We start from the raw sequence: 68,248 nt of genomic DNA on the forward strand, positions 1-68,248 counted from the left end.
CCATCCTTGCACTGAAGGTGGAACGAAGGTGACTAACCCATCAATTCTTTGGGCCTTTGCCTAGGTGACAGGAAACCAAAGCCTCAGTAGAAGACTGAGCAGAGCTGTGATGAGTAGAAGGGTGTAAAACCACTACACCCATTTCTTACAAGGGAATCAAACTGGTTTTTCATGAGGTGTCATTACAAAGCACTGCCAAAACGCCAGACCTCACCTTCCTAATAGCAGGTAGCAGAACAGAATCATATATCCTTGACTATTTAGTGTTAGAATACAATAATCTCACCCATGGTCATGAAGACACACCTGCACAGGAGGTCAGGAGCTCTCAGCGCTGAGACAAAACGATCTTGTCAGCAAACGCAGAGCAAAAGAGAGGCTGTGGCTAAGTGCCAGCCTGATGGCATTACTAAGACAGTAAAACAACATGTGCAATCAGGTAACAGGAACACCTCAAACACGCTCTGTTGCAAGTAGGGAGATGCTTATTTATTTCTCATCACCAGCTCAGCAAGCTTCCTCTGGGCTCTGAGGCAAACAAGTTGCTTTCCTTCTCCCATAATAAGGACCAAGTTGCACCATCACTTACATTTGTGGACCTGGCACTTTCCAAAGGCTTGCACAAGCATTAGCGAAACTTGGTAAACAATTCTCTCAAGGAGCAGAGTCCAGCCCACTCATGCCATGTTTGGCTCTGCAGTGCTAAAAGGTGTGGAAACTTATACTAGTGCTTAGTGATCACTAGCATCAGCAGATTTTAATAACATATGCAAGGATCTACTGAATCAAAAAGTGCCCCTTTCAGTTTCACAAAAGGCTGCATTTGAGCACTGCAATGCATCAGTAGGTCCCTGTATTTAGAAGTCACTGAAGGTACTGATCTTCCACAATGGTAACCACATGCTTGCGTGATGCAAGCGTTATCCTCCACCTGATACCTCCTACAGATCCACCTCAGGCTTGACTTAAGTTTGCCTCCATGCCTTTTTGCTCACTGGACATGCAAGATAATTTCTGACCTGCTTTTTCATCAATCGCTCCTCTTACATGTTTCAAGCCAGCCTTTTTCCTTTTTGGCACTGATGTATGTCTGGACAAGAGCTCCACCCACACTCTGAGGGCAAGACTGAAAGGCATTTCTTAACTGTAGCACTCCTCCTGTGCACATCCTCTTTGCAATTTCTCTGTAAGAGGGGAAATGGGGTTCTTGGTTACCTCAACTCCACCTAGAAAAGCACTTTTATTCCTCTCTCTTTCCCTCCCTCTCCTTTCTCTAGGGTAAGCAACAGAAGATATCTCCTTTATCTCTCCCACTGCTTGTCAAACCAAAAACAGTCTCAGGTCAGCAAAATTAGGAGCTGCAGCAAGAAAAAGCCAGGAAAGCAAAGTGAGAGATAAGTTCGACAAGAGTGCTATAGGAAAGTCTTTGAAGTCTTTAGCAACTCTGGTTGAGCATTACTAAGAACAACAGATTGCAACTACATTTGACCCTAGATATTTGGAAGGAAATGTTGATAATGGCAATTTTGCTTTGTAGCCTCCTGCTTGGTTGCTTGCTGATACACACACACACACACAAGATAAAGGCTGCAAAGAGGTGGCATGACAAATAAATCGCAGACAGGAAAGTACAGAAGGATCATATTGGCTTGCCCAGAAAACACAAGATGGGACTTATGCAGGTGCTTATTACGATGAGAAAATGAGTTGAGAGGAGGAGGCTTGATCAAGGATAGAAGAAGCTATGGATAAAGCAAGGTTCCTCCTCTGTTGTGGCCAGGGGTACAGGCACAGCAATGCCTGTTTACTTCTGTTTTGGAAAACAGAAGCTAGTCAGCCTGCCAGAAGAAATGCTGGGAACTGACCTAATTATATAGGGAGTACCAAGTCAAACCAACTTCAGCATGATGCAATGCTTCTTTCCATGCCCAGCTCTGGGAAACTGCTCGCCCCCGTATAGGCAAACCTCTGGTTTACCCTTCTTGTATTAACCAGACACGTGAGGGAAACCATACTGCCTGCTGCTTTTTATCCAGCAGACTTGAACTTCCAGTGCCTCTTGTTTCTGTAGCACCTTCTGGTTGTTACCTTCACCTCTTACCTTGACAGTCCTCCAAAGACATGGGAAGATGAGTAACCCTCCACTGGAACGTTGTCCAAGTACTGAGAGACAGCATTTTTGGGACTGATTGAAGCTGCAAGGCAGATCTAGCTGGGAAATGCCATCTAGAGGCCAAAATGTGCTTTTACCTATTTTTTATGTTTGACTTCAAGTAATCATAGTGCTTGCTCCTTTCACTTCAGTACGATCCTATTCTCACACCACCTCTGTGTGAGGGCAGTGTTATTCCCACTTCTCAGATGAGGAGCTGGAGTTCTCTGCTGTGCTGCACCACAAGTCCCAAAAGCAGTACCATCTTTTCTGTGCAGCACTGCATCTGAACTAGAACACACTGTCCTTCAGGGCTTTCTGTACTCACTGGCTTGGGTTTAGCAGCTACCTCTACTGCACATAGCAGAGATGCATCTGAATTGTCCATTTTCACAAAAAGCCATTCTTCTAGTAACGAGCTACAAGTTTAGCGTCAGTCAACTACATTACAAAAACTAGAAGCGGGCCCAGCTTTACAGAAAGGAGCAAGGAACAAACATACTTCAGTCCTTCCTCACCCCTTAAAGCAGGTGAGATGCCTGGCCTTTTACAAAACCTTGGGAATAAAGCCACGTCTCTCAGCCAGGCGTGGTTTCACCATATGATTGTTCCTTTTATATGTCACAAATTTTCTTTTTATTTATTTTTTTAAATAGATGGGGCACTGGTACACACAGAAACAGTGAGGGAAGAAAGGGTCTTTCCATTAACACTGAGTTTGTGCTGGCACATTGATGCATCACATGGAGGCTAACACAGCTCAGGTCTTTGAAAGCAGCATCTGTCTCCCACTGAAATGGGATATATGATGACACCAGTAGATTCCAGAAAACCTAGGAACCACAGGGCTTTTTTTTTTTTTTTTTTTTTGAAGAACAAACTGCTGAAGAATTGCACTCTAGAATTCAAGCTTTAAATATTTAACCCTACAGGCTGGGGCGGGGGGGGGGGGGGGGGCGGGGCGGGAAAGGCCAAGATGGATGACTGGTGCAAACCAGAACTGTGTGAACTAGCCCAAGCAACTGGCTAGTATTTACTTCAAGATCAAGCAAAGCAAACGTCAGTAAAACTAGCTAGCTGTTAAAGCAGCAAATAAAAGTTTCCAGGAAAAAACAAGCCAACATAAAACTCTCCAGAAAACAGCCAGAAGTTAAAATAAAACTGATTTCTATAGGATTCTTGCAGCATATTGAGCTCCCAGATGAGGTTAAGGCTCATTGTGTGAGGCACTTCCCATACTTACGAAATTTGAAACACCAAAACTCCTCTAGAGCCAGGAACTAGCACGGAGGGAAGTTCCAACTCTAACCTAAACTCTTCATTTAGAAACAAAACAGAACTAAAGCACTTAAAAAGATTATAGGGTAAAGTACACTTAATATAACTGTCAAACTAAACAGCTTGGTCAACATAGAATTATGATAACCATTTTCTTGTGGAAAAGTTTTTTTCACGTACTAAGTGGTCAAAGCAATAAAAATCACCATTACCAGCAATAACATGTCAGGCAAGATGAGAGCTTTGTGCAGCTGGATCTTCCAACCAATGCAGTTTTTATGGGAAATAAGTGAGCTATGGTAAAATAGTATTTGCTGACTGACAACAGCCACAGCAAAGATTTCTCCCCCCACAAGCAGAATGATTAAAATCCTGTTTATGCTGAGATGTTCAGCATGGGATCTGCCCTTTCAAAGATGGAACACAAAATTAGGAAGTCATCTCTTCTTGATTTATTTGGGTTGTTTTTGAATAGAAATAGGCCCCTGCAGACACAAAGGCACATGCTTCCTTACAAAGAGAGGCCTAGCATGCCTTTTCTCAGGTTTCCTTCTGATGCCTCAGTAAGAAGTCAAATCACCCACCAATCATGGAGGGAATAACAAAATTGCTTCAATGATTTAAGAGATGGTGGCAGAACTCCTTTTTGGCATGAGCCTCTCTTTCATTGCTCTTGTATAGAAAAAAGCCAAACCACAGAGAGGAACCAATCGTGAGAAGTATTTCATTAACCAGTCTGCAGCTATGAGAAGAGGTGGCTGTTATCACCAGAGCAACAAAACAGAGGACAAGGGTGGAGAGAGAAGATGAAGGAATGCTGATGTGCTGGGTTGGGACTGAAGAGGGCACGGCAGGGTGTTTATTCATAGTCCACAGGGTTCAGCAGCTGTTTCAAAACAAGAAGTCACATCAAAGAAAAGAACTGTTAGCACAGCTCCTACATGAGTTTTTTTCAACCCAGATAAAGCTGTCTTTATAATGGTGAGGAGGAGAAGGGCCTTCAGGAAAACTCCCTGTTCCAGAGAATTAGTGAAATTTGCTTCAGTGTTCACGTTAAGATGTCAAAGCAATTAGGAAAATCAAGTAGAAAAAAATCCATCTAGGACTTCTCAGGCCTTAGCCCGGCGTAGGTGGGGGTAGCTCTGCAGAGTCCTGTCTATTGCTTCATCCAAGCTCACCACTGGTTTGTAGCCCATGTCTCTTTTGGCCCGTTCACAGCTGTAGTAGTGAAACGTTCCAGCTAATGCTACCCGCATAGGGGTAAAAGTAGGCTTGATGGTGACCAGTGGACTTAACAGCCACAGCACTAGAGACAGGAATAGGGCCAGGTAATATGCCAGCCAATAGGGAATATGGTACTTGGGAGGATCGTAGTTCAAGCCAGTCAAGATACGGGACATGAAAGCCCAGAAAGGAACTGGTTCATCATTTGTGATATGAAATGCCTGAAAGAAAGGAAGACAAAAAGCCAGGTGATAAAATCATTATGGTTTCACAAACTTGTCTTTGTGATGGCCCATCTCATGTTCACAAGGAGACTGACATCCCTGACTTGACTGAGAACACATTTTCATGAGAAACTGCTTTGCACTAACCACCTCTGTCTGAAAAGTGATGAACCCCTTCTTTGCTAAGAAAGCCAGCTACTTCTGACACCCTAGAGGTTAAGATTACTCATAGATGGTCAAACAAACTGAATGACACAACACAAGGCAAACACATTAAAGCATCCTAGCTGTATGTACAGTGCATGCCCAGAGCACGGTGGTGCCATGAAAATCTATGTTTCATCTGTTCTGAATTCTGCTGTAAAAGCTAAATAACTATGTTTTTTAAGCATGCATCTTGGCTGCCCACAATTCTGCCTGGATTTCCTTTCACAAGGAGTTTTATAGCATTAAGTTAGAGTATATTCATACATCTTAGCCCATGTGGTTGCACACAATGGTCACCAGATGGGCAACCATTCATTATACCCATAGACAGAAAAAAATTGACCCATTTGTGTGTGCTAGTTCCACTCATCTCCAAGATCGATGTTCAGTACAGACAAAAATCAGCATAAATTACAGAGCAGACACATGAAGCCAAGTGAGGCTTGCCGACAAAGTTCAGCTAGGGGACACCCACTGCCCTCCCCTTGCTAGGTCCTTCCTTACCTTCCCACACAGAGGAGAGTCCTTCTGAAGATTTTCTGCAGCTAGGATGTGTCCATGGACCACGTTTTCCACATAGGTGAAATCTACCAAGTTCTTCCCATCCCTGCACAGACAAAAGGAAGAAGTTTAGCCCTAAGGCAAGTTAGGCTGAAAATCTGCTTGTGGCAAATGGAAGGACTTTCACACAACATGTATTTATTTCAAGATTCCTCTTCTGCTCTGTTGCGCTGCAACTTCAGGCTATACCCTGTCAGAGAGAGGAAATCACTATGTGTTATTTTGGAGACAGAGGAAAGGCAGTTACTGTCTTAGCTCTTGTCAAGGCCCTCAAAGTTTACATTACTGTAACAGTACCATTTTTAAACCTCACACGTTACCAAGTATCTAGGTGTTGCAGATCCTACAGGTGTCAGAATCAGCAGAGTGGTCCACAGCAGCAGAACAAATACAAACAGAGTGGTAACTAGCACAAAGAAAGTCACTTAAGGACAAGCTTTCAATTATGGATTTCTTGGCTCATGAAATTCTAACTTACTCCCTCAATAAGCCAACCTCAGCCCCAGCTGAAACAGATTTAACCCACTGTGTTAAATCTATTTCTACACAGGTAGAGAAAATGAAAATTAATCTGCATATCGCTTTCAAGAGTCCAGCTAAATCAAACAAATTGTTTGTTACAAAACCATCACCACTTTCATTTGGCCATAAAAAACAGTATTGCTGCAATCCAACATTCTGAGAAAGAATTATTTTCATTTCCTATATTCATGGATGTATAACTATTTTATTTGCTTTCTTGGAAGGGATATACAGGTCTGTATAGCGGTAGGAAAACTTAAATGAGGAATGCGTGTTTGAGCTGGAAGAGAATGAAGACTTGCACAAAGTGGAAACCTTGAGTTTGTGTATGTTTGCTGCTCACAGATCAGTTTGAGGGATGGACTCAGAATTGAACTGTAAGGAAGAATGAGAACCAAAAAAAAAAAAAAACCAACAAAAAACCCAAAAAACACACCCAAAAAACCCAAAACCCCACCAAACCCAACACCAAAAAGACCACAACCCTATTCCCTTTCTTCCTTCTACCCGAAGCACATATTCACATGTGCACATATACATACAAACAAGCTCCCTGCATGTAATAAAAATCTATTGTAAATTAAAGAGCACATTTCTTTCAAGAGCATAATACAATTGATAAAAATATCCTTAGTAGTAACTCGAACTATTTCCTGCTCTAAAATTTCAGTGGTCCACTAGAAACTCTGCAAGGCTCCATAACAAGACAAATATCTTTGATCTTAGAATCAGAAATATTAAAACATTGCCATATAGGCTTTTGAATTGCAAGAACCTCAAATACCAGAAGTGTATATTAATTACATTAACATCAAGTAATCTGAGCTCTCTCATATTTAAAAGGACAGCTCTTTAGACAATGCAAAGAAAGCTCAAGCTATGTCAGCTTTCCCCACCAATATTCTTTTTGCATTATGAACACTTACCATCTGCATGCACGAGTCCCTAACACATAAGGATTTTTAAAAAACAGAATCCTGGGTCACAAGTGAAAAATTAAAGAAAGGTACTTTTTTCCATGCCACAACAACACTACTGATTTAATATAATTCCCTTCCAAAAGGGCTTTGTAGATTCAGCATCAATTTTAACAAAAACTATAAAATGACTGAGCCTTGCTCACCCAATTATGAACTTCATTTTGCCACTCTTAGCTGCTTGGATGAGGATGGGAACCAGCTGAGGGTCTCTGGGACCAAATATTCCATGGGGACGAATAGCAGTAGTGAAGAAATTGTTGCATGGGTCATTTGCACTGAGCACTTCCTGTAGGGAAAAAAGATAACCAAGTCAGGAGAGAAAGGCTGGGAAGAAAAATACAGCTTAGGAACATATTCCAAGATCATCACTAAAGGGGGTGGGCATTCCCCCATCTCCTTGGGAAGACATCGGTGGAAGAATTACTGTCCACCCTTGCCTTTACAAATGATCCTTCCTTTGTTCCCATCTCTTCTCCCACTTCTCTTTAATGAGAAAAACAGACAAAAATCTGTTTTCATTATTGAACACTTAATGAATTGACAGGCAAAGGAAGGGAACTCTTTGCCTCTCATTTAACACCACAGAAACCAGAGAAGCTTTGAAAGTTCCTTCACACCATGATTTCTTTATGGACATGTTGGAGAAAAGAAGGACACTAAGCAATTCAGCCTCCATCTCTCTCATCAATCAATGGAAGATTTCCACCATAGGCCTTCTTGATCTCATTCAGAAGGGTGTGATCCCATCTTCCTGGCAGTGCTAACCAGATTTAGCAGGGCATCTCTGAAGAAGATTTAATCTATTGGGAGTTCCCAAACAATGTGTTCTACTAATTTTTAACAGCTGCTGGATTTTCTATTAAAAATCCAAGAAAAACACATACAAATAAACACTGAATACTTTCTCTGTTTCACCCAAAACAAAGACATAATTACAAGCATAGTGGGCTAGACTTGATTGCTACTCACAAACTTCCACTTTATTAGTCCACTTTACTGCAAAGTGGTTATGCTTGTGAATGAACAGATGTTTTTATGCTGCATTTTCAATTAAGCTCTTTTTAAGGAACGTAAGAAAAATCCTTAAAGGCTAATGCTCAGCTTTAGAGGGCACACTGTCAGCTTCAGTATGGAAGCAAGTCTATATTCTTCAGGCACAAAAAGCATGGATTCTTTCCACAACTGAAATGCAAGCCACTGAAAAAAGTTCAAAAAAAATGTTTGTTCGCTTTGATTTAAAACATTGTCATTCCATATTTAAACCACAAATACTGCAGCATTAAGAACCTGAAATAGAACAGATGCTGGTGATCTGCTAATGTTCAAAGTAGTGGACATTCAGATGTAGGGGAAATTTTTAGATCTTTTTTAACAAGAATATTTTCAGCACATGGCCAATAGCATTAGCTTACAACGTGTTATTAGGCTGCCATGCCCCTTTAACTCAGTCCACATCTCCACCTTATCTTCTCCTTCCCCAGTGACTTGTTCACAATCCCAACTGTAACTTCAGGCTGCAATTCAGGTAAATGGGGTTCTGAAACAGCCTTCCAGTAGGAGCAGAGAAGGCAAAAAACTCCTCTCAACTGCTCTTAAAACAAAGCTGGATAAGTTAAGAAATGGGATTATCACATGGCTCTGGCAATGAAAGCAATATCTCTGCCAGTTCTTTTATTCCTCCTCTCGAAACCACCTCTGTAGCGTAACACACTATTTCATTCAACTGCCTTGGTAATTTATGTCACAGCCTTATTTTATTCTCTTTGTATTAAGTGAATACACTACTTAGGAGTTTCATCAGCCAAGGAAGACATAACTTAGAACTTATGTATTTCAACAGCCAGACAGCTGCTAGGAAAGCATCCCCTGGACCAACCCATCAGCATGCCTAGGGAAAAGGATGTGGGTCACTTGTGAAAGATGCAAGTGGTAGTCACCTGCCGTATTTGTCTGTAACAGAACAAATGAATCCACAGCTCACTAGCCTTTATGCTGAGAATAAGAGGGCTAAAATCAGACAGATTTGTCTAAAAGAAGGGAATTTTCTATTTCAGTTACACTCTGAAAACTCTGGCAGCCATATGCATGATTCTGCACAGGTTTTCTTTTCAACTGTAAGAACGAGATACTTCTTTCTAATGAAAGAGAGATTCTGAAGAACAAGAGAGATCTGTTCAGTCTTGAAGAGTCTGTTGTGTCCCCTAGGGCATGCCCTACTTTTAGAAGGGCAGTTTTAAGCATCGAAAATAACAACATTAACCATATTATGACAAATACCTTCTCCTGTAGAATCTTTGTCTCTGTGTAATAGTCAATAGGGTTTTTTGCATAAGGGAGGTCTTCTGATCCATTTTTTATGTCTGTGCCCTCAAAAACTACACTGGCACTGCTAGTTAACACCAGTTTCTGCAATAGATGTGGAAGAAAACGTTGTTTAAAACCTAAACCAAAAGGGTCATTATTGACGAAGACTGAGTAAAGACAATAACATTTAAGCAACTGATTCTACAGATAATAATCCAAGTCTAGAAGAATGTAGGCTAACAGAAGATGATCTGCGATTGCAGGTAAGAAAACTCCCACTCTTTTAATTGACTCTGTCACACTGTTTAGCGCTACCTAAAGGAGATTAAAACATTTCAACAAACATGTAAGGCAGCCAGTCAAGGGGAAAACATCTCCAGGAAAATCAGAGTGCCCACTTGGCTTGGCATATTTTAGCACTTAACATGCAACAAGCGTTTTTAAGAGATATTTGCTCATCTTGACGATAACGATACCACAGTAGATTAAACCAAAAAGAATTCTTATATTGGATGTTTTTGTTGGATAAAAACATACCCTAGTGGATTCAAAACAGGAAGTCAGTGATGTATTTGAGTAATCAGAAACATGTGGTTTTAAATAAGATCTACACTGCAATAAAAAGATGACTAGATCCAACAAGTTCCAACAAGGCTTAACTCCTTGCTCTGACAGAATCCAGACTAAGCCTGAAGGTAAACACCACATTGCTCATTTCCTACAACAGCTTATTACATGAGGGGGGAAAAAAACCCAACATACAACAAACTGTCAGGCCGGGAGTCCTGTGCAATAGACATCATTTAATTCTAAACATTATCACTTCTGTGTTTGCACATGGACACTGCGCAAAATACATGCTTTGGGGACAACATCTCTGCCCAGAATAAGTAAGGGATCTTTACAGGCATTGCACTTGAAAATTTGCTAAGAATTTAAGTGAAAACTCATGTGATATCAACATAACATAAGGAGAAAAAAAACCAAAAAAAACCCACAACCTTGCCTGAACAGCGGCCTGGTTTCCTCTGGCTTTCTTTTGTGGGCAAATGACTTTCTAAACCAAATTATCCTGAGATTATGGCATAAGTGTGTTCCTTCTCATTATATGTCAAAGAATTCACATAGGTAATAGATGCCATCAATAATTCCACTGCTGGAAGAGCTATCTTTAGAGTTGTCCCCTTATTAAAGCATGAAAGAATCCACTTGTCAGTCATGGTTCTCCCATGGGTGATTCCCACACATCTAGTAGGACAAATTTTAATGGATGCTTTTCCTACAGTCAGGAATATTGCAATGTGTAGGTTTTCTGTGGCAAACATGGACTGAGCTTACCCCAGACACTAAGCGGGAGACCAAGAGTCTCTATTCTACTAATTTTCACAGAACAACTAGCAGTTCAGTATCTCAGAGACCTTTGCCCCTCTATCAAACTAGATTGAAATTGGTCCATGCTCCAATTGTTATAAAGTCACATCAGCATCTTATAGTCTCCATGTGCTTTCCTACCCTTACCTGCACTCCAGCTTCTTTGCAGGCTTCAATGACTGCTTTGGTTCCCATAAAATTCACCTTATAAAAGAGTTCCCTGTTGTCACTTGAAGGTGCTGGTGATGCACAATGAAATGCCACTGACACACCTTGTAAAGCTGGGAGCAAAGCCTAGAAGACACATCGCATGAGACAGCAATGAAGCAACAGCAATAGTGCCTTCTCAGGAAAAAAAAAAAAAAAGAAGGAAATAAGACACAGTTCTTTTTCTCATGGAAACAAAACCACTAAGTTTCAAGTCATGTTCTTTCCATAAAGGTGAGCAGCTGGAATAGGATTAGAGTCCAGGATCTTCACAACATCCTCTCTTGCTAGACAAAAACGCAATACATCATCTTTTCTTTCCGGAGGAGAACCTAGGAACCTTCTGAGACCTGGAGGCTATCTAGACTTAACTACTTGCAATAGTCTCAAGTGCAAGTATGAGACTCAAAATAACCTGGAGGTAGGAGTCGGAAAACTCAGCAAGCAGCAGGTTTAACAGCCAACAGTACCCCATGGCACTGTCTGTGTTTGAGATAACTGTCATAAAGCTCTGAGACATGATACCTTATACTGGTGGGGAGATGTCTCTTCACATTGTATACAAATGTTTTTGCCAAGGCTCGCACACATGACTGAGTTAAGGTAAGAGTTCTTAGCATGCCTTAACTGTTAGGAATAATGCATTCTGCCGTTCTCATGCAGCTGAGGTTAGCTAGGAGAGCACCCACATGCAATTACCAACAGTGATTATAATTAGACTGTATATCTGAGCTAACAGTAATGCAAATCATAATACAGAAACAAGTTCTGTTCTTTTCAGCTTCAAGCAGACATCAAATATATTTCTTTAAATGTTCTACATGAGGGTTCCACAGAAAACTGCTTAGGCTACTGACTTCACAGGGAAAGGTTGGGGGGCATCCTACGTACCCTTTCACAACCTGTGCAATGCCTTCAGGTGTTTTAGGGCTTCAGGCAAGGCTCGGTAAGCTATTTGAATGAACATTTATTTAAACAGACATCTTTTCTATCTACCCATGTCATGTACCATTGTTAGTCTCTACCTCTTTGTCGCAAAGGTCTCCCAGGAAGAACTGCACTCTGTCATTTTCAAATCTCTTCTGAATATCAAACACATTGACCATGTAACCCTTCTCCAGGAGCTGCTCCACCATGTGCTGGCCTAAGAATCCTGACCCGCCGATCACTGTACATTTCTTACCAACCTGTAGAGACAGGGAGAAAAGCACTTTAGCAAGCAGACATACACCAACAAACTGCGCAAGTAAACTGATCTGAACTTCCCCAGATCAAAGTGTGCTGGAATTTTGCACAACTAGTCAGTAGCTAGTTTAATTGGAGGAGTCTAAATTCAGATATCAAAAGACTCTTCAATATGTCTGTGCTATCACAGTAACTTAAAAGTTCAGACATGCTAATGGTCCACATGGCTCACACGCTGGCTTGTATTTTGGCAGGACTCTGCCTCATAACCAAGTGGCTCACATAGTAGGGAAGGAAAAGAGGACTGGCTCTGACAAACGCTGCCCTGATGGTAAAGCAAATAAAATTTGCTTCAGCCACATGGCACAGATAATTCAGAATACTAAAACTGTCACCGTTAGCAAGGACAAAACTATTTTCAGAGCATGTGAAACCTAGGCTTCTCCAAGCCAAGAAAGCAATCAGGTAAAGGCAAGGCTTGTCCTTTTTAGTTAGTCATTAGTTCTTCCTTTCTTTTTTTAAGCTTTTTAAAATCAATGGCTAGAGGCACTAATTAACAGATTCCAGCCTGGTCACTCGTCTAACAGGACTAAGACTGAAGACCTTACCGCCAGCACAGAACATACAAGCAACGAGTCTGAGGAAGCTTTTGCACAAAGAATGCTCTGTCCTGGTTGGAAATAGACTTGCTCCTTATTGTTGCTACCAAAAACCCACCTCTGCAGTTATTCTATCGAGCTGAAGGGAATTTCAACCCAGTGAAACCGCACAAAGACAACAATTGTTCAGAAGTTTCTAAGTGCTACATCCTTAAACAACAGTTCTACTGCAAAGTGTCGACTATCCACAACAAAAATTAGAAGAGTTCACTGCAGTTGCTCAGTTACATTAAATCATAACCAGTTATTTAGAATGGTGCATACAAAGTACAGTCTGATTAAAAAAAATTAAAAGTTCTAATGGGTTGGCCCAGTGGCCTATTTGGTTTTGATAGCTGCAAGAGAACAGACAACATAGAATATGTGAGTCTAAGGACTCTCTGCAGTTCACTCTCCTTGTATTCCCCCACTACAACAGTTTTGCATTTGCTTTACTCATCAGCTTCCTGATTCTCTAAAGTCTGTCACATCCCTCCCCTCTGTGGTGTCCTCTCCCTGTTGAGGGGTCTAGCCTTTTCAGTTTCTCCTCAAAAGGCAGTCGCTCCCTTCCATCGATATTTTTTACTTGCCTTCCCCTGTACCCTTTCTCATTCCAGTGAGTTCTTCATAAAATGAGAACACCCGAACTGCAGACCGCACTTAGATGTGCTGAACTGAAGTTTTACAGCGGCAGAATGACGCCCTCTGTCTGGCTTTAAACATCAGAATCGTTTTTTACCAGTACAGATGAGATAGTTCAGGTTTTTCTGTATGATAGTTTTCCACTTGCCAAAGTATAAGGACATTATTCTAACTGGTGATGAGAAGCAGACTATTTTAATAATCCTTAGTGCATATTTATAATATACAATACAATCTAGTACACACACCTCTTGGGAAAGTACTAAATGAACCAACTCAATAACCAGAATCAGTATAACTGCAGCTAACAGTGCCGCACCTGGATTAATTAGCTGGTTTAAAAAATGCAGGTAGAAAGCCAGGTTACACATGACTATATTGATTTTAGGATATGAATTGCTACCTATCTAGTGCTGTGAAGATACAACAGCTTGTTCACACTCTCTACCATGACACCACATTGGGTTTTTTGTTTCTTTGTTTCCTAAATATCTGAGATTCACTGGTCTTCCATAAGCTTCATATGAATTAATAAGAAAATAGTTCAGAAGGTAGAAATCTCTATAAACAAGAACCACAGGTAATGTAACAGAACAGCTTAATAAGATGTACTCCTAAGAGTAACGTCCAAACACCTCTCTGAGCTAAGCAAAATGTTACACTTCCCATATTCTAATCTCCTATATCCAATGCAGTAATCACAGAAAGAGGTTACAATGATCTAGTAGGTCTCACGGACCTCAACTGGGCCTTCACCTGCACTACAACATGGAATAATGTTATAAGGCATGTAGAAATGATCCTGGAGTAACTAAATCTCCAGACTAATTGATTTGGCAGCACTGACAAGGCCACTGGTGTTCTTGCGGGGATTGGAGCATTCCTGGATCTTTGGAACTAAACACAGCAAATGATTCCTTGGAAAATCACGTTTCCCCCACCATTACCTCTAGAATTAGTATTAATGCAGGAACAGTCTCATGTCATCCCTAGCAATATTCAGAAGAAGCAACTATGAAAATATGTTTCTGCAAGACAAGTCTTCATAAAGCATTGTTTAAGTCCTCAACTTACCGATCTGAGGTGTGTGGCCATTTCTCAGATGATTCACTATCAACCCGATTCCTTTAAAAAAGGACAATATTATTTTATTCACAATACAATACTTTACTTAAGCATGCCATTAACACAAACCAAACTTTTTTTAAAAACCACATTTCTAGTTATAGAAATTGAGGTTTGAAGCCATTATGCTAAAGCAGAAGCATGAAAAAAATGAGCTAATTCTCTCTGCCCTGCTGAACAAAATAAGCAGTACAAGAGTAACAGTGAGATCAAATAGCTTTCTCAAAGGCATAATTTTAATACAATAAAATACCCTCAATAATATAGGCACCATCTTATTTTAGCTAGTATTAGCTTCATGCACTTCCTTTAAGTCTGAACATTTATACTCCAAATAACATGAGCACAATTGCAGGTTTTGACAATGTCCTCTTCAAAAATATAGCCGCTCAAGAGTGTTAGGAACAACAAAATAAAACTGAAGTTCAAGCAGTTCAGCAGAATCATGCCTGCCTGTTCCACAGCAGCAGACACAGCACAGAAGAAACACCAGCGCTCACTGGTGCCCATCAGCGAAGAGAGGGGAGCTAGTGGTGAGATTTTCCAAGTTTTCACATCACAGGCTGTTGATACCACCAGTTTCATTAAAATACGCTCTTCCTCCCAGCAATAGCAAACAAAATTCCCAACTCAGCTGGGATCCTACTGTTTGGGATATAATTGAAAGACAGAAAAAGACAACATGTCTATTTAGATCCGTTTCCAACATAAAGACAAGCTGCACACAAAGACTTCTGACAGCTTTACGGGCTCTTTAAACCACCACTATGATAAACTACTGCTTTAGAGGCCGATTTGATTCTCCTTATTCCTAGTCAGTGCTACCCACTACTTCCTACTGCACTGAGATGGATCAAAGCTATGACTAGCTGAAAATTAATCATTTTCTGCCTGGGTTGGTTTTTCAGCCAGAGCAGCTCTCTGACCTATCTCACTTCATGAACACCAGTGCCAACACAACTGGATGAGATCCAGGAACAGCTACACCAATGTTGCTATAAAATTATCACAGTACCATGCCTCACGCAAGCAAATACATCTGCGGGACTGGCTTACTCTGCAAGCTACACGGTTTAGCACTCTTCATTTTTTATTTTTCTGAAAAGCCCTTTGAAATGGCAAGGAAAAAGCCAAAAAAAGGCAGGATTGGTGCCTGCCCAGCCAGGAACACCAAACTGGTTTGGAAGTATGGGCACAGGGTGACCCACCTTCCAGTTGCCCCCTCTTCCACCCCCACATCTCCCTTAACACAGGCCTTACCCCTCTCCAAAATGCAATTTATGAACTACTTCGTCTTCAGTTCCCCTCCAGTTCTCTCAGCCGCCCCATCCCAGAGCCCCCCCACCCCTTCAGCCGCCCTCCACACCCACCCAGCTTCTCCCACCCCCAGCTTTCCTCCTACGCCACTACAGCCTGCCCTTCCTCATACCACAGCCCTCCTCACATCCCTGCGGCCTCCCCTATCCCCAGCACCTCAGACCCCAGCTTCCCACTCCACACCCCCCACAACCTACCCTCTACCCCACACCTCCTCACACCGCCCCCACCTTCTCGGCCCCTCAGCCTGCCCCTCCACACACCCCACAACCTTCCTCATGTCCCAGCCCTCCTCACAGCCTTGCGGCCTCCCTCGCCCCCAGCTTCCCTCCCTACACACCCCACAACCTACCCCGCGTTCCCCTACAGCCTCCCCTACCCCCCCCCTTAGCTCCCCAGCCCCCACATCCCACCCCACACCCCCGCCCTCCTCACAGCCCTGCGGGCTCTGCTGCCTTCAGCCTGCCCCTCCACAGCCCCCATGACCTTCCCCGCACCCCAGCCCTCCTCACGCCCCTCAGCCTCCCTCACCTCACCCCGGCCCTCCTCACGCCCCTCAGCCTCCCTCACCTCACGCCCCTCAGCCTCCCTCACCTCACCCCAGCCCAGCCCAGCCCAGCCCTCCTCACGCCCCTCAGCCTCCCTCACCTCACCTCACCTCGGCCCTCCTCACGCCCCTCAGCCTCCCTCCCCTCACACCGACCCCCCGCCCTCACCTCACCTCACCGACGTCGCCCTCTGCCCTCCGCAGCCCGCCCTTACTCCCGGCCCGGCTCCGCCCCCCGTGTCAAGCCCTTCCCTCTCTCCCTCCCGCTCCACCAATCGGCGCGGACGCTTCCAGCAGGCCCCGCCCACTCCACCGGCTCCCGCCGCTTCTCCTCCCGAGCGCCCTGGGCTGAGCATCGCGCTAGCCGGCTATCGCTCGCTGATTGGTCCGCGGCCTCCCCCGCTTCGGCCAATGGCGTTGACGGGAGGAGGAGAGGCGCTTCTCCCCGGTCAGTCGCCTCTTGGATCCGCCCCAGCCACGTATTGACCAATAGCTATCGCCTAAGCGCCTCCCGCCCTGACTCTCCACCAAATAGGAGTGAGGGTTGCCATAGCAGCGGCGTAGGGGTATCAGCCAATGGGAAAGGGCGGCATTGAGTCTCGGCCTGCCAGGACTGGAGCCGTCCCCAGGCACCGGCCGCCGGGATGGTGAGTGCGGCCCGGCCCGGCCCGGCCCTGCTCCGCTCCGGTTTCCCGGCGCTACGGTCGGCGGGGCTGCGGGGGAGGCCCCTGTCAGCCCGGAGCGGCCCCGGGGCCGCGGTGGGGGCTGGGGGCTGAGGGCTGAGGCGGCCGCTCTCCCACCGGCCCTTCCCGGAGCGGTGCGTCGCTGCGGTGGCGACGGCGGCCTGATCCTCCTTTGCCTTTGTGTTGCTGTGCCAAGGCCTCCAGCTTTAAGAAGCCTTCGCTAGGAGCCGCGTCCCAGAGGAAGAAGGGGAGTCCCAAGCTGGAGCTCACTGAGGAGCAGAAGCAGGAGATCCGGGAGGCTTTCGACCTGTTTGACACAGACGGCACCGGGAACATAGATGTTAAGGAGCTAAAGGTCAGAATTTTCCTGGTGCTAAAAGCACAGTTCTACTGAGGTTATAAAATAACAGGGGCATAAACGCCTAAATGACTTTACACAGGAAAGGAGAGATTCCCCCCCCCCCCCGCCCCCAGCATAAAACCTTGTTGTCAACAGGTACTTTTTTCTCTTTAATGGCTCTTTACTGCTGTTATCAGGTGTCTTTAGGGCCAGGCAAAAAGTGGGAGTTTTCCCCCCCTCTTATGTGTTGTTGAGGATTGCATGCTTAGAAAATTAGCTTACCCAAGCTATGGAATACACCAATGTTACTCATTTTCAGGCTTTTATTTCTTGCAAAACATTTTCGGTCCCTCCCCACCCCTGTCCTTTGGGAAGAACAGTAATCAATAAATTAGGACTTATGCTTTCAGAATTTGCCCTTCCTATGTGCTAGCTGGATGTCCATATTACTTAAGACTATAGGGAGGAGAGCTGATTTCAAACTTGGCACTCATCCCTTTATCAAAGGAGGAAAAAGTAAAGTGTGTAGGTGTGCATGCATGTGTCTGCCAATGAAGGCATCCTTGGATATGCTGCTTGTAGGAGTGTTATCAGAAAGGCACACAAAGTCTTTGAGTTGTGTTTTCCCAACATTCATTGAAAAAGTTTTTTGTTACTAGAATAAAAAATTGCGGTCTACCAGCTTTAAGACCTTCCATGTTTGTGCCATCAGATCAGGTTGTTAGAGTTTGGTAGATTTGCAGGTATGATGGAAACTTCTTTCATGAGTCGCTTGTCTTGAAGTCACTTTGTTGAGACATTTCTGGGTCTTCCATTTAGCCATCTTGCTTCCAACAGGGCCTGAAATAAGCTGCCTTTTTTTTTTTTTTTTTTTTTTTTAATTATTCAGTGCCTTATTTCTCAGTGCAAAGGGAATACTAGTAGCAATTGCCTTGACAAGAATAGAGTAACATTGAATTTTCCAGTAGCCTTGGATTGCTATCCACAGCACTGTGTGACAGTTTGGGATTTTTCCTTCAAAATATGAATCAAAGTGGGATTCTTTTATGCTCTGAGTGCCCATCACAAGAATTTTAAAAAGTATATACCAAAATAGGTATGCTAAGACCTTATAAAAAAAAAATCCAAATTTTCTCAGAGAAAATATTTCTCCCAAGACTCTGTTATATACCCTTACCCTCCAAATTCTTGACAGTTCTGAGCTGGGACTGGTGGACGCAGTGGTAAGAATGTGCTAAGGAAATTTCTGAATTAACTGAAGGACAAGTCCAGAATATGAATAGTTGTATTCCCATTTTCTGCATCTTGATATGCCCCTGTGTGTAGAGAAGCATTGCTCTAAGTCTACCTCCTACCTTGCTGTTTTCCTTGAGGCACAGAATGCGTGTTTTAACATGGTGTGGCACAAAGTTCAAATTTTTTTACCCTCCATGGTTTTTTTATAGTTTTGTATGATTTATATTTGTCCTTACAGGTGGCCATGAGAGCACTAGGTTTTGAACCTAAAAAAGAAGAGATCAAGAAAATGATATCAGATATCGATAAGGAAGGAACAGGAAAAATCAGCTTCAATGACTTCTTGATAGTGATGACACAGAAAATGGTGTGTAAATTTTAAAACTCAAAGTGAAAGCAATTTTGAAAATGGCTGAGTACCTTTCATCTCCTTTTGGTTTTAGTGGAAGATGAAAGCACTATTTTAATCTTAACAACAAAATATATAAAAGTTAGAATTGCAAGACAATCTATCTCATTTTCAAGGTAAGGTTGAAATAATTATGTCATTAACAAGTTTCTTTGGCAGTCAGTTTTGTGTGTGTGTGAGAAAAGGGAAAAACTGAAATCAAGATTTTTATCACAGATTAAAACCAGCTCTGGCCTGCAGAAAGCTGTCGGGATTATTGACACGTGACACGGATGACTCTGTAGCAATGCATTGTATTTTCTTGAGTTTTAAGATATTTACAGATGAAATTGCTGGTTTTAAAAATCTTAAAACATGTTGAGTAAAACCAGATATTTAACAGTGGAAGATCCTGATAGTGAAATCCCAAAGACATCTCACTAGCTATGAAAGAAAGAAAATTCCCTGTAGCCCTGAAGTTCAGGAGGCATGGTTGTCTACCTTCAGCCTTTGTACGTATACTTCCTGCTGGCTGGGCTTCCTTAAATTTGCTCTTAAGAGAGTTTCTCAGTCTATCCAATGCTTGTCTTTTATAACTTTGAGTGTTACCTACAACATAACCACTACTTTTTTTCCTTAAACTTATGCTCACTTCTTTAAGGCCGAAAAAGATTCCAAAGAGGAGATTCTCAAAGCTTTCAAACTCTTTGATGACGATGAAACTGGCAAAATCTCTTTCAAAAATCTCAAACGTGTTGCCAAAGAACTGGGGGAAAATCTCACAGATGAAGAGCTGCAGGTTTGTACCTGATATATGAAACCATATCGTACACAAACACTCACTGTCTGCCTTTGTGTATAGTGAACATAGAAAGGTCCAGATTACGCTGTCCTTGTTGAATAGGAAGGCAGTCACAGAATGTTCCATGTATTTCTTGGTTTCATATTTACATTTGTTTAAAACCTATGTAAATAGTCACAGTCTAATTCTCCTTCTGTCTGAAGAGCTGAGCCATCTCTGACTGATCTGCTAAGCACTAGAGCTAGCAGCAAGAATAAGGAATGGGAATCTCTGTCTCGGCAGGGGAAGGAAGCCCTCTCAGGGTCAGGTTTTAGGTAAAGGCAGCAATCTCAGTTTTAGGTGCTGTCCTCTAGTGTCCTGCGGGATCTTTACACTTGAACTGTTAGGAAAATGTCTCCTGGCAGAGATGGAAGAGCTTCTGTCAATTTGTGATTGTGAAATGGACTCTGAGGTCAAAGATGGGTCAGGCATACATGGCTGTCGAAATTGCATCAGTAGAATTGCAGTTTTATGGAGTTACAATGATGTAAAAGGAACAACTCTGCTCCAAGCACTTTGTTTCTTCCAGGACAGTTCCTATAATACAATGTTCTCTATACAGATTTTTGTGTAAATAGATAACGAAAAACACATTATTGTCTAGTTTAGTAAATATTGTGTAGCATAGTAGGTCTGACATTAAGCTAATGCTGTCCCCTTCAATACAATTTACTAAAAAGTGGTTCTAATTCTGAATTAATCTAATAATTCTAATCCTAGTCTAATCTGTATCTAATTTCTGAATACAAATATCTTTCAGGAAATGATCGATGAAGCAGATAGAGACGGGGATGGGGAAGTGAACGAGCAAGAATTCTTGCGGATCATGAAGAAGACCAGCCTTTACTGAAAGAGAATTTTATTTATTTTTGCACATATGTATATATGTTTGGTCAGTGCCTCACTTTTTTACAGTCTTTTATTTCTTTTGAGATGGCAGAAAATGTAGGTCAATATTTTTTTTTAAGTGGATGATCTTAAACCCATGTTTGTGAACAGTTACCAAGTGCTAACCTGTTTATGTGTAGTAACGTGGGTGCTTGTTTGTGCTCATAAGATGTTTATACTCTTTGTTTTCAATACACAAATCACATCTTTCAGTGACAGTGTTCAGGTCCTTCTCTGACTAAAAAACATGTGGCAAATGATTATGGTTTGGTAAAGAGAGGACTCAAAACCAGACAGTGTAAATGTCTTATTTCCCAGCAGTTGAAATTTTTGGTTTAATGTCTTTGTTTGGGCCCAGCTATAGTGAACACTTTATATGATGTATTTGCAGGGATCAGCTTTTTATACTCTGTCTTATGGTGATTATTCCCTCACCCTTTTTTAGTATGTTCTGTAAACTGAAAAAAAAAAAAGTAAGTAAATGGACTGCTGCAACTTAACTTACTGCTGTTCAGTTCACATGTTTAAAGAAATCTCTTTGCGAAAGAAGAGGAAAGTTACCAGTGCTGCTGCTGAAAGCTCTGTATGTTTGCAGGAATGTTCAGTGGCTGCAAATACAAGATTGTATTTATAATAAAGTGTCTTATTTTAAGCCATCGGAGTTGTGCAAAGAAGTATGCAAAACCACAAACAACTCCGCTGGTACAGCATGCCCTCTGATCTTCTGACAAACAATAAAACAATTCTTCCAGGTACTGGAAGGATTTTGGGTTTTAACTGTTCCATCTCCCACAGACCCCTAGTTATTAAACGCTTCACTGTAGAGGCAGCGGCTGCTGCAGGGTCTGTCTGTGAAGTGGCATCTGTCCGAGGTAAGAGCGAGCTGAGGGACGGCTTTTGGGGTAAGAGCGAGCCGAGGGACGGCTTTTGGGGTAAGAGCGAGCCGAGGGGCGGCTTTTGGGGTAAGAGCGAGCCGAGGGACGGCTTTTGCCGTGTGTTGGAAAGAAACCAGCTCCCGTGCCCTTCTGCGGCTCCCCTCTCTTCCACTGACCCCCCTGGTACCCTCCCTCCCTGCTTGCCACCAGGACAGATTCCTCCCTTCCAGAAATCCGAACCTCTTCCTGACTCAAAAATCTGATTTATTCCTTTGCCATCCCTCCGGTCTCTCGTGCCCCCGTGGGGTAAAACACCCCCGTTACAGAAAACTGTACAAGTGGCATTGCCTCATTTTAACACGAGGCGCACCTAGAGGGGTACGTAAGTGACAAGGGGTACACCAAAACCTCTTGATTGTTTAATTTATCAGCCCAGGTCAATTAATAAACGCAGGACGTGCGATCGCTCGCTCTCGGAAATAACGTCCGCCCGGCACGAGACCGCAGGTACGGGGCGGGATAGCGTCGCGGGCCTCGCCCCTGAGGAGGGCCTTGTCCCGCCCCCGCGCTGCGTCTCGGCCAATCACCCCCCGCGCTTTCCCTGAGGAGCAGGAGCGCTAGCCAATGAGGAACGTGGGATGGTGAGCGGGGCGGCGGGGTCGGGCCGGCTTCTCCCTCCCTGCTACCCCGGGGCTCCTCAGGGCGGCCTGCAGACGGTCCCGGGCCTGGCCACGGCCCCGGGGGCTGCCCTACGGAGCGGCGGGGAGCGGGTGCTGGCCTTAACCCGAGTCTTGACCGCCTGGGACACCTCCCTCAGAAACGCCTCAGGCGGGCCGGGGCGTCGCTGAGGGAAATGGCGGGCGGTGGGTCCGTGGGCGCCGGGAGTGAGGGGTGACTGCGGCCGGCGCCGGTCACCGTCCCCCCCGGACCTCTCTCCCGCAGGCTTCCAGCAGGGAGGGAGGCACCGCCGAGGGGGGCTCCCCGACGGAGGAACCAGCCCCCGCCTTCCCTGTCAGCCAAGAGGAGAGGGGAGAGCTGCGAGAGGTCTTTGAGTGGTTCTATCCTGATGGCTCGGGCCTGATCGATGTCAGTGACTTGAAGGCAAGAAGCTGTAAAAATGCAGCGTGTCGATGGGTGAAAACGAAGGGGGTGAGGTTTAGTGATGCCTCGCTCGTCCTCGTTTCCCCCCATGAAGTCCCACACAGCTGCATTGCTTCTTTCACATCCTTCTGGGCTATGGAGAAGAAAACCTGGTCAGGAATGAGGACCTCTGGTCACAGTGAGCTTGTAGGAGGTGGAAAGAAGTTCCACCACTCATCTAGAGGCCTACTACTTTCCTACCCTCGTTGCCAATCTCTTCTGTCAGGTTTTCATCAGTGCAGCAGGATAACATTAACCTGTACTGCTAGGGACTTTGTTTAGGCAGGCCTGAAAGAAGGCACGGTTGTGCAGCATACCCTTCATAACCCATTTCACATGTGGAAAATCGTATTACTGCAGTACTGCTGTTGTACTGCCGTGCCTGCAGTGGGAGTTTGTAACAGCGTGTAGAGCTTGCCATCCCTGCTGCTGATTGAACTCAGCCCAGATCACCAGGGGGTTTAGGTCCTTTTTCTGTGGTGCTGTGGAATAAAGCTCAGGAGTCTCCTACCCTGTCTTTCTTCACCGTGACCCCCATCCTCAAGAAGTTGAGGAGGAATGATATTTTGCAAGCAAAATTCTCGTAACAACCCCTGTCCTCTAACAGTCTTTACAAACACAGAGCAAATTTCCATAGCTGAACGGTGTTCAGTCTGCTGCTCTTCAGGATGTGTTTGCACAGTCTGAGTAACACAGATCAGAAGCCTAGATCCCCTCAGGCTGGTAGAAATGACGCAGTTGCTTTGTGACCACAGTTGCATTTGGAACTTGAGTTACTGTAGCCAAACAGAAGTGACTGGCAGTAAACATAAATGTTGGAAATGGGGCTAATCATTTACAAGCACCTGATAAACGCTGCTGCACAGCAGTGACAGAGCGATTGGCGTTTGCCACCTATTGCTTTTGGACTGCTTGCTGTGCTAACAGACCTTGCTGCCTGAACTCCGACTCATTATGCAGCCATCAGTGGTGCAAGGTTTATGCCAACTTACTAGCCAGGTATCCTTAGGAGGGACCAAAGCCTCCCTTCTTGGCCCTTGCTGACAACTCTTGCTGCTAATTTTTCATGGCCTTGTACTACTGATGTTAGACAGCTACAGAACCTTGTTCTCTAGAGACAAAATGGTGGATGAATAGCTGTTGATGAAAAGTTGGGGGTTTTTCACCATTTTCATGTACCTGCTTATTTCAAACATCTTTCCCTCTTTGTTTCTGTTTGATTTGTACACCAAGACATTGTGCTGTTTTCTCTTTTGGCAGATAACCGTAAGGGCTCTGGGCTGGGAATTGAGGGAAGAGGAGGTGGAGAGAATCATTTCTGAATGCAGTGAAGAAGGGTCAGGGAAGCTAACCTTTAAGTTGTTTCTGCAGGTGATGACTCAGAAAATGGTATGTGAGCCCAGCTGGTCTCAAGGAAGGAAATTCCTCTTGCCTAACTTTATGATGCAGGTAGCCGCAGTAGATTGGGTCACTCTGGTTCCCTGCAGGGGACCAACAGGAGCATTTCAGGAGTTTCGTCTGAGGTATTTTAGTTATCTACCTTCACGTGAATTGTCCTTACTCGTCTTGCCTCTTTCCGTGAACTACAGAGGGAGCAGGATGGCTAGTTCAGAGACAGCTGCATCTCAGCAGCAATCTCCTTCCCATCCCAGAGTGCCCTGAGCACACACAGCACCTAGGAGTCCCCAGTTCCCTTCCTTAAACCTTTCCACATGACATGTCAGTTCTGTCTTTATAGTCACAGGGCTATTTATCTTCAATTCAAGACAGCGGTGAGCAAATGTCTTACATCAGATGAACAATTCACCATCTGTAATGAAATCATTCCTCAATACCCACTGACACTGTCAGCACCTCCTGCAGGCAACAGCCGCTCAAGCTCATGCAGTGTCCGAAGAGCTGCTGTTCGACACCAGCTCTTTTGCTTCACATTCCCTAGTCCTTATTGCCTGTCTTGAGATTCCTGTGGCTCAAAAACCTCTGTATCCTCTAGTGCCTGGCTGCATGCAGGCATAGGCCATTCTCAAAGAGCACCAGCTTGCCTGGTTCTGCCTCTCCCATCCTTCTGATTCCATTGCAAGGCTTTGTGGGGTGCCTGGGAGGTGCCTGGGGCACAGCCAGCATGGTGTCAATGCGATCATAGTTGCCGGGGGGGTGTGCATGGGACCCATGCTAAGAGGGCAGTGAAGATCCCCATTTTCCCCCAGCTCAGTCAAAGCCCACACCTAACTGCAGGCTTGTGTATGCATTGCCTGTGTGCAAGGTGAGTAAGGGCAGTAAGAGCCAGCGTTGGCCTGGCTCACTTTTGAAATAAAATAAAGCTGTAGCCATTGGGTCATTCTTGGCAGCTCCTTCCTCCTCCAGTTGTAGTGCTAGTCCCCCTCTTCCTGACAAAGCTTGGCCAGGATATTCCAGGCCAGGTCTCTATGCTGCTCAGACAACTTCTCTTGGGGCTTTTCCTTTAATACACAGTTATATGGGGTGGGGGGAGGAAGGCAAAGGTGAAATAGCAGCAGTAGGTAACCCTCTTCTATGGCCATGGTTTCCCCAAAATGATGCCTTGGATTTGATTGCAAAAGTTTGCTGGCTAAAGTGCCTGACTAGGGATTGTAGGGTGGTATGATGTCATGTTTACACAACAACACTTCTTCATTTCCTTGCTCAGGCAGAGCCATGTTTGGAAGAGGTGATCCCGGAAGCTTTCAAGGTGTTTGATTGTGATGGCACTGGCAAGATCTCCTTTGAGAATCTCAGGGCGATGGCTAGTGAGGTTGGGGAAGACATCACGGATGAGGAGCTGCAGGTTTGTGAAGTACAAACATATTCCTCTTGTGCTCTGCTCAGGGAGGGAGGGGAGTGTCTTATTGCAGGGAAGACTGGTTGGGGAATTGTGCTGTGTTGCTTTGCAATGGACACGATCTCTATGTCGCTTGGGCCTTGCCTGACACCTTCATTGGTGTTTGCACTTTGTGAGCATCCACCCTCTCAGATCCCACCTAACCTGCTCTGCAAATCTTTGCTATCCTGCAGGAGATGATTGATGAAGCAGATGTGGATGGAGACGGGGACATGGACGAACAGGAGTTCCTACGGATTCTGACGCTGACCGACCCATAACTACAGGATTTTCTTTTTTTCTCCCACTCCCATATAAACAACTAGTTACAATGTCACTTTTCTCCAACTTCCTTATTTCTTGTTTGTTGGGTGTCAAAACACACCAAAATATTGTTAATGTTTCATCTTTGGAGTTGATTTTCCTGCTCCACTAGTGGAAGCAGTTTCCAGCATCCCAGAAAACAGTGTTGTTACTAGCTTTGTGTCTGTGTGGGTTGGATCTAAAGTCAGAGATTAATTCAAATTCTTCAGCCAGTCTCTGGAATTCTCCCTATTGTATTTACATACTGTAGCTTTTCAGCCTATCTGATAAGTCAGTCAAAACACTTTTAATCTCAGAAAATCCTTTATAACTCTCAAAAGTTAGTGCTTATGGCAGAAACTTCCGTACCTTTCCTGAGCTCCTGCACTGTGCAAAAGACAAAAGAGTTCAAGGGCTTCGGAACAATTACTTCCTATAAGGTAATGGACAGCTTAAGCTGTGGATTCACCTTCAGAAGTAACAGCATGGGAGAATACTGTGCCGCTTTGAGGCCTGGACTCCCATGAATTTGTGCTTCTGTCCTAATTAAATGCTAATTCAGTCTGAATGTTACTCTGTGGTTGGGATACTCACTGCACACTGTTCTCTACAGGGGATTATCAAAGGACCAAGGGAACAGTGGACTTTTTGTGCTAGCAAACACTTCCCTCCTTTTCCTGGCAGCTCCTGTCCCAAAACTGGCTGGTCGTTTATGTTTTGGAGGCTTTCACACCTTTGCAAAAGATTATGGAAGGTGCCCAACAGGGTGAAAATGATTGGTAGCAGAATCAGTGGAAAAAAGTAATGCAGAAAAGAGTGTCTGGATAAGATACATTTTCCTTAGAAACCTGGGTAGAATTGCTGTATTCTGCTACTCTGGGCTCTTCTCTCACTGCCGGATGTGTTGAACCCCTCTTTACAGTACCACAGTGGCATGTGGGTAAATTTCTTCCCACTCTGGTCACCAGTGTCGTCTCGAAGGATCTTACTGTGTTGGCGAGAGTGCAAAAATATGCCGATGTTTTGTAAAGGATGTAAAAAGCCTGAAGAGTTTGCTGAGAAGAGCCTGAGTGTCCTGGTTGCAGCTGGGATAGAGTTAACTGTCTTAAGTGAGTGAGTGAGCAGCTGCATGGTGCTTAGTTGCTGGCTGGGGTTAAACCACGACACTGAGAAAATGGTTGCTGGATTAGAAAATGTGTCTTATACTGAGAGAATTAAACAGCTCAGTCTGTAATGATTATATGATACTACCTGTATAATAAGAACCTATATAAGAACATACCAGCTACCATCTAAAAAGCTCTTGATCCTAATGGAGACAAACCTGTCAGCATCCAGGGCCTGGAAGTAAGCTCTTCAACTATATGAGAGAAATAAAGCATGGCTTATCTTAAGTGACATTGGTTAACTGTGAGAAGGAGCTATTCAGTCAAGACTGAATCCTCTCAGCAGGCTTGCTTCAGCCCAACGTGAGCTGCTGTGCGCTTTACAGCTCCTACAGAGTGGTTCAGATTACGCAGACAAATGGTTCCCTCTGTTCTTAAAAACCCGTGCCTGGCTGTTATCTGAACAACCGTGATACTGGGTTATTTTTAGCGCCTTCTGCTTGCCAGACTTTGCTATCGCCCATCCAGTTTACAGCTTGCCATTCAGGTTTCAGCTAGATGGGTATCTTCTCTGCTCCTGTCGCAATGCAGAATTGTTGCTTCCAGGTTGTTTCTAGGAGTTTTCCTAGAGACTGGAAGGGACTGGAAATTGCCCCGCTTTCTCTGGGATGCCTAGACCTTACCCTGGACTCTTTCTGCCTAGGACCAGTATGGAAGACTGCTTCCAAAATACTCTGTGCTATCATAGCAGGTCTTCTGTTAATACAAGGGAAGAATTTAACCTCTTGCCATTAGACCTGGATGCTAACATTGGTTTGATTCTGCTTTTACCCATGGCATATTTGTGCCCAAGTCTCAGTTCTGACAAATCCTAGCAAAACAAGTGGGGTTTGTTGCTGGTGACTTCCTCCTGTATCGTTTTCCCCACTCATTGGCCAACCAGTAGCACTAAAAGCATGTCCTAATCCGGAGTAAAAAGCAAAAAATGAAAGCAGAATTCAGCCCATGTAAAAAGTGTCAGGTTTTATTCAGTAGCGGAACTGTGTTCCTTCCTTTTGCTACCAGTTCATCTGTTCTGTGAGGTGGAGGTATGTGGGGAGCTTTGAAGTACTGGCAAAGATGGATGTGTAAGGAGTCCCAGAAAGGGACCGATTCCTGTTGGAATTCCCATGATGTGCACACGTCAGGTCAGCCCAGTCATGGCTGACGTGACCCAGGCGCACGTCAGCTCCCCAGGACCCTCAGCTACTCAGAACCAAAGGCAGCGGCTCTATTTGAGCCCCGTGGAAACCTGAATTCTGCATGCCAGCTCGATGCCTGCCCACGCTCCCATTACTGCAGTTTGCTGTCAGTAAGTGGTGTCTCCTCGGCAGAACACGACAACAACACTTCCATTGCTCCGGAGTTCTCCCTCCCCAGCAGCCACCAGTGGTCCGGTGGGGGGGGAGAACTCCGTCTGAGTAGCGGTTTGCCTGTTGACATGTGGGTGTAAAAGGGGAAGAACATCATCCGAGGCTCAGTGCCTGCACTCCAGAGAAGATGGATTCTGTGGCTTTGTGGCATTCAGGCAAGTCTGACCACTTCTTTCACCATTTTGCCGATGCCGTCGTAGATCTCGTGAATGGGAGCATTGCACATGAAGGCGCTGGTGGTCACCAGCTTGTTCTTCACATCCACATGAATTTCAGTGACGTGTTTGTTCACGTGCTTGCAACCAAGTTCCTTCATGGTCTCAGCAGTCTTTGCATAAGGCCATCTACAAGGAGAAAAGAGAATAAACCCTGTATGGGGAAGCTGTCATTACACAGAGCGATTTGACGAAGGCCTAGAGTGAAAAGTCTGTTGATTAGAGAGAGATGGATGGTCCCTCCAGAAAGCCTGCTCACCAGGATCCAAATCTTTTCCAGTCAGAAGAGTTTCTCCAGGACTACAGAACCAGGAAAACCTCCAGATTACAGTGAGTTAAAAATCTGAAGTAAAGCCAAAATAAGACCTTTATGTTCCACTATAGATGTTCCACTACTTACCTCTGCCCGCTCCAGACTTTGTGTTTAGGCTTGGGTTTTTTTTTCACCAGCTTTCTATGAGTGACATTACTTCCTAGCCCTTCCTAGCGAAAGCCATTATAGTTCCTTCCCCACCATTGGGAGAATTTAGTCACAGCTTTCCCGTATGTGTAAGGACAGTTTAACTCCCTCCCTCTCTTAACCCTACCAAGTCTTGTGCAACCATCCTGTTCCTACCTAGGATCTGCTTAACTTTATGAGTCGGCGGTCTGGTGTCTTTCCTACCCTGGGACCAAGAGGTGCATGAGACAGGGTGCTACGTACATTGGGGAGGCATTGCTGATTCAGTGCTGTCATGGTGTGATTTCATACCAGCACTCCAAGGTTACTTACTTCTCACACTCCGTGTCATGACCCACAGTCAGCTCGCAGCCTGGGAAGATTTTGGCTGCCAGCACCGGGGAAATGCAGCACAGGCCAATGGGCTTTTTGGCAGCGTGGAATGCCTTCAGGACATCCTCCACCTCTTTGGAGATGATGCAGTTCTTGCCTTGGGTGGCCCAAGTACTCAGGTTTTTAGCTACTCCAAAGCCACCTGAGAAAAGAGAAACAGATTAGACCGGAAGATTTGTACTCAGGGCAGGATTTTTTTCAGGTATTACTTGGTAGAATGCTAAAATGGGTTTGGTGGATGGCAGCATTTGTCCAATGTTGATAAAAGAATTAAAAACAGACAAGCTGAACCTTTGTGAGCTGAATGCCAGGAGATGAGACATCAAAGCACCTTTCTTGCTTCTATACAGAACTGAAGCGGAGAGCTATCAGTGCTCTGGTGGGTACTGTGTTTCACCCATCAGTTCTTTTCTGAATTATGGTGGAACATGCTGACAAGTTTTCACTTGTCTCAATCCTTGCTTCAGGCCTAATCCACCCCCACTGAAATCACATGGTCAGACTTTCACTAAAGGTGAATTGCCAGACTGACCAAGCTTTCTGCTTTTGAGCCACCCCCTCTCTGTCCCAGCCTCTTCTTCTCCTGATAAGGAGATAGGCATGTTGGTGAGGGAGGGGATAGTTTTACATCCAGAAAAAAAAAAGCTCGGTAGGTGGTACAGAGGATAATTCAGTTGGCAGTTATCCGTCCTCTCCTCTTGGGCTAAGCTGCTGCATTGCCATATCCTCTTTTAATATAAGTCCAAGCTAGCATGCCAGTGCCAGCAGAGATGGAAGGTGTCTGTCCTTCCAGTCCCTGCTTCCAGCCTGTCTTCTTCTCCAGTGGCTCTGCCCAGTTCCTTTTCCAGCCCATGACTCCCATGTCATTCAAGGCTTATGGCATATCTAAGCCGTTCCCAGGACTTTAGGCATGGAGACCCCGCGTGCTGTCTTACCTGGTATGATCAGGGCATCCAGCCCCTTGACATCCAGCTTAGCTAGGTCCTTGATGTTGCCTCTGGCTATTCTGGCACTTTCAACCAGCACGTTGCGCTTCTCCTGAGTTGGCTGTCCTTTCACGTGGTCTACCACATGCATCTGGTCAACATCAGGAGCATAAACCTCTGCCTGGGGAGGGAGGGGAAAGATCTATTATCCTTCAGTCATGTATCCTAAGCATGTTAAAGATCATAGGTAGTGAATGAAAATGCTTGAGTTACTTTGTTAGGAAAGAGCTTTGCTGGTGAATGCAGTGACCTTCAGCCTCACCTGTATCTGATACCGGCATCAGGAAGGTTATTGTCATAGGGAGGAGAAAGAAAGAAAGAAAAGTCTTTTGTAGCTTCTGCACAGGAACATTTACCCTGATCTTAAAGGAATGCGGGTGGTGTTAGGTGAAAGCAAAGCAGCTAGCCCACACTCTTGTTTTGGGGCCTGAGGTGCTGAAGAGAGAGGAGAGACTCCTTTCCTTCCTAGGAAAACGAGGTGTCCCAAAAGCCATTGGTGAAGCCATTTCTTAGAGGTTTCTACCCGCATCCCAATCAATCACCTTCACTGGGGCAGCCCCAGCCCTGCCCCAGCTGCCCCCACAAAGCCGGTCATCCCCTATGGCTGTTGACTACCCAGCAAGCTGCTGTCGAACCACATGCCCCCCTCAAAGACAGGACTTTGAGTTTCTTCTCCCCAGCCACTGTTTCCCCAAAGCCAGCATATTTCTTTTTCTGGAAAATCCTTACACTTCCTTCAGAACCGTTTCAAGCTCACATGCAGAAATTAAGAGTAGAGGGTGGCAAACAGATGGGCGATAGATTTGGGGAGTGCACAAGCTTTGCAGTTCTGGGCACCGCAATTTCAGAAGGATGTGAAGGTCTTTGAATGCATCCAGAGGAGGGCAACCGAGCTGGTGACAGGGCTGGAAGGAATGTCCTGTGAGGAGCACCTGAGGACTTTGGGCTTGTCTAGTTTGGAGAGAAGGAGGTTGAGGGGCGACCTCATTGCTCTCTGCAGTTTCCTGAGGGGGGGACGGGGAGAGGGAGGTGCTGAGCTCTTCTCCCTGGGATCCAGGGACAGGACGCGTGGGAATGGTTCAAAGCTGCGCCAGGGGAGGTTTAGACTGGACATGAGGAAGCATTTCTTTACTGAGAGGGTGGTCAAACACTGGAACAGACTTCCTTCTATTCTATTCTATTCTATTCTATTCTATTCTATTCTATTCTATTCTATTCTATTCTATTCCTTGTTTCCTTAGGCAAGGGAGGGGAGGCGGAGGAAATAACTCCTGAGTTTCCTCCACGAGAGGTCCCTGCCGATCAAGGGATGAGTGCTCCAAGCCTGACAAATCAGGGTATGGCAGGAGGGAAGCAACTGCAGCAGCTCCAGCAGAGAAGAGGCGGCAAAATTACACACAGTGCAGAAAAGGTTTGGACAAGTCTCAGCTTTAAGCCAAACAGAGAATGCACACTTTGAAGGCTTTGGAATTGGGTGGGCTGGCTCCGCAGCACATGTACATCACCACCGTGCCTTTGTATTTAATGGAGCAATTCCGATTCCCAGGAGAACGGCTCTGACCCAGATTTGTGGGTGGCTCAGAGCTGAGGGTAATGTTACATAGGGCTTGTCCCCCTCCTCTTCCAGTCTCGCAGAGTGGCTATTGTGACTAATGGCATATTAAAGCGGCTGCTTGAGGGTCACCTTTTTTACCCCTATTCAAGTTCAACTCAGAAGAACTTGTCTATTTTCAATTCTAATCTGTGGGGTTTTAAAAAGATGAATTTCAAACAGCCAGAAACAATAGTAGTCTTTTAAACAGAAATAACAACGCAGAAAAGAGGAGGTGCAAGCCAAAAAGAATAGAGAATGCTTTTAGGAAAGTTTGTTTCAGAGTTTGGATACACTCGACACAGAGCACCAAGCCAATCGTCTCCTACAGCAAAGCTGAGAGAGCAAAGCAGAGAGCGGGGAGTTCTCCACGCTCGCTGTAGCAGCTCCTAAGCTGTGCCGTTTGCTTCGACTCCAGTCACTTATGCTTTGCAATTACCCTAGCAGCAACGGGGAGCTTGTGATTTTGTCCGGCAAGCTGCAAAGCTCCTTAGAGACAGGTACCTTCTGCAAGAGAGAGAGACTGAAAAGCAGAGCAGGGCAAAAGGAGCCAGAGGTGGAGCAGGAGCCTGCCAGGGTGCCTCTTACCTGTGCCCCCTCCCTGCTGAGATGCACCAGCACAGCAGAAGACTCATGGATCTCACTCCCGTCGTACACCCCACAGCCAGCCAGCACGACAGCCACTCTCTTCCCCATGGTCAGAACCAGAGCAGGAGGATTCCCTGGAGAGCCCCAAATTGCTGTGCATCTCTGTTCACTGCCTGGAGTCTTTTATAGCACGATCCCTCCCCCAGGAGCAGGTGGGGCCGGGAGGGTTGGGCTGAATTTCTTACTGGCAAGAAGGTTTTATTTCCAGTGCCACAGGCAGGGCATGTAAATGTTATTTGTTTCCTCAACTGACTGCTCCCTTGCAGATCTTCTTCCCAGCACGTTGTCTCCAAAGCATCCCCAGCTGACGTGACCTGTTCAACAGAGCAGCTGTGTTTTTACTTCTCAGCTATCATTTTCCATTCTGTTTCAGACTGAAGTACCAAAGTCTTTGCACATAAGATGGTATCAAAGGGAGCCTGCTCAGAGCAAGTATCCAAGCCAGGGCATTCCTCTCTGTACCCCTTTGTTTTTTAAACCCTACACTGCATATGCAGCCTCAGTCTTTTAACACCAAGATTTCCTTGTCTGACCTTAAATATTCTTATTCTCGTATCCCATCTCTCAAGAGCAGATGCTTTGCCCTCAAGTTGTAGTTGTTTCCTGGCCTTTGGGTCCTGAGGTTATAAATTAATAATTTGATACTTCATCAACAACACCATCTCTCCATTTGCCAGCAAAGTGGTACCAGGAATGGGCAGAGCTCTGACTTCTGTAGGGGCACATGGCCACAAGGTTCACAGCGTGTGACGGGGCAACTCCCTTGCTCGTGCAGAGACTTGTTCTTCCTTGTCCTTGAGATGCTCACACCTGAGATGATTATGTACTTCTCTATTTCAGCGTTGCACTGTTGAAATAACTGTGGCCTGTTGAGGCTGTCTTGCCATTCTTCAGAGAACAAAACACTTCATGCAACATGGCTGAAGAATGTATTTCAGGGGTTATTTAGAAGAAATTTTCTTTGGGTCTCTTATATTTGGAAAAGACATGCAGTACGTCCTGTGTATAATGAAATAGTGTTTTGGCAAGTTCGTTAGTCGTAGCAGGCACGAGAAAGTTACTCATGGCTAATGCATGTGACTTCATTTATTGAGTGCATCTCTTAAAACTAGTGATATCGGGCACCATACACTCCTAGCTGCTACCTATACACGCAGGAACAAAAAGCATGTGAGAAAGGACTTGCAGTCCAGCTAACCTAACACAGGCTTTTCCTTTCTTTTTTTATTACCCAGAACAGGAATTCAGCTGTAAGGTATGTGCGGGAAAGACCCAAAGCTGTTTCACTGTTGTTTGTTTGGGTATCGAAGGTATTCTAACTGTGGTTTAGAAATATATTATTTCCTCTTGCATGAAAAAACAGCTGAATCATGCTGCAACTTGAACAGAAAATTTCTTCCTCCTTCAACTGGTTAGAGAGCAGTCCCGTTAATGGTGGAACAAAGATAGCCAGAGGCTGATGATTTAAACAAACTTACTGCTTGCTGCAAGCTGCATCATTTAGCTCTGCCTGTTGCAAACTGACTGAGCTGGTTCCCCTTACTGATATAATTGTTTTGGTGTAACTGGACAAACCAGGCTTGTTCCAATGCTTGCTTCCTCATGTAATAAGACCTATGTCAATAGACATATTGAACCTAAAGATCTATCTGCAATAGACATATTCTTGCTAAATAATACTTTTCAGCTGAGTTATTCCATTCTGTGTGGGAACGTCTGCACACATTACTGTAGAGACATTGGGCTTTAATATTAACACCTTGCTTTAATCTGCATTAATATTCTAGTGAGGATGAGCGTGAAGGAACCCTGTTGCCTCAAAGCTCTTCTTGAAGGGTGAACACAGTTAAAGACAACTGTCCTCCAAGGCACTGAAGAAACCAGGAAAGTTTGGGAGCCATTACAGGGATCCAGCTGTGCAATGGAAGTGTGCCATCACTCCAGCTGGCTCAGAGAGCAGGAAGAGCAAGGTACTCTGACATTACCTGTGGAGCCTGACAGTCTGGGCTTGTTCTGGATGCTGCTACAGATCTAATGCCTCTTGGATGAGCCTGGAGGCCTGTCTTTGAGCTCCAGTCTGTGCAGCCCTAAATCCCATTTCCAACAGCTTTTTTGTCCTCCAGCCCTGGCTGTGGAGCATGACTTATGGGGGAACATAGAGCAGGATCTGTCAAGAGCTTGTAGGGCCTCTGCAGGGTCATCCTTGACCAACCCAGTAACATTAGCGTGAAGCTCTTTACACTGTTCTGCATCTTTTTTCTTGTCAAGAGTCTGAAAGTGGAATTTGCTTTAACTGGGGCTGATGGGAACAGGAGCTGAGTCCTTCACGGGAATAGGCCCTACACTGGTCCATTGCACACAAACAAAATGATGGAGGAATGTACGTAAGTGCAGGCAAGCGTTGCCCCTGTTTTCCAGCAAAGTTCTGTTAGCTCTCACAGAACAGTTCTCTGCCCAATTCCCACATGACGTGTGACCCAACATCATCCCAAGGCCAGTGTCCACTGCTTTCTGCAGCCTCTCCTCCATTGGTAAAGACCGTTATGCCTTGACCACGACCATATTCTCCATGGGAAGCAGTAGGAAGCTGTGAGTAGGTCCGTCCTGTCGCCTTTGGGATACAGCAGCGATCGTGGCAATGACTGATACTCGCTCTCTGCCTGCATAGTTCTCCTGGAAAGCCAGCAAGGCTCCTCTAGATTTGCCCTCACACTGATGATCTCCAGACTGCATGTTTGCATTGACACCTCCCTCATAAGAAACGCTTAGAAGGAGTTCCACGTGAGTGTGAGCAGAGAGGCTGGATTCGATAGATGTGGAGTGATGCACGGACAGAAGTCACCTTTAAGGGAATGGCACTGAATCTGCCCAGGGTTTGCCCAGCAAACAGTGGTGCCAGGCATTCATAGCTGTGACAGGGACAAGCAGCAGGACCATGGCCAGTGTTAGGAGAAATAACTGGTCCCCAAGGAGCTCCTGGGCTTGCAAAGTACTTGTTTGCTCCAGCAAGATGGATTCTTTACAAAACCTCAACTTTAACTGGTGTAATTTCCTCACTGGCAGTAGCAAAAAGGCAGTAATAGTAATAAACCCTCAGCATTATTTTTCAAGTGTCCTTTTTAACAAGGGTTAATCAACAGTAAAATTAACAGGCCCCTGGAGGGAGCTACCAGCAGTCCATGCTGACACACAGACTGAAATTTATTGCAGCAAGGAACTCGTTTGCATTTCCTCCTGCGTGCAGAAAGGAACACTAACAGAAGATGTTTGTAGGGAAAAGGGGTGGAGAGCAGGGAGGAACGCAGGCCAGTGGAGTTGGTTTGGTTATAAAGAGCTAGGGAGGAAAGAGAGGCGGCATTTCAGCCCGCATCTGGGTCTTCAGCGGACTCTGCGATGGCAGATAGAAAAGCTGAGTCACTGCATTCCTCCATAGGGCTCTTGGGCATTTCCGCAGGTAGGGATCGAGTCTTGGCACGGGCGGATGGGGTTGGGACTAGCTTTCATGGACAACCCCCTTTTCGAAGGGGGCTAAAGAGTCTGTTTATTCTGAATCTTCTCTTGCCTGGGTAAAGCTTTTAGATCCAGAGATCCCTGTGCCTATTTCAGTGGCCAAGAAAATATTTGTCTTGGCTTTAAAGTGCTGGCCTGAACTTTTGTACTTGATCCATCCTGGGTGGGAAGCAAATCAAAACTTTTTGGTAGTCATTTTCATAACTGATCTTTATTTGGATGCACTTTCCTCTCTTTTCCTTTTCTAGCTGTTTTCCCTGCAGCTCTGTTTTCTGTGTTCACTCCCTTTCATTTGCTCCTTCTTTGCATTTCATCTTTTTTGAGTGCTGCCCCTTCCCATTTTTAGGCCAGTTTTCTGTAGGCACAAGACTTGTGCAGTCATCTGTAGAGTGTGCGTGCATCTCTCTGCCTTTTGTGTAATTGGAATCGGAGAGCTGATTCTTACCTTTATCTGACAATGGGGGAGCACTTTCAAACATGATTAAGTTCAAGTTTCTTAAAAGTAGGCACCCAGAAAGAGGTGAGACCTTGGACACAAACCAAGTTACAACACCACCACCCCCAGAACCCCCCCCCAGCTCCTTAGATTTCATTATTTGCAGATCTGGTACTGTTATTTTTTCTCTATTCCCTGCTCTTGCCACTCTGGTTCTCTCCTGTTTTGGGGGCCAAATTTTACAAGCTCTTTCTCCTTTTCCACCTCCCTTGTCACACACAGGATCACTCTTGCTGGCAGTGCATTTCTACAGTGTACCCAGAGCAGTCCCTCTGATCCCCAGCACAGCTCTAGGAGTCCTTCTGCTGATTTTATCGTCTCTTTTGGCATATGCAGGTAAGACTCGGAGGGTGGCCAGCTTCAAGTCTTCCCCCTTCTACATCTTTGCATGTATTTGGTCTGCTTTGCCAACAGGTTTATATAAACCGTGGCAGCCTTGCCAGACCACTGATTCATTCTCCTAGAGGAGTATGTCAGCACAGCAGATTTTTCCTATATAGGCAACTACAGGAATCAATGTTAGTTTTGAACAAATGCTTTACTAGGATGTCTGAGAGTTTTAATAGACTGAATACATGATTTCTCTAAAAAAAGGTTCCCAGGCTTTCTGAGAGTACTTTAGGCATCCATGGATTGAAATGGCATGTCGATGTGTAAATGCCGAGATTTACTTATCTGAGAGAAAAAACCCACTGTCTACAAAAAAGTTCACACTTTTTTAAATGAATGTTGAGTTATTTCTCCTTTTTAAGTCAGAGTGATGAGGAAATGAAAATCCAAGATTTGATGCTGGTATTTTTTCCTCTACAAAGCAGACAGACAGCTTGGGAGAGACACTACATATTTTAACCAATAAAACATAGGTCCACCTCTTCTCTCAGTCAGTGGTGACACAAAGCATTAGTAGAAGGCACTTAGAAGCAGCTGTATGGATGGAACCATATGGAATGGACCACTGGGCAGATGATGTTTCACAGTTGGTGGGAATCAACAGCCCCTTACCAAAGGCAGGAATTTCTGTGCTCCCTTGTTCCAAGAGATGCATACTTGTGTGATTACAGTCCTTTGTATCTTGGGGACTCAATCCGCAGAGCTCTTGCTTCCCTTTCCAACTTGAGTCTGGCTCACAAGGCTGTATCAGTTTGAGGAAGAAATGAAGCATAGGTCCATTACAAAGCTCCAGCTTGGAAGGAAGCTTTCAGTTCTATCTGTGCTGATCAGTATCCTCACACCGTGAGGTGAGAAAGCATAGCAGTAAAAATAAGGTACTTTGTGGTATTGTTTGGGGGTAGTGGGTGGCTTCCATTCAACGTGAAGAGTTTTAAATCAAGGTCTTTGCCATTTTGGGGATCAGGATACTGAACAGGACAGATCTTGAGAAGAAATGAGTTTTGCAATTCCTATGCTTCTGTCTTCTGAGAAGGCCCAGTTATTTATGGGGATCCTGCAGGTTGTATGGCGCTTGTGGCTCAAACATTGGACCTGACAGCTTACAGCAGGAACTAAACAAACCACCAGGCAACCCAAGAGAAAGAGGTGTCAGGACTTGATTTGCATTAATATATTAGGGTCTTGTTATTGAGTCTTGTAGGCATCATGAGGAAGATAAGATAATGGCTTGATGAGCGTCGACTTCATTAGGGCAAACTGTATGCCAGGCCTGGCACAGTACTTAGTTGAAGGATCTCAAGTAGTTCGAGCTCTCCTCAGGCATTCTGATGAACGCAAAGTGTTGTGCTAATGGAGTCTTTACGGTCATGTCTACCCAGTGTAATGGGGCATGGTGCAGACCTACCCAAACTTATGATAGCTCTGTCTAGCGTCATGCAGGACCAGTGCAGCTCCATGCTAGCACAGTGGTCATGCTTCTGACACACCATGTGCCTATAGCACAGCTGCCTGCCCTAACTACCGCTTTCCAAAACCTACTGTCTCGAAATCACAGTTCTGTCTCCATTGTCATTGTTTCACAGGAATTCGGAGAAGCCTAAGAAATGCCTCCCTGTTCTTGTCTCTCTGCCTGACCATCTCAGTGTTCTGGTGCGGCTACGGAGTGGTCTTCATCCTGGGAGGCCAAGGAGTTTTGAACGACCCTGGTGATTTCCTCAATGCCTTGGTGCCTGGCCTGGTCACGTTTACTTTGGCACTACTCATTATTGCAGTGGTGGGCTTCCTTTGCAGAGAGGTCATCCTAGCTATGATTGCTTCTGCTGTCTCACTTGCCAGTGCTCATGAAGTTGCCATGCGTTACAGCACAGCTTTCGGTTCCTCTGCCGTGGCTTGCAATTACATGATTGTCTGCTTAGTTGGTGGTTATTTTGCTCTGGGAAGGATTCTCTATGTCCTAACCAAAGAGAAAATTGCCCTCCCTGGCACAGATCTGGCCAAGAAAAAGACCCACGAACAGATCCAGTCCACCAGTGGCAGCATGAATCCTTTTGCAGTCACTGGTCTTATCCTGAACATGCTGTCTGCCAGTGTCTTTGGCTGTAGGCTCCTGGGCGTTACTGGCAAACTATTTATCGGTCAAGTGCCCTGGCTGTGGGCAGCTGGGATCTACCAGATTGGCATCTGCATTTTATCATACCGTGCAATGGATGTACTAATGGCTACATTCTTTGCTTTCACTTCCATCCTGAAATTTGCTGGAGGCTATTGCCTTCTGTACCCAATCTGGCAACCGGAGGAGCCATCTTTCCCTACTCCATTCCTGGTGGTTTTCTCAATTCTCTTTGTTGTTTTAGCTCTTTTTCTCACTCTTAAGAGCCCAGTGGATGGCCTGTATTTGCTGTTTTATGTGGCCTACTGCATTGCATTAGCTTGCCGTCCCAAGGGATTTTTTGAAGGTGGACCCCAAGGCGTGGATGTGGCCATCTTTGCGGCCTCAGCCTTGATGACTCTAATTCACCTGTACAATGTGAAAGCAAGTGCCAAGATCCCAACAGGGAAGGGTGCTGTGAAGGCTCTACTTGCTCGCAGCAGTTTTCTGAAGCTTCGTGAAGGGCCAGACCTTCACGCTCCCTACCTAGGGTATTCCAAGTATGCAGATGCAGAAGTACTTGGCTATGCATGCAGTGTCCTCGCTTCTTTTGCTATAACAATGACAGGGGACCCACAGGCTCCACTTGCTACTGTTGTAATTCCATGGGTAGTGGTAGCTGGTGGGATCCTTAAGCTTCTAGGCGGCTCAGTGGCCTTTGCCCGGGGTAAAACCCTGGAGAGCAGTGCCTTCATTCTCTATGCTGTCATGTGGATCATCTGGGGCTTGACAAGATATGGTGGCCTCTGTGGCACTACCAGAAGCTTCCACGCAGCGGTAGGCATCATTGCTTTCATGCTCTTCAATGGCTTCATTGTCTTCTGCACGCTCTTCTTAAACATCGCCTGGTTCTTTTACTCCCTCACTTTCTTGCTCATCGCTGTCAGCTTCTTGCTGGACGCCATCCATGCTCTTCCAGCAGGCTATGACATTGCTGCCACTCTCATCTTTGGTCTGGTCAGCTTTTACTGCTTCCTGTCCGCCCTTTTCAACAGCATCTTTGAGGGTTCCTGCTTACCCATGGGTAGACCCATTGTGCAGCTCAGTGGTGTGGGGGGAGGAATGACCAAGTGCCTTCACCTGCCCGCCAGGAAAGCTTCCTCAGTCAAGAGAATTGCAGGTAAGAGAAATACATAGCGTGTAATGTGGGGGTGGAGGGTAAATTCTGGGAGGTTTTGTAGCAGAACACTATTAAAAGGATGTTGTTCCAATCCAGATGTGAAAACCATGATAATCTGATGACATTTTGACAAAGTGGGCCAAAATACAAGAGTCATTAGAAGCTAAATACACTATGGGGGAAATAGGACCGATTCCTTGATAGGAGCTGGGTTTTGCAGTGAATTGGCTGCTGTCTCTCCTGTATCATTTCCATCTGCTCATCCAATCTCAGATCCATGAATCCTCCAGGCTGGGGCTACCACTGAAAGCTTTGTACAGAGAAAGCAGGGCAAATGCATGGTGCTTGCTCTCTCCACAGGGCTGAATGACTTCTGGCCCTGATGAACGTGGCCCAGAACTCCCCTAAATGCCAGATCTCCTCTTGGATGAATGCTAGAAAATGCACTGTCAGAGGAAATGCTTTGTTAGTTGGGAAAAGGAGATGAGAGCACTGAATTGGCTGTTTTGTCTGTGACAGCTCCTCCGTCAATTACAGCCCCTCACTTCTAGTCACTCAAGGGGTTCTGCCCTGTTCACATGCCAACAGATATCCTGAAGAATGGAGGGACTTGCGGCATCCCCACAGATACTGTGTATGTGCTTGTGGCAGCCTGTAATCGGCCTGATGCTGTGGAGAAAGCTCACCAGTAAGTATTTCTTTTGCTGCCCCAGTGAAGGCTCTCTTGGCTAGTCTAACGAAGCACCTAGGACTTACAGCTGCTACTGAGTACTGGCTACAGCAGCCATCCAGAGCAATGAGACACATAGCTTAGCCTTCATGGGAACAACAAAGTGATGAGCCTGGGGGAGAAGATCTGATGAGGAAAGGAGACGGTTGAGCTGTAATTGCCTTCCAGGATTTCGAAGACTCCTGGCAGGTGATGGAGCCAGGTAGCTTGGATATCACAAGGAAACCCAAAGAAGTGGCAAACGGGGCAGGGGATTATTGTACATATTTAGAGGTACATATTGTCACAACCAAAACACTTCTCATGTTTAACAAATGCCTCTAGCTGTGCTTTTGTAAGCAGCCGGGACCCCTCATATTGGTGGGGTTTCCTCAGAACTTGGGCAACTGGGACTTCTACCCATCACTACGCAAGAAGCTAAAACCTCGGTCTGGAGTAGACGTTCCTGATTGGGAATAGTCATTAATGTCCCTTCCTGTCAGGTCATCTGTTGAACAGTCCTACTTCTACTGCAGACTGGTGACCTGGGGCAGAACCTACACACCTTGTCTTAACTCTAGGCCTCGCCAACACAATTTCCTTTTCAGCTTGAAAATAAATCCCCATCTTACTTCCAGGCTCATTTTTCTCGCCTCCTTTCCAGCTCCAAGCGCCAGGCTCAGGATCGCCCCATGTCACTCTGGATTTCTAGCCTAAAGCAGCTGGAACCTGCAAAGCATCTGTTCACCCCCCTCCTCTGGGACTTCATGGAGGCTGCCTGGCCATCTCCTATTAGCTTGGTGGTTCCCAGAGGTGAGGAAATGCTCTTACTTCAAAGCTCTCTGGAGAGCTTTGGCTTTGCAACTCCAGCTTTAAGTCACGTGTCCCTGCAACACCGCCTGTTCCGTGGCGATGTTTCTGGTAAGATCATTCTGTTCGGACTGATGTCCATCCATAAGTGCCGTGTGACTCTTCCTTGTGCAGGTGAATGGGTGGACTTTCTGGGAATGAAGGACTCTGCTAAATACGTCGGTACCCCTCAGAGCATTGCCATCCGCATTCCTGACTGCTCTGTCACCACGCACCTCATCGACCTGGTGAGTGGCCAGAGCACCCTCGTCCCATCAGCACTGGTGACCGTCCCTTGCCATTCCACTGTCCAGGGAGCGGGCTTGGTGTCCATCACTAGCACCCAGGTCCTCTGGCCTCCTGGACGGGAGAAGGATAGTGAGAGGTTGGAGCACTCTGTCAGCCCTCTTGGCATGTCACCTCTCCTCTCCGTTTCTTTTTTCTTTCCTCAATGAAGTGAGGATCCTAGCATGTTCAGACAGGTTTGGGGAGTGAAAAGTGCTAAAATGAGTAACTCCCGCAAGAAAAATATCATTAAGAAAGGGTGGGGTATGCAGGCAGCTGGTAGCTGATTTTATTGCAGAAAAGAGGGTAAAAAGAATAACAACCAGGTCAGAAAGCCAGAAAAGATGCAATTAACAGACACTTTGTCTGATTTCCTACATAGAACACTTTTGTTGCAAGCATGGGCTTATCTGAAGCCAGAATAACTTCAGATGGTCCAGAATGCGGCCAGAGGAACTGTGACACCCTGCACGTTCTGCTCATTTCTAGGAGAGATATTCTAGTTCTTTGGCATTTGCTATTGCTGGAAAACAAAATGTTCTTTCCTGATGAACACCAGTAAACCCCAATTCAGCAGGGTGTTAGTCACTTGTACACAGATTTGGTGGGATTGTAGTTGCCTCCAACGTAGGTGTCTCTACCTGGGTGAGTCACGCTGTGTTCTCTTTAGAGTCACAGAGACTCACAAGTGAACTTCAGAGTTCAAGTGATCTTTTTTTATACAGCAAAACCTGCTCAGAGCTTTTATTCCCATTTTTCTATCACCAGGTTGGCCCCATTGTGGTCACATCGGCTAACCCAACAGGAGAGGCAGACACAACACACCACAACCAAGTGTATGCCAAGCTGGGGGATAAGGTAATCAGGGCTCTCTGTCTGTTCGTTACGGCTGGTCCCAAAAGATGTGGGGGTGGAAGAATGCAACCACTTTGTTTCCAGTAGGCAAATCAATAGATGATATCAAGAATCTGGGAAAGCAGCTCATTAAAAAAATCCAAAAAGTGTCATTAAACGGACACTCCTCATGCTGGTGTCATAGTGAAAGAACAGTGTAAAATACAGAACTTGATGGGAAACCAAAATTCATCTGATTTATACAGTATAGTCATTGCTCAATGACTTAGTTCATCTTCCAACACAATGATATGAGCAACAAAAAAATGCTTCTTCGCTTACAAGCAATAAAACCACTGATACCCAAATGCGCCAGGGCTCCAGTAGCACTGAGCTGTCAGAACACAGGGGATTGCCATCTAAAGCTGAAGTTGGTCTAAAACTGGTGCCAAAGCTCCAAAATATTCCTGGCTTTTAGAGCTTTCATAACTTCTAGAAGTACAATGGTCATGGCCATTCAAATGGCCGTCTTTTTTTATTTTACTGCTAAATCCTGAGCGTACTACATTTTGTATATTTGTGGCAGCTTACGTGAGGGCAATTTTAAACAAAAGGTGGTACAAATCTTCCACCTCTAACTCCTCAAAAATCTGGTTTTCTACACATTTGCTTTGTGGATGGGACTTCTTCAAAGCTCCTCAGCTGATGTAAACCTGTTTTTGCTGTACTGCTGACCTGCAGCCCATAGAGCTCTATCTCCTTGCGTTTATTGAATTCATTCATTCCAAAGTCAGCCCTTAGTGTCAATACAGTGGGGTAGCAAGGAGCGGAGTTGTCTTTGATAATAATTACCGGCTGTTGAGAGGGGGAAACTGCCCTCTCTTTTCCCAAGTGCCTGAGGGGAACTTGGTGTGAACTGTTGCTCTTCAGGTGGATGCAGTTCTGTGTGATGGGCCTTCTCCAGAGAACATTGCTTCCACCGTTGTGGACTGCACCAAAATCGACAGTGGAAACATAGGATTCTTCAGAGTTGGTATCATCCCCAAGTCTCAGGTAAAATTAATCTTGATTTTATTTCTGCTCCCTTTCTCCATCTCCATTAAGTGGGTTTCAGACTGGGGGTTTCCTAGTTCCATAAAGAGGTGAATAAATCCGTGATAGCACAAGGAGTTATCATAGGCTGGTGTGAAAGAGCAGAAAAACAGAGATCCATGTTGCCTGTGTCCTGATCCTGCCTCCGGACCATCACTGCACCTCTCTGCGCTAAGCACATTGCTGGGAATGTGCGAGGTGAGACCGATTCCTTCGTGGAAAGATCTCTGAGATCCAAGGTCGTGGACCTCCATGGGGCAGGCTCTCCATTTACCCCTGTCCCAGAGACCTCTGAGCAGATGGAAGTGCTCAGTGTAATCCCAAGGCTGAGCCCAGACGCATCGCTTGAAAAAGAATAGGGCATTATTTCAATAGCTGGAGAAGAAATTAGTACTTTCCTCTAATGACTAACCCACTCAGAGCTGTGTTTACTAATTCCAGGTGCTGCAGATACTGGAGGAGGTGCAGAAGAAACACGTGTTGGTTCCGAACAGTGGCACTTGCACCACAAAAGGCCAGGAAGAACATGGGAATCACAGCCACGCTGTGCGCAACGGGGTGGGCACGGCTGCCTCGGAAGAGACGGCGCCGGCGCAGTCCCCCGGTGATGGCTGCGAGAATCACACTCGCCTCTGACTCCCCCGAAGGTCAAGCAGTTACGTGCTCCTTAGGAAATTCTTTGCTGGAAAATGACGTATAGGTCAAATTGGGGAGTGGGAGAGGTTTCCTAGCCGCAGGGGTGACTTATTCATCTTTCTATGGATACTGCTAAAATACCCCAGTGCAGAGCTGACTTGCAAACCGCAGTCACCCAGAAGTAAAATTTTCACTTACAGAGACTGCCAGCTTTCACTGAAGATCAGATGTGACCAAAGAAAGTGTTATATTGGTGACAGACTGGCCCCAGAGTAACAGGGCTTTATTCCTTTCACTGGGAGTTAATACCTTTGGGTGGGGGCACAGAGTAACGTGAAGAAGTGTTTTATAATTACGCGTTGGGGGAAAAACACTGCATGAAACTTGAAGTGGGAGAGGAAGAAGGGAAGACGTATTCAGGTACTGTGCTGGTGAATACAGTGGACTTTCTAAAATAGGTGAGGCAAAGCACGACCTCGGGAGCTGGGGCTATCTTCTGATACGTCTTCTCAAAATGGCTGTCGCAGAACCCACCACTAAAAAGAAATGCCATTATCTGAGATGCCCTTTTCTGTATTTCACAGCCAGTGTGAGGGAGGAATTACCGTTTCGATGACTCCAGTAATATCTCCTTAGAAGTGCTGGAGCATTACAGGAGACCGTCCCTTCCCATGTTATCTTAGGCAGAGTACGAATTTCAGGAGAATCATCTGCACCACATTTGAGGATGCTAGAAGCTGGTCTCTTCCCTTATAGCATAGCTGTACACATCTCACGGTGCGCTTCCTCCAGAGTGCAGGTTTAGTACAGAGTGGTAGCTGCTGACCGGGAGGAGGAGAAAAGAGGTTTCAAACCAATGTGAGGAGTTTTCCTTGGCAAAAACTGCAAGGCTGCGCAGTTAGTGGCTTGTTTAGCCTCTGAAAACTGTTGATCTTATTCTTACCTGACTCAGGTGCAAGGTGCTGATTAAACTCCAGCTGAAACCAATGAATTAATTCATTGATTTCACCTGAAGTTCCGCTGGAACTTAAGCATAAATGCTGTGCAGTCAGAGGAGATCAACCTCTATGAACTACAGCAAAATCAGGTCTTCTCAGCTTGTTCTTACAGAACTGGCTCTCTTCCTGCAGCGAAAGAAAATGCCAGATAATTAAGTTTGTTAAATAATTTTGCTGGTCTACTTACTGTATCTCTTTGGAGTTTATTAAAACTGATTTTTAGAAAGCAATAAAATATTTTCAATAAACAGTCATATGTCACACAGGACTGTGCTATCATCTGTGGCAAATACCTGGGGAAAAAACCTCGCGGGTCAAAGGGTTATAGATTTCAGCATGTCGGCATTCCTGGCCATGCGCGAAGGATCTTATGAGGGAATCAAATTGCATCACTTTCCAGGGTGGGGAATGGGAGGAAAAGAGAAGATAACTCTTAACATCAACCCCCTGGTGCCAGCTCCCTTGCTGAGGAGTGCTAATGAGCTCATAAACACCAGGGCTGGATTTTGCCCCTTCCCTTAACTCAGTAAACCCCCCTCCCCTAAACACTGAAACCTGAGGAAGTGTGGTAAGAAACGTTGATCTGGAGAGGTGCTGAAGCATCGCGAAGCCTTATGCTGTGGGAAAACAGCCCTGGCTTAAATATACCAGGGATGCTGCTGCCCTGTGCTGCAAATAATGACACATTTTTAGTGTGCCTCAAGTTAAAAGTGGTTTTAAAAGCTGGATTCTTCATGAGAATCTTCACCATGGTGCTTGTTTCTTACAGGAATTCTTACAGGTCACGGTATCAGGACACTGGGAGAACGTGTGGGAGAACCATTTCTCACTTTGCTGAGCGAGGTGCAAGACGGAGATATTTCATTTAAGTTCAGTCCTTATTTTACCCCACCCACAGCTCCCCTGTGTACAAGCAAACTGGGAAAAAATAGGTTAGGGAGGAGGAAACTTAAATGGGATGTTTCAGTTAAATCAAGGCAAAAGAATTTCTAATATTTCCAGAGTTTTCGCAACATTCAAGGTGAAGCAAAACATTTTTAAAGAGAAGTGGAGGGAGAAAAAAAGCTGCTGTTTTAAGTGGCAAATCCAAACCACTTCAGTCAGAAAATGTTGAGATAAACATTTGAACATTTCAGTATATTTGCTGAAAAATCACAGATCAAATCCATTTTGAGGTATTGACAAGAATTTATCAAATCCTCCCTCTAAAAATGTAGGTTTCGGTCAAAAAAGGTTGCCCAGGCCTCCTCCGAGGAGACCCTCGCTGAGCCCTCCTGGTGCTGTTCCTCTCCTGTCATGGTTAATGGGAAGGAATTGCTCCATCGCAGTGTACCAGGGGAGGGGGACAGAAGGGACTTGGGGTCCTCAGACCCTCCGTCACAGGAGGAGTTTGAAGGAGGAAAAGCAGAAACTTCTGAGAAAGGCCAATTTTGGTTGCATTGTCAACGACTCGCAGGCCTTTAGGCCTGAAAGGTCACCCTGGGAGACAAAATAATCTCATGAAAGGGACTCTTTGTGAAATAGCCAACACTTTAATCCCACTGGGGTTGGAAACAACCCAGGAAGAAGGGCTGTCCCACCTTGATTTTGCCCTTTGTGGAGTCCAGACATCCGTCTCAATGGAAAGAAAAAAAAAAAAAAGAATGGAAAATAAAGAAGTGTATTTTCTAGTCGCAGGAAAAAACCAGCTCACCCTTCTGAGAATAGAGCTGTGCCATAGGAGCAGGAACTGAGTCAACGACGTCTTCGAGGATGCGTGTTGGTATAGTGGGTGGACCTGATACTGGAGTGGGCAGAGTGGTTCAGAGAGGAAGGGTGGCATCGCAACCACCTCTTGAGTGAAACCAGCCAAGCAGAAACCTTGAGACATGGGCAGAGTCAGGAATGTCCCTTGACCACCTCCAACTTACAGAAACACCAGGGACCGAGAGCTCCGTAGGGACAGAGCACTCTCCTCTTTGGCCCCTGCTCGTGAAATGTGAATGTCAAAGTCTGCCTATAGCTCGGGATGAGAGATGAGGTGGAGGAAAAGGCAGAAACAAAGTCTTGCTTAATTGGGTGATAATCAGCCAAAGAAATCCCCTTTGATCTTGGCACTGTTGCGGGCACAGCATCTGAAAACACAACGCGCAGTGATTTTATGTCATACTCACCTTGCCGCATTCTTCCTGCTACTCCTCCCTATAAGATCAAGGGCCCGGGGTTATTGCTACAAAATTACAAGATAATCTGGTTTGTCGCTTTTGGGGGAAATGCCGAGAACAACAAAGAAACAGCATATTTCAAAATCCTGGGCCAGATCTTCAGCTGCTCCACAAAACACAGCTTGGATTTACACACCTCATAGCTGAGTTGCGGTGCCCAGCCAAGAGCCGGACAACCTCTAATGGTCTAGAGCCGTCTGGGTGTCCCTGCTGTTCGTGCCAGCTATAATACTGAATTTACGGAGCAGCTCTGAGCTGAGGTTCAGAATAAGTCAGAGCAGAGAAAGAGCTGGGTGACAGCAGCCGGGCACTTAACCAAATCAGAAAATAACTCTGTTAAAGTTGTCTTTTGTTGCATGTCTCCCTCATTGCAGTTCATGGTGCACCTGAATTTGTCTGGTGTGGAACAGCAGTAGAGAATTTAGCTACCTAGTGAATAAAATCAAATGTGTAAAAAATCTTGTGGGAAAAAGCAGCGGTCTGGCAATTGAGCTTCTTGAGTCATAACAAGAATTAATGGGATTAACTTCCAGTTGTGACTCCATCATATTCTTCCCTTTTGCCCCAACTAGAAAAGCATCTGATGGCTCCAAGACCTTCATCTCCTCTTTATGCACGGCACTGCCAGAACTGGGGCTGGGGAAGGAAAGGCTCTGTAGTAGCTGCATCTTTGGGCAGGGACCTGCGGGTTTATCAGATCACTGTATTCCCCTGCTCCATTTCCATGGTTGCTGGCGTCTCACTGCCAACAGAGCTCACTTAATAACCGGCCACGTGTGTGAGGGCTCATGTTCACCTCGACGGCTCCATGGTGTTCATCTGGGACCTCTGATGGAGGCGACCCTGCACCTCCAGCTCTCGGGGTAGATGCCTCACCCAGCAGTCCTCCGTTCAGACCCAGCACCCATCGGCGGGGTGTGAAGGTGCACAAAGACAACCAAGTACGGGATCCAGCCCTCCGCACCGGTTCCCATCTCGGGACTCAAGGGATCCCACAGCAGCACTGCCGTGGGTGCCCAGGTTCTCAGCCCCACGGGTGGGATGGAGGAAGATGGGCAGAAAGGGCTGCAGAGCAGTCAGTGCGAGGGGTCATGTTGGGGGGCTGGGTGGGGAGGTCTGTCCTGTGCATCCAGTTCAGCACTGCCTCTGGCCGTGGTTCAGCAGCTGTAATAAATACCTCAGCTGAAAAGCCCATGTTCAAAGGCTCAGAAGTGTTAGTTCTTGCGAGAATCACCTTTTCATTCCTTCCTGGGAAACACAAAGAGGAGATCTTACTTGTGTTATTATCTCTTTCTAGATACCAAAAAAGCAGGAATTTCAACAAATTCTTCTGCTCTGGCCATGAGGCGGATGTCAGGGTTCAGACAGTTATCCTGAGATACATCTGTGGAACAGTGACACTGCAGTTCCTTCAGGACCAGCCACGTCCAGGCACCTTTGAGGAACCTCACGTGCTCCATGAGCTGCTGCAGAAACAGAAAACTCTTCGACCGTCTCTCAAGACAGCCTGTCTTGCTCTATGCAGCTCTCAGAGGAGCAGCGGCTGTAGGATCACATCCCGAATTTAGAGACATACCCTACCTGAGCACCTCCATTCTCAGACCCTATTTTTCGTATTATCCACCCAGCAGGAAGTGACCTTTCAGGAAGGGCCTTTCATAATGAGATGTTTATTGCCAAGTTTCAGTAAATGGCCAGCTCTGAATTCCTTCCCTGACAACCATCAATTACAGGAGGTACTACAACTGCCTTTCTCCTTTGACCTGACTGCTGGTTCACACCAAACAATTGCTCTCTTATCTGCTGAACTAATGGTGGATGCATATGACCAGTTTCTCACTGTTACGGGTTCCACGGTAAACTTCTGTGCTCAGTGACAGCACCCCGAATTAGCAGGATGTGCCCAGATTTCCTTTCAGTGCACTATTCATAAGAACCTGGAGGATGGGTAATTACCAGCAGCACTGACTCTGCCCCTGACCAAGCTCACCTTATCTCCTCAAAATTCCCATAAGTCCCCTAACAGCCTCTGGCATCCTTTCCCCTGCAGCCTTGCCAAGGACCGTGTCCTCCCACACCAGGTTATCAGGTCTTACATGACCCAGGGGCTATCACAGCCCCCCTCCTCCTCCTTATCACCCCCTACAATTGCCCCAGACCCTCCTCGCCTGCGGCTGCCAGCAGCTGTCTTCACTTGCAAAATAAACCAAGTCCTAACTGGTAATAGCAGAGTCTCTTGTGGGGAGCAGAAATGGCAGTAGAGGGGGAGGAGGAATAAGGAAGGAGCAGACATAGCAGCTTGCTACAGTTCCAGGCGTGAAGAAGAAACCAAACCCAGTAGGCAGCAACGACCGTGACCGCTGGGGCACAGGATAGAGGGATGCTTCTCCTTGGCACAGAAAGAGCCGAGAAGGGGTTTCCACAGACATAATTAATGTTGATTATGTTCTCCATCTCACTTCCAAGCTCTAGCTCTCCAAAGACACAACAAAGTGTGAGTCAAAGGAAGCTAAAGACCTTGTCCATGTCTCTTCATAGCTAAACCTCTGATATGAAAGAAAGCAGCTTTGGGGGGGGGGGTGGGTCGTAACTGAAAAGCAGCTTTACACAGGAGCTGTTGGATCTGTTGAGGTTGCTTTGTCTGTGATGCTACAGATTTTGGTGACTTTTTGGACACGCTTTGCCCAGAACAGTACAATTCATTCCGTCTGTTGAGGAAGTGAGTCTCACCAGATCTCTGGTGGAAGGGTAAGAGTCGGGTAGGAGGGTGCATGCACGTGTACAACAAACACCAGAGGCTCTTGGGTTCTTTTTCTGCTACCATGCATGACATTATGTTTAAAGTGTTCACTGATAAAATGCAAATTCATGGAGTTATGACCTCACTGCCTCCAGGAAGATATCTTTTCCTGACTCATAAAATCATCTGACAGAAAAAATGAAAGAAACAATCATTTAAAAAAACAAGAAGGAAGGAGCTGGGTATGGGCAGAGCAGAACCGAAACCAGACAGCCCAACTCTGGGCATGGGTCACCTCCATGAAGGGAGTAACCAACTCGTGGGACCTGCTGTCCTGGCTTAGGAATGACTATTTCTTATTTTCAGCTTAAACCATGATTGGTGAAAGCTACCAGCCGAGAGTCCAGGAGAGTGGACAAGTTGGTTTTCTGTGCTGAGACAGAGATGGAAATTCAGTGCTCTGGGAAGATGAACTGATTGAATCTTGCTTTCCTGAGCAAGGAGGCACTGCAGAGGCATTGGAGACTTGGTGGCCCATTCACATGTGCTGTCACCCTCCAGGTGTTGGTCTCTTGGTCACAGAATGGTCCTGTCCATGGAAGGCCAGATGGCCATGCCCTAATGTTCCTTTCACCAAGCTCCAGCATCTCTCCTGGAACAGAGATGTGATGCCCTTCACCACCAGTGACATTTAGTGCAATTTACTTCCTCGATGATGTGAGCGGACATTCAGTTTTACAACAACATTTTGCACCAATGTTTCTTTTAGTAAAGAATTGCCTAAATTCTTTGCCTAAAAATTCTTGTCTAAAAACTCCTCTCCCATCCCTGCCTTTACACCTCTTTCCCTCTCCCATCTGTTTGCACACACAAGTGGGCTGTTCTTCTCTGCCAGACCTGGTGCCCCATCCTTGGAAATTATTTCATTAGAGCTCAGCTCACTTCTGAGCAAACACTAGGATGAGAACAGGGGCAAAATGGAGAAACCCATCCACAGGAGAGATTTAGGAACAAATATGACATGGTTTACATCCTTTAACCTTAGCTCTGTTAGAAACCAAAGGCCCTGTAGCTCATTGCTGGTTCCCATTCAGAAATGAGCCTTCAGCAATATATAGCATCTCATAACGGAAAACACAGCAAGAGGCATTAAATATTAGCAACAGCCCTAATGAAAGGACCCTGTGTTTAGAGAGCCTGAATAAAGGAATTGAAGGCTCCTGTTGTTGATCTAAGGGAGGTGTGTTTGTTTCCCTCTAACCCTGCAGAAATGCTGGCAGGGGTGGACCAGACCTGGGGAAGTTTGCTTTGAGTCCCTGGGAAGAATTGTACACGACCACGCAGACGTTGCTCCAGCTCCCAACCTTCTTGTGCTGAGTTTATGGGAAACAGAGACCTGTTATGTTCGTGGAGTCTGGACACGGTGCTACTCATGCACGTGGGAGTTGGTGACTAAGCCATTTTCCAGGTTAAGTTGTCATGATAACTGTTCAGAGCCCAGTGATGAATTCGGTCTTGTATTTGGCTAAAGTGGCAGAATTGTTGACCTGATGTACAGACCAAGATCACGAAGGGTCTCTGGAGATCTGACGGCTAATATTAATGCATTGGGCAGGATCTCATCACAAGTGCTCAGTATTTAGAGTTGTTGCTATTGGGAATACAATTAAATTAAACCTTCTTGGAGGCAGACTTGGGTGACCACCTTGGAAAATCTGGACTTTTCTTTGGCATTTGTCAAGGATATCTGCTGGGCATGAGTTCCCAAGCCAGACATGTCTTCGATCAGTTGGTTTTACAGTTCCTCTATTTCTGTTGTCTTGCACGTGCAATTGGGCATTTCTGACCAACGTCACTGGAGGTTCTGGCACAACGGGTTTGCCTGTCAAGAGGAGAATCATGATAAATCTCAGCTAAAACAGCAAAAAATGATGTTATTGTAAAATACTGTAATTGACAGCATTTTAAAAAAAAAAAAGGCTTTGTCATGATGATAATATAATAGGGATTTACCCAAATATGTTTTGTAAAGGAAATATTCCACTCTGTTTAGCAGCACTAAGACAACACTGAGAAATCTAATTTATTTCCTTGTTTGCAGCAAAGAGGGATGCATGCTTGTTCCCAGCACAAACTGGGGGAAAATGAAAATGATTGTGAGGTTTATTGTGTTAAATAAAACCATCTGTTTTCTTTTTATCATGCCAGACCTGATGTTGGAAACCAGGTACAGTGCAAACACCTCTCTCCCATAATTTCTCATAAGTCAGCAGAATACTTATGAGACAGTGAGTGTCAGGGTAAGAAGCCCAGACTGTGGTGAATGTTTTTTTTCTGTAACATCATTTCTTTGCTTTCTCATTCAGTAAACCATACAAACTCAATTAATGCATAAAAAAGTCCCCATCTTTACATCTCTGGCTTTCACCCTGCCCTGCCATACAGGCAGTTCATTGATTTCATTGTGCTCTGCCAGTAGGTAATTCTTTGCATGTTGTCAAAGGAAATACTGTTCATGGTTCTCCCTGGAATGAAGCCGTTGTCTGAAGCCAAGAGGCTCCTGTAATTTTCTTATCTTGCCCCATTTATAACATAAATTATAAATTTGTTCATAGCTCTGAAGTTGCAAAATAGTTTCTATTTTAACCCCTGATTTTCCAATCACCATGATGCTCTCAAGTGCTTTCTTCAAGGGCTGAGATATCCTGGTCTTGATTTACCTGCCAGAATGCAGCAGTGGAAGGTGAGAGCTGCTACTGCTACCAAAATGCTCACTGTGCATCGTCCCAGGAGCCCGCAGCCCCCAGAGGTAACTTTTCCAGCAGGGCCAAAACTTGCCTTGATTTACCAAATCCTGGGCTGTTTGGTATGTGCACTGAGCACAGCAGATGGGGAACTCCACGTCCTTCCCTTGAGCTGAAATGTCCTGTGGCACCGACATGGAGACGATCGCAGAGGTGACAAGTCAAGAAGGGACGTTCTGCTTTTTTTTTGTTCCAGCAGCTTTTGGCCAATATTAAAAAACCTCATTTGCTTGGAAAGGTCAAGTATTTTTTCAAGTATTAAAGTATTAAAACATGAGAGAAGTCCCATGTTGTGGGACTTCACCACATGCTTAAAGTTAAGCCTCTGCTGGATGGTGGCGGACCTCAGCTGGCACCTAAATGCTTTTATTGAATTAGTGCTTATCATAGAAATCACAGAACGGTTTGGGTTGGAAGGGACCTTAAAGATCATCTAGTTCCAACCTCCCTGCCACGGGCAGGGACACCTTCCACCAGCCCAGGTTGTTTAGCTGTCCTAAGGTATGTGCAGGGAGGAGAGCATGATTTAATTCCACTCACAGATGCTGGCACAGGCTGGGAAACCACAGGAGGCTGGGAATACCCGGCTGTGCCCGAGCAGAGCGAACAGTGACTGCCCTCAGCCGGGGAGCGGAGGGGTGCAAGCGGGTTGGCAGGGTCAGAAGGCTGCAGGGTGAAGGGGAGCCTGTGTTCAGACCCGGGGAACGGCTGCCAAAGGTTTTTAATCGGGAGTTTGGGGAGCCGCTTGAATGAAACAACATCCGCTGCCGGGAGCCAGAGTAAAAGCTGCTATTTATGGTGACTCCTGAGTGCAAACTAAATAGCAGGCTGCACCTCGTGGAGGATCAGATGGACAACAACCCCAGCGCCAAAGCAAGCTGAGCACGGTTAAAACTGGATTTACTGTTTACATGTTAGTAATGAAGCGTGGGAGGAATCCAGCCCCAAAAGCTCCCGGGTTTGGCTGCTCAGGGCACGGAGCAGTGTCGGGTGAGCAGGGAGGGAGCGAGAGGTGTAGAGGGAGGATGTGGCTTGAGGGAAAAGTCCATGAGCAAGACGGAAAGATGCTCCAAAACAATGATGAGGAAGAAGAGAAGGGAAGGGGCTTGTCCCTTGGGTGCTGGGAGGTGGTATTGTGGCTGTGCCGAGGGAGCAATCTCCCTGCCCAGAGCAGGAGGGAGGAGAAGGAACAACTGTAGGGAACTGGCAGAGATCTGCCACTTGGACACTGCCTTCAGTACAGGAAAAAACATTACAGAAAACCTCCAAATCTGTAATGCATATTTCAGTGTTTTGAAGCCAGTCTCTTGCCTTTGGGCCCTAACTCATTGTTTCCTTGGTTGAGGTTTGTCATTACTAAGAGTCAATTTCCCTCGTCCCTGACTCCCCCCTGGGTCTTACTTGCTCTGGGGGAGAGGAAAGTGCTGTTCTCCGCTCTTGGCTGAAAACTGCCTCCCCTCCACACCATCTAGTGCGGGTCCATGTGCTTGGGGACCAGCGTGGGGACGGCTCCTGAGGCTGCGCAGCCAGCGGCCACCCGACCCTCTGCAGCTCCCAGCTCGGCCACGGACCCACATCAGCCTCTACATGCTGCGAGGAGCTGAGTGCCCCGAGACCAGCTGGGGACTCACCTGGGCCAAGCAAGGAATGGCTGTGAAGCTGCCAGAGAAGGACAGGGGGTGAGTTACTTGCCGTAAGCCCTCTGGCAGAATTGCGCCTTCCAATATTTATTCCTTCCTCTAGCGTTTAGCCATGGAGCCTTGCAATTTTTGGAGGACGAATAGCTCGGTGGAAATCAAATGAAACTCAAAGCCTTTTCCTTATGTTCCAAAAAGAGGATTTATTTAGTGGATTTTAGCACTTTAAAATACACAGATCTGAGTGTTGTGGAAGGGGATATACAAGCAAGCAGGACATTCACAGTTCAAGGCATTTAAGAAATACAGGCACTCTGGGAATTCCTGCAATAAAGCATCAGCTCCTGATCCTGCTGGCACTCTGTGGGCAGGTCTCCCGGCGGTTTCAGGCGCTTACTGGAGATAAACAATAAATAGCCGCAGAAAGCTCCCAGGAGAGATGCTGGGTGGGGAAGTGCTGCTCTCTCCCAAGGAGGTAAGTGCTTGATTAGAGAAGGTATGGCTTTCACAAGGCCACGTGCTCCAGTGAGGCATGGGATGCCTCACGTCTTTTAGTGAGGCCAGACGCTGTTCCTTCGCTCAGGGAAAGTTTCCTGTGGACTCAGACTGCTCTGTTCTTCACGCTTTCAAATATCTGCATCACCTTGCCCACTGGTATGCAGCCTTCTCTCACGATGGTGATGCCACCTTTCCGGAGAAAGAATGAGAAAGTTAGGATAATGCCCAAAGGGTGGAAGAAAGGGATGGGGCTATAAAGGAACATCTTGGACCATTAAAGCCATCCAAATACTCAGGACATTCAAATAATAAAGTGGTGTAGCAAGAGGACCAGAAGCTTTGTCAGAAAGCAAAAACAGCCACCAACACTGTCCCCATAATTTGTTCAAGAGTTTAGTTTTCCACTAGAGAGTCCCACTCAGATGACAACCCAGATCAAGCTAACACCACCTCAGCTTGTGCTGTTACATCATTGTGGACGAGCTCCTGTAAACCCTTCATTCTGGTGGTCTACAAGGAGTATACACCCTTCCTTTCAGAAGCATCCACCCTCCCACTTGAAGCATTTTTGCTTTTATAAGGCAGAATTTGCTTGCACAACCATGTTTCTCCTCACTGCCTTGTTCTCTGTCAACACAGAGGTCCTCCAAGGACATCTTTTGTTTGTTCCTCTTCATCAACATGTTTGCAAATGTCGAGGCACTCAAGAACTGTTACTCTTGGAGCACACTGTGGTGCCAGATTGATACTATTGAAAGAAATGGAAATGTCCCAGGAAAATGTAACTGCTGACATAGAAAGGGTGGTTCTTACACTCACTTTCATCAATCTTCGTGCAGTTTACCACAGTTGATGCCACCACCTCATCAGATTCTCCATCACAGAGAACACCCTCCAGCTTATGGCCAAGACGCCTGTAGGGAAGGAAAACCAATAAAACTACACAGTAGTTCATATTACATTGTGCTGAAGTTCCCCTCAACGCAGGGCATCAAATCGTGATCTGTACACCGCTTAAACTTGCTGGTGGTTTGCACTGCGATAGACATGCCAGGGAACAGGGTACTCACGAGATGACCATGTCATGGTGTGTGCTGTCAACCTCGCCACTAGGATTAGCAGATGTGATTGCCAAGGGTCCCGTCATGTCAATGAGGTGCACCAGGACAGTCAGGTCAGGCACTCTGATCATGATACTGTCCTGAGTTCCCACTCTGCTGTAGCCCGCTCCGACCCCTTGAAAGACAGACAGAGGATGTTGGCGGAGGCGAGACTGGCACAATACCTGGCACGGCATCAGAGGAAGACCTCCTCCTTTCTTTGCAAGTGACCCTGCTCCGCACCCCAAACAAAATTGCAAGTCTCTGTATAGTTTCAAAAAAGTTTCTTGATCAGAAATCCACAAGAGCAGCTGTAAGATTTTGGGACTAACTGCGAAAGGAAAAGATTAATGGCTGAAGATCTGCATAGCTGCCTTCACGGACATAGGATCTACCTATGTCACAGAGTTTAACTTCTTGTGATCATTGCCTACCCTCCCACCCTCTGTCACATACTTCTGCCTGTCAAGCACGCGTAACTCCTACTGTTTCTTCAGTCTTTAATATTTTCATTGATTCCCAGAAGCCAGGTTTGAGTGTGAATCATACTGCTGCTCACAGTGTTTTGGCTTTGTCCATAGGGTAGGAAGGAAGAGGCGATGAGGAGAGTTGCCCATAGGAACCCCATCTGCCCCCAGGACCTCTCATGTCTTTGGTGCTCCACCCAGGCGTTGCTCATTCCTGGCTAACAGCTATGGGCTTGAAAGAGGTGACCCTCCCAGGCTGATGAGCCTCCCTTCCTTCGAGTTTGACTGGGTTAAAGAAATCGCTGCCCTGGCTCACACTGTTCATGAGTCATTCCAGCTCATTAACACCCTCTGCTAAACATTTACCAAGACATGTAAGAGCTCCAGAAATGATTTCTTGGGATAAAATGAACAGAATCTCTCCTCATTGACATCCAAAAGGGTGTGTGGACTGCAGACCTGCTGTGTTGAAAACATGAAAGAGGGAGAGAAGGGCTGTCCTGTTCATCTCACCTAACTTCTTCAGCCACTCTCCTTTCTTGATAATGCAGCCGATGCCACCAGGGTAAACATTTTCCATGAATTCCCAAAGCAGCGGGCTGATGGGGGGAGCAGCTGCTCGCAGCTGGTCCAGGTTTGAAATAAAGATGCAAATGGGCTTCTCTTGAGGCCTGTCCTGCAAAAAACAGGAAGAGAGGAAGGGAAAAAATAGATGAAGAGAGAAAGTTTGCGTTGAGAAGATCGAAGCCCATTGGGAAGTCTAGTTTGCGTGCTTCCCAGGGACCAGGAGCTCCAAGCAAGCAAAATGTTGTCTCTGCACAAAATGCTGAGCACAGGAGGGGACTGCATGCTGCGATCGATGCCACAGCTCAGATCTGTACATGCAAATTGAATAAGAGAGAGAACAGCGGTCTGCTCTTGGGATCTTGGCAGGATGCATCCAAATCTGCTGCTTCAGCCACAACCAACACAGGGATGGCGATGCTCTGCTCATTATCGATGCTTTTAACACCTTATACACCAGGGGCCTGATTTTCTTCTAACTTATGCTGGTATAAATCAAAGCCAAACCCACCAATTCACAACAGGGTAATGGAAGGAGAGCCTAACCCCCTGGAAACCAACATCTACATGACCACGTCTTCAGTTCTTTGATGCTTTGAAATAAGTTTGCTGTAAAATGAAGAGTGATATGGAGGGAAAATATAAAGAGCTCACAAAGCAGTGTCACTTTAGACCTCAACTGACATCAGTTTCAGCAGGGCCAAATGACTAAGGAACTGGGCATGTATTTACATTCTGTTTATATTATCTCATCGACAGGGAAGGTTAGCACTGGCACCAAAGCAGGACAGAAAAGACTGCCTTTGTTGCTGATGTTCACACTAAGTGCCAGCTGAGATAGTCTGTTATGCTTATTTCTCCAGGCTAGCCAGGAAATTGCCTCATGGAGAATAGACAGGGCCAGGCTGCAAAAGTTGTATTGAGGGTGCAAACTTTGGGTCTGATTCCAGCACTGAATGTCTCCAGAAGTCTGGGGAAATTTAGACCTGGGATTCTGATTCAGCACTTCGTAAGACACAGAGGACAAATACACATTCGGACCCACTTGTGACAAGCGTCAGGGCTGTTCCAGTTTGGTTTGTGCTTTGCCCTCCGCCCTCCCAGTAAAACAGGACGTAGCTGTCTAATTCCCAGTGCCCGATGCCCAGAGCAGAGGGTGCTTTACCCCAGGTTGCTCAGCTCAAAAAATGGTCCATGGCATTTTGGTGTGGCTGCTCATAAACTCTATCTGTGGTCAAATTCTGAATCTTAGGACAACTTGAACCAAGGGGCTCCCATTTCTGCTTCTGTACATAACTCATCTATAGGACATAAGCAGGATCCAAGTAATGTGATGACAGCCTTGTGTTCACACCTTGATTCTGTAGACCTTCTCGATGGCTTGAGGGTGTTTGCAGGAGGCTGCCAAAGCATACACGGTGTCCGTCGGGACCCCACATACGGCCCCTCTGTTCAGCAAGTCAGCAATGGTCCTCAAGCCACTGGTACAGTGGGACTTGGGGCAGACGCAGGGTGGAGGATCTTCGGTGTCCTTCTTAGAGGTCTCAGCCTGGAATAATCGGGAGGCAACAAATCCCATTACAGTGGGAATAAGCAAACGTATGAAACACAGGGTAGGATTCAGACCACCCACATCTCACTGTGCCGTGCTCCTTTGATAGTCAAAGGGCAGAGGCAGCCCTTCTAGGGACGCTTCACCTGAAGTAGGTGAGATGAATTACAAGGCAGAAGTGATTACTTCTGTCCCAGTAATAAAGTCAAAGAGACTAGCTTGGGTGCAGACATTTGAACTGCTGATGCCTAAAATTACAGGAGATGAATCCCACCCAGCACAGTGACTGCTTCCTGGAGAAATAACTCCTCTCCAAAATGAGCTAAGGAAATTGCTAGGGAATCTTAAATCCAGAGAAACATGAGTAAGATCAAGTTTCAAGTGCTTTCTCATGAGTCTCTGAGGTTAGAAATGCTGATTTAATGAAAATGTTTCTCTGCAGCAGGAATTAGAGCTCTCACATCAATCAACCCAGTTAGGTGGAACTGCCTTGGTCAGATATAGAAGACAGTAGAAAAAGTTTAAAGTTAACAGATACAGCGGAGTTCTTGCTGTCCCCTTTGGGAAACTTTTAACTGCCTAATTCCCTGCCCCCAAGGTTATGGCCTTTAAAGATTCTGTCAACAGTTCCTGGATTGGAGGTGGCTAATTCCACAGGACCATGGAGACAGGCATTTTGGAGTGAGGTAGGAGTTTTGTAAATCTCCCTGCCCTTTCTCTGAGTTTCCATATGTGTTATTCTTAATGGAAGAGATCTTGTTTTCAGCTCCTAGCTCCCTACAGAAATGCTGTGACTGGGATTTCAAATGGTGCTAAGGGATTCAAAGGAAGGACATTCAGTGGAAATCTGAACTCCCCTAGGGAGTTCCCTACCAAAGACCAAAGACCCCAGGGTATCCCTCCTGACCAGCAAAGCTACACCATCATGCAAAAAATCTCTTACTGTGAACAGAGGGGGTCCCATCATCATGAGATCCTTCCCAAACATGCTGTTCGCAAGTGATGCTGTTGCTCCATAGAAACAGATGATGCTGAAGATGCTTAGCATCACAACTGAAAAAAAAAACCCCAGAGAGTCAAAGGCAGGAAGGGTGATGACAAAGTTTTATTTTCTGCTATGTCTCATGACTTCCCAGCATTGCAAACTTACTTCAGTTGTTCCTGTCATGCACCATTTGCAGTCCAACATGTTTGTGGGTCTAAAAATGCAAGGCATTTCCAGGCTCGCCTACCTGTGCATCTTTTGCCATATGGGTTTTTTTTTTCCCCTGGTGGAGAAGCTTCTACAAAGCATCTTGCTAAAACACTCTATGTAATTACAAATAAAATTCTCACTTGCTGCAAAGCCAAAGCTTCAATGGAACTACAGCCGTTCACACCGGTGGCATGTTTAGTCCATCCCAAATCTTAGCTCACTGAACAACTCCTAGGAAGTAGGACTATACAGAATCTCAGGAGGTTGTCTTGATTCAGCAGTATCAGCCACACCTAAATGTTTAGCAGAAAGACCAAGGACCTGGGGATGTTCTGAGGAAAGGTTTCCTCCTCCAGTCACACACACAGTCTTCTAGGGAAAGATGACACATTCTTCTGTTTGCTTTTTTCCATATTGAGCTTGTGCAGAACATTGCTCCCCAACCAGGGACCCGCTTACTGCACTTTGTGGGTGAAGGTTTGAGGACCACATTCACCTAAAACTCACTTTCAAATGGCAAAGGGAGGTTCTCCAACGTAAAGAGCAGAAAACAAATGGTCAAGAGCTCCATTGCAAGGGTCACGCAGAGTAGCACCACATTAAAAGACGAAGCTGTGAAAAGAAATAGAAACAAGAAGGACTCACATCAGAGAATGGCCCATAAAAATGTATGTGAAACGGCAGAAGAGTTCCTAAATCAGCTTAATCTTATTTGATTAAACTGAGCAGTCCATGACCTGACTTCCCTGTTCATGGAGGAACAGAGAGGTACGGCTATAGTTTGTTCAGCCCTCGGGTTTCAAAAGACAAGCTGCCAAACCCTTAATCTGCCAGTACACTGTGCTCACATGGAAAACACTTCTCAGGCAGCCAAGAAAATTCTGATTTACAGCAGCTGGGCTGGAGGGTGACTGTGGATATATGCCAGTGGCCCAGTCCGTCTAACACTTTCACCTTATTTGAACCTTTTATTTTCTTTGAAATGTTCTTCCGTTCCCTTGTGACTATTTCTTCTAAGCCCAACTTAGCTTCTGTTACTGGCTGCGGGCAAAACATTTCAGTTCTTGCTTAACTGGAGTGACAGAGAGAGCTGGGACTCCCTCACTTGGGCATGTCCACCACAGAGTGACCACAGATGCGATTAATGATCTGACCCCAAATACCCCTCAACAAATGATCACATATGGTACTGAGACTTACCTAAAATAATTAAAAAAGCGTTGAGCACCAAAAAGGCAATAGAACCAGCAGTGAATCCTTCACTGTTCCCCGCACTGATGTTCACCAAGTGGCCTGAAATAGGACCAGCAGATTTGGTTGTGAACAAACCATTAAATGCAGTGTAACAGAAGAATGACATATCGGCAGTTGGAATGACTATAACTCAAACTAACTGATGGTGGCCACTAGAAGGAAAATCTATCGCATCGAAACCTGTTGCTTCTGCAATGCAAAGCATTTGAGGTATTAACTGAAGAACTGGTGATGGTTATCCAAAAAAGCTGATGATTTTAGTCCAGCTTGTAATAAACAGGGTCTGGCTGAAAACATTAATAGCTTCTTGCCATACCTCTTAAGCAATAGCTTTAACTTTCGCCAAGGGTTCTCATTCTAATAGGACCTGGCATGGAGGCTGTATGAACATGCTGCCCGCCTGGTGCTAAATAAGGCTTCTTAAAGCCTGGACTCATCATTCTGAGATCTTCTTTCATGGCTATGATCAACTAAGATTAATTGCTCTGGGCTTCTGAAGGAAAAATCCAAAACCTGGAGTCTTCCTCTGCCTAAAAAAGCATGTCCTGAACTGTTATTCTGATATAACAGCCCAGAGACAGTCTGAGTGCTGTCTCACAATAGATTAGCAGGGAAATCTTGACCTCAGTTGGAGTTGAAGACACAACTTAGGCTCTTGTACCTGTGAGAATACCAAGTGACTGCAGCAGTGGCAATCAATTACATGAGTATAAGCTGGGGTGTTTGGCCACTATCTTTTTACAAGGAGAAATATTGGTAAACCTGGTGTCATTGATTCTCCTGGGAGAAGGAATTATGTTGGAGGAAGCAATCTGAAATTTCCTAAAAACATCCTTTTTTTGGGTAAGCGAAATAGTAATCCTGACCTTACCTGCAAACCGAAGCCAGGTCCACGCTCCCCAGAAGGCAGCATAGCAGAATGGAAGAATGCAACCGAACCTTCTCCCTCCTTGAACCTGGATCCTGCAGACATACAGCTGCATTATGGCTCCTGGGATGAGCACGGAGGGTATGGAGAGTTGCTGTCTGCTGGGGTCACTGAACGTACCCTGGATGGCAGAGACCGCAGCCAGGCCATTGCAGATATAGAACAAGGCATCTGGCACTTCAGCTCTGGTGCCGCTTGGGAAATTCTTGGACCTTGTAAAGAAGATTTTGGGGGTCATCAGTGTGGTTTGAAGAGCTGAGCTGGACATAGCCTGGGCACCAACTGGAATCAAAGCCTTCTCCCCGATGGAGTTGATGAGGCTGGCAAAAGTGGCGTACATCGAGAGAGCAGTGCAAAGGCTGCAGGCAGCCCCCAGGAACAGGTAAGCACCTGGCATTGGGATCTGATGGATGGAGGCCGTTGTGAGGATGATGAATGAGGCATTTTGCAGCATCTCCAGGGTATCTTTGTGGGTTGACATCAGAAAGAGCATGCAGGCAATGGCCAAGAAGAACCACCCTCCAAACATTCCCAGCCTGCTTTCCTGAGCCTTGGACAGCCCAAGGAAGGTGGTGAGTGTAAACTCTTCCCAAGACATCACCAGCCAGTAGAGACTGTGGACACCAAACTTGGTAGTGTAGTAGACATCGCCTCTCAGATAACTGTAGAAGCTGGACAGCAGCTGGCAGCTGGAGATGATGGATACCCACGCTACTCCGACACAGAAGTTCTTCATGTACCCAAAGAAGTAAAAGGCAAATAAAAAGGGAGAGATAGTATCGCAGATGTTGCCCAGGGCCATTGGCTCAGCATACTTTGTATTCTTTTTCTTTTCTTCCCCAATGGCCTTGGAAGAGCTCTTCTGTGCTGACCCCAACAGCAAGACATTGAAGAGAGGATGCCCAAAGCCTGGAAGGACGTACCGTTGTGTGACGCCCTTCAACAGGAGAGCAACCGCTCCATACAACCCACACATGACAATGACAAGCTCAACGACACCTGACACTACCAGGGCCCACTGGCCAAACAGTGCGACGGCTTCAAACACCAGGGCAAGTGCGATGGCCCCGAATATGAAGGGCATAATGTAGTTCACTGTGGCTGAGCAGAAAGAGAGGATAAAGGAAATGGAAATGTAGGCCACCAGCCCAGCCACCGCGCTTTGGCTGGCAGAGAGGTGGGCCATGCCAGTGGGCAGGAGGTGGCTGGCATTCCCTGAGGGCAGCGTTATGTTCTGCAAGGAGGGGTAGGCGGCTGCGATGATGCGTGTAGCCCCGAAGCTACTCCACAGAGCGGAGAAGGTGAGAAAGGCTGCGCCTCCGAGGTGGTCGTACTTCCGAAAGGCAAGAAATCCTGCCAGGAGCTGGACGAAGCCTCCGATCAGGACGAGGTGGACACCTGAGAGACACATGAAGAAGTCAGGTAGGAGGCAAGCCACGAAAAGGCTTGAGCTGCAGGAAGCAGTGCTGCATCTGCAAGCTCCGGGGGACAGCCCGCCTCAGACCCCACAGCCTTCTTGTGACCAGCCCTGTGGCCTCTGTCTTCCCCTCTCTTCCCACCTCGATGACAATTTCTGTGCTGAGCCTTGGCGTGCGGCCACTGAGCCCCTTAGTATGCTCGGTATGGTGAGCAGGTCCAGGAGCGGTTTGGATCTGTGAGGGTAGGGGAATGGCACATGAAGGGTTTGGACCAGATTCCTGGCAGAGTTGCTGGGGAAGGAGGAGCAGCTGTCCTAGGGAGCACACAGACCCTCTGTCCGATGGAGAAAACCCTACATTTCCCCACCAGTGCTGTCCATTGGCCCATGGGGATGACTCTCGAAGAGTCCATCCTGCCTGGCGCTCTCAGGGAAAGTTCACCTCCGACCAGCAGCCCCAGTGTCCCCCGTGAGCAGCATCACCCACCTGCGAGGATGTCCTCTGCTCCCTGTGGCCCGAGGCCGGTGTGCACCACGGCGAAGTTCTGCAGGCAGAGGAGGAAGGCGCTGACCACGTTCGCGAGGAGCCCCAGCACCGCCGGCTCGCTGTAAAAGACGGCCGCGAAACCCGCCGCGCTCGCCATGGCCCTTCCAGACAAAACAAGAGTGTCGGCGGTCGCCCCCACAACCTCACCGTCGTCGGCGTCTAGACCAGCGCTGCTTTGGCTCGGGCACTCAGCCAGCCTTCAGAGCCATGCCCCTGCTCCGAGGAGGGAGAAACTGGTGACAGGCTCAGGTGTTTCCATCGTTCCTCCCCACTCATTGCTCCAGACAAAGGCTCAATTCAAAGCAGAACTTTAGGTGCCTACTTTCCAGAGTCCTATCCAGAAAAAACACACACAACCTATTTAGGCTACGAGGATTTCTGGCAAAAACATGTTTAGGTGCCCCAAAGCGCTGCAGGTGGTGGTGATGGTTCCTGCCCCCTCTTCTCCAGGCTGCTGGAGATGGAGAGGAATGAATAGCCTAACACAAACGAACAAACATTCAGACGAAACCCACAAGGTATTTTTGAGCCATTCCAGGACATTTCTTATCCACTGTTACAGACAAACAGGCAGGCACGACGCACACATACACAGTCTCCCTTCCAGATGGAATTTTCCAGCTCCATCCCTTTCTTGAAACCTTAGTGACTAAATAGTCTATTTTCAAACCCTTCATATTTCTACCATTAACTCGTCTATTTGCAGGCAGCCCCCACATTTCCATTCCTCTGCACTCCTGGGTACCATGAGCTGGAGTTTTCTCTCTGGAGGTTTTTGTTAGGAAACAAAGAAGAAAATAAAACAGCAATGTTCTTGTTATTTTGGCATTTTTAGAACATTTTATGACCTAAAGGAGCTGGAAAGGGAGAAAATGATGTATTCTGTTCTCAGCCATTCCAAAAAGCCTTTTGGAAAGAAAGGAAAACATGCGGCACTACTATTGATATGGGAAGTGAGGAGGAGTGGAGGAGCACCACCCAAAGAAGAAAGAGTTTTTTGAATATTAATGAACATAAATCCCAGTGTCTACTCTTAAACACACAGTATTCCTGGGCAGACATACATGTTTTGCAAACAACAATGGCCTCTGGACTCTTCTATTCCACTAAACCCCCCGTGTTTTCTTCCTCTCCATTTATTCTGAAGGATGTAGGTTTCACAAAAATGAAGATTGAAGGATAGATTGACTCCTAACAACTCTGAACTGATTCAGCAACTTAAACTCCCATGAAATGTGGAAAGGGTAAGAACTTTCAAGTGAACCTTGGGGGACAATTGATTCATTAATGATTTGGTTGTGCAAAAGGTCAGACTTTTTGGGTTGGAAAGACAGATGCACAAAATCACAGTTCTGCGGGAGGAACACTCTTTTAACGTTAAGCATCTGTATAAACTACTAACTTGAAGGAGGCCCTGAGAAACGATGCACCCTTAGGAAGAGCTGAGCAGCTTCCTCTGGAGTCCATGATGTTGTCTTTTTTTTTTTTTAGATGACATTCAGATATAAATAAGTGGTTTGCTTTAAATGGTTATACTTGGAGGCGGGCCACAATATTAAGTTCCTCCAGATGTTTCACTCTGAAATAGCTCAGACAGTGGCTTTCTAGGCATGCTGCAACAAGCCCCTGTTTTGAGTCGGTTTCTGGAGGAGGATGAGATGGGTTTTCTAGAGGAAGATGGGCTGGCCAGGTGACTGCTTGGCTCACAGAAGTGGTTTTCAATTTGCCAAGGCTCACTTTGTTGGTGGTTACTGCATAACTAGCTGTGCAAGCGGTTTTAGAGCCTGCGATATACACCTTGGTTTTGTGAAGGCTGTAGAGACACAAATAATAGGGCTGGTTCCCTCTGCTTGCAGTGCAATCCATCATAGGACATCTGAGAAGGGGGGAAAAGATATACCCGAATATGCCATATCAGGCTACAGAGGTGTACAGGGAAAGGATGTGAGAGGATTTAGATCAAGGTATGGAAAAGGAGGAGGATGAAGGAGCTTCCCTTGGGAGGAGAGGGTTTTGGGGTTGGAAACAGCTGCAGACGTGCTCCGCTCACACCTACCCACAATATTGCCCCGTGCACTGCAAACACAGACTTGTGGTCCCTGTCCGAAGTCCGTTTCAGCATTTGTGCATTGACTCCCATCCTCTATTTCATGCAACATAAGGACACATCAAATAATTAATCTCCTCCCATTCTTCTCAAGAGTAGCAGCACTAGTAATGTCGTGGGCTGCACCAAGATCTGGAGTAACGAGGGTCTGCATGGAAACACTCAGAGGTGTTTTCTGTTCAAAGTATGCCCGAGCCTTGTTTGCCTCTAGGGTAAAACCACTCATTGCTGCTGCCACTCTCCGTTTCGTACAGCTCAGCTGCCTCTGGCACTTTGTAAGGACCTGTTCCTCCGCATGCACTACAGAAAACTGATAATGTGACACCTCTGCTCCCCACTCCGTGCAACACGGCGAGGAGGGATCTCCCACCACACCTTCCCTTCGCGCTGCAGTCTGCAAGCTGGGCGTCCTCAGCTGGGACTGATGCAACGTAGCTTTTTGGGTAGAGGTTATGCAGGCAGCGCAGGGCAGTGCGGAGGCAGAGGAGCAAAGGGGAAGTCCCTTTCTACCGTGTGGGGTTAGCAGCTCTCTGTCCACGTGGGGTACAAGCCAGCACAGCCACTGTCCAGGAAACCGCGAGGATGGAGACGTCCCCACGGTGGGGAGGTACCTGGAGACCTGGGGCACTGCCAGGCTTTTCAGAGAGCTGGCTCTACTGAACGGATGGGGCAGCCCGGGGGGAGCCTTCCCTTGCACAAATCCCTCGTGCAGCGAAGGCAGAGCCAGAGCCATCCCCTCACCCACCCCACCTCCTCTGTCTTCTTTGCTTTTCCTGCCCCCCCCCACCCCCGACATTCTTCAGCCTGGGGTTTGCAGAAATGGCTTGGGATGTCCTCCCCCCCGTCGTGGCTCTTCTCCCCTCAGCATGACCTCTGAGCCATGCCCACGTGGCCAGCGTGCCAGCCGGGCTGCAGCCTCTGAAAACCTTTTCTTTTACTTGCCACCTCGCTCACGGTAACTTCCCTTTACCCTCTCCAGAAAAGATCATTCCCCTCTGCACCTCCTTTCCATCTTGCTGTTACACCCGGGCTTTGCAGACATCACTGTGTGCATCCGCTTTGCACGGACGTCTGCTGCCTGGGCTTCCTCACCTTGACTAATATTAATGGGAATATGCTGGTGTATGGACTTCACCTCCACAGGAGGTTGGAGCAAGGTTTAGCATGCCATGGGACACATATATAGATACCCAAAAGTTAAATTTTGAGACACTTATTCCCCAGTGGCATTTTGCGATTAGTTTTCCATCCCACCTTATTAATGATAACAAATGTTTATATAGCTCTGAGAAAACACTGCGTCCCTCAAGATAAACATGTTAAGAAAATGAAATGCAATTCTTTTTGGATAAGCACACAGCA

At 46.1% G+C, this 68,248-nt stretch overlaps 6 protein-coding genes and 1 long non-coding RNA gene across 9 annotated transcripts; 3 read left to right on the forward strand and 4 right to left on the reverse strand.

The window, feature by feature from the left end:
- Window positions 1-3,867: 3,867 nt before the first annotated feature.
- NSDHL (NAD(P) dependent 3-beta-hydroxysteroid dehydrogenase NSDHL) lies at window positions 3,868-16,726 on the reverse strand. 3 transcript variants are annotated; one of them, XM_075053708.1, is made up of 8 exons: window positions 16,659-16,726; window positions 14,570-14,620; window positions 12,056-12,217; window positions 10,971-11,117; window positions 9,426-9,554; window positions 7,292-7,434; window positions 5,590-5,692; window positions 3,868-4,875 (listed from the first exon to the last, which is right to left on the reverse strand). In XM_075053708.1, exons 2-8 carry the CDS (start codon window positions 14,588-14,590, stop codon window positions 4,540-4,542), a joined length of 1,041 nt encoding a protein of 346 aa, XP_074909809.1. In that variant the 5' UTR covers window positions 14,591-14,620; window positions 16,659-16,726; the 3' UTR covers window positions 3,868-4,539. The 3 variants fall into 3 exon arrangements, with proteins under 3 accessions (XP_074909809.1, XP_074909810.1, XP_074909812.1); XM_075053709.1 differs by having other exon boundaries at window positions 16,654-16,726; XM_075053711.1 differs by lacking the exon at window positions 9,426-9,554.
- Window positions 16,727-17,038: 312 nt separating this feature from the next.
- On the forward strand, window positions 17,039-21,516 carry CETN2 (centrin 2). The gene is made up of 5 exons (XM_075054075.1): window positions 17,039-17,131; window positions 17,364-17,522; window positions 18,982-19,110; window positions 19,793-19,930; window positions 20,733-21,516. The coding sequence occupies exons 1-5, from the start codon at window positions 17,129-17,131 to the stop codon at window positions 20,820-20,822; spliced, it is 519 nt and encodes a 172-aa protein (XP_074910176.1). The 5' UTR covers window positions 17,039-17,128; the 3' UTR covers window positions 20,823-21,516.
- Window positions 21,517-22,373: 857 nt separating this feature from the next.
- On the forward strand, window positions 22,374-25,992 carry LOC142043386 (uncharacterized). Its single transcript, XM_075054545.1, has 5 exons — window positions 22,374-22,523; window positions 22,678-22,884; window positions 24,136-24,264; window positions 25,541-25,678; window positions 25,906-25,992. Exons 1-5 carry the CDS (start codon window positions 22,374-22,376, stop codon window positions 25,990-25,992), a joined length of 711 nt encoding a protein of 236 aa, XP_074910646.1.
- Window positions 25,993-28,126: 2,134 nt separating this feature from the next.
- Window positions 28,127-32,923, reverse strand: LOC142043079 (glutamine amidotransferase-like class 1 domain-containing protein 3, mitochondrial). The gene is made up of 4 exons (XM_075053786.1): window positions 32,745-32,923; window positions 30,515-30,686; window positions 29,520-29,721; window positions 28,127-28,876 (listed from the first exon to the last, which is right to left on the reverse strand). Exons 1-4 carry the CDS (start codon window positions 32,850-32,852, stop codon window positions 28,684-28,686), a joined length of 675 nt encoding a protein of 224 aa, XP_074909887.1. The 5' UTR covers window positions 32,853-32,923; the 3' UTR covers window positions 28,127-28,683.
- Window positions 32,924-36,134: 3,211 nt separating this feature from the next.
- On the forward strand, window positions 36,135-46,127 carry LOC142043108 (uncharacterized). The gene is made up of 9 exons (XM_075053858.1): window positions 36,135-36,258; window positions 37,033-37,146; window positions 38,784-40,469; window positions 41,058-41,157; window positions 41,843-41,991; window positions 42,163-42,275; window positions 43,081-43,170; window positions 44,077-44,199; window positions 44,680-46,127. The coding sequence occupies exons 1-9, from the start codon at window positions 36,198-36,200 to the stop codon at window positions 44,872-44,874; spliced, it is 2,631 nt and encodes an 876-aa protein (XP_074909959.1). The 5' UTR covers window positions 36,135-36,197; the 3' UTR covers window positions 44,875-46,127.
- A 9,376-nt stretch (window positions 46,128-55,503) lies between these two features.
- LOC142043331 (threonylcarbamoyl-AMP synthase-like) lies at window positions 55,504-60,455 on the reverse strand. The gene is made up of 6 exons (XM_075054393.1): window positions 60,382-60,455; window positions 59,241-59,435; window positions 57,836-57,998; window positions 56,826-56,991; window positions 56,575-56,669; window positions 55,504-55,944 (listed from the first exon to the last, which is right to left on the reverse strand). The coding sequence occupies exons 1-6, from the start codon at window positions 60,424-60,426 to the stop codon at window positions 55,859-55,861; spliced, it is 750 nt and encodes a 249-aa protein (XP_074910494.1). The 5' UTR covers window positions 60,427-60,455; the 3' UTR covers window positions 55,504-55,858.
- Window positions 60,456-61,147: 692 nt separating this feature from the next.
- On the reverse strand, window positions 61,148-62,830 carry LOC142043282 (uncharacterized). Its single transcript, XR_012653991.1, has 3 exons — window positions 62,759-62,830; window positions 61,834-61,926; window positions 61,148-61,245 (listed from the first exon to the last, which is right to left on the reverse strand). It is a non-coding gene; the product is annotated as an uncharacterized LOC142043282 (long non-coding RNA).
- Between the last annotated feature and the right edge of the window lie 5,418 nt (window positions 62,831-68,248).

The sequence above is a fragment of the Buteo buteo genome, chromosome 22, assembly GCF_964188355.1.
Source record: "Buteo buteo chromosome 22, bButBut1.hap1.1, whole genome shotgun sequence".
NCBI lineage: Eukaryota > Metazoa > Chordata > Aves > Accipitriformes > Accipitridae > Buteo > Buteo buteo.

Excerpts from the sequence above, each read along its gene's own strand:
- NSDHL (XM_075053708.1), bottom strand. The coding sequence starts at position 14,590 with ATGGCCACACACCTCAGATCG. Across the intron at positions 7,435-9,425 it reads CAAAGATTCTACAGGAGAAG|GAAGTGCTCAGTGCAAATGA; the intron begins GTATTTGTCATA and ends TTTTCCCTACAG. Across the intron at positions 5,693-7,291 it reads AAAATGAAGTTCATAATTGG|GGATGGGAAGAACTTGGTAG; the intron begins GTGAGCAAGGCT and ends TTGTCTGTGCAG.
- CETN2 (XM_075054075.1), top strand. Across the intron at positions 17,523-18,981 it reads TAGATGTTAAGGAGCTAAAG|GTGGCCATGAGAGCACTAGG; the intron begins GTCAGAATTTTC and ends TTGTCCTTACAG. Across the intron at positions 19,931-20,732 it reads TCACAGATGAAGAGCTGCAG|GAAATGATCGATGAAGCAGA; the intron begins GTTTGTACCTGA and ends AATATCTTTCAG.
- LOC142043386 (XM_075054545.1), top strand. The coding sequence starts at position 22,374 with ATGGTGAGCGGGGCGGCGGGGTCGGGCCGGCTTCTCCCTCCCTGCTAC. Across the intron at positions 22,885-24,135 it reads GATGGGTGAAAACGAAGGGG|ATAACCGTAAGGGCTCTGGG; the intron begins GTGAGGTTTAGT and ends CTCTTTTGGCAG. Across the intron at positions 25,679-25,905 it reads TCACGGATGAGGAGCTGCAG|GAGATGATTGATGAAGCAGA; the intron begins GTTTGTGAAGTA and ends GCTATCCTGCAG.
- LOC142043079 (XM_075053786.1), bottom strand. The coding sequence starts at position 32,852 with ATGGGGAAGAGAGTGGCTGTCGTGCTGGCTGGCTGTGGGGTGTACGAC. Across the intron at positions 29,722-30,514 it reads GGATGCCCTGATCATACCAG|GTGGCTTTGGAGTAGCTAAA; the intron begins GTAAGACAGCAC and ends CTCTTTTCTCAG. Across the intron at positions 28,877-29,519 it reads CATGACACGGAGTGTGAGAA|ATGGCCTTATGCAAAGACTG; the intron begins GTAAGTAACCTT and ends TTCTCCTTGTAG.
- LOC142043108 (XM_075053858.1), top strand. The coding sequence starts at position 36,198 with ATGGCAGATAGAAAAGCTGAGTCACTGCATTCCTCCATAGGGCTCTTG. Across the intron at positions 43,171-44,076 it reads ATGCCAAGCTGGGGGATAAG|GTGGATGCAGTTCTGTGTGA; the intron begins GTAATCAGGGCT and ends GTTGCTCTTCAG. Across the intron at positions 44,200-44,679 it reads GTATCATCCCCAAGTCTCAG|GTGCTGCAGATACTGGAGGA; the intron begins GTAAAATTAATC and ends TACTAATTCCAG.
- LOC142043331 (XM_075054393.1), bottom strand. The coding sequence starts at position 60,426 with ATGTTTGGGAAGGATCTCATGATGATGGGACCCCCTCTGTTCACA. Across the intron at positions 57,999-59,240 it reads AGAAGGTCTACAGAATCAAG|GACAGGCCTCAAGAGAAGCC; the intron begins GTGTGAACACAA and ends TGTTTTTTGCAG. Across the intron at positions 56,992-57,835 it reads AGAGTGGCTGAAGAAGTTAG|GGGTCGGAGCGGGCTACAGC; the intron begins GTGAGATGAACA and ends CTGTCTTTCAAG.